This window comes from Centroberyx affinis, unplaced genomic scaffold (genome assembly GCF_046629955.1).
Source record: "Centroberyx affinis isolate AG114_WGS23_722 - 3 ecotype Tasmania unplaced genomic scaffold, CSIRO-AGI_Caff_v1 ptg004599l_1, whole genome shotgun sequence".
Lineage (NCBI taxonomy): Eukaryota > Metazoa > Chordata > Actinopteri > Beryciformes > Berycidae > Centroberyx > Centroberyx affinis.
In genome coordinates, this window is record NW_027282213.1 from 538,638 (window position 1) to 610,113 (window position 71,476).

The following is a 71,476-nucleotide window of genomic DNA, read 5'->3' on the forward strand; positions in this document are numbered from 1 at the left end:
CATGTTATATTTATAAAAAAGGAGGAAATGGGACACATCCTTCTCTATATCCTCTGCAGACACAAGCTGTGGGTCTTCAGAGCCACTGATAAGAGTTCTTTTCTCCCTGTCATGATGTGATGTTGGGTTCATAAGATCTTGCCATAAGTCTGATTAAACCTGACTTTTTTCATCTTCTGGCCCTTTCAATCTGCCTCTGCAACTGAGCAGTGATCATTTTTCACAGATTTATTCATATCAAGTTGCTCGCTGATTTTCATTGTTGAACGGTAGATTGGAAATTGCTTTAAACAAATATTTACATTGCTGATAGATTTGTAACAACTTTATCTTAGGATACCAAGCAACTTTTGTCCATATCTCAATGCTGCTTATGGGACTGCTGTCTGTGCAGTCAGTCACTCAAACCAAAACAACATCCAACCCCTGGAGACACTTATCCAGGCTGCAACGCCCGCTTATAACACTGTTGTGATGCCGTATGTCTCTAAGAGCCTGCTGCAAAAAATCAATCTTAAATTCATTATATATTCATTTCAGCTCTGTATTAAAAGGTACAACTTGCTAAGTAGGTGCACGGGAGTAATAAAAAAGCAGAAACTTGATTGGTTGAAAGCAGCGATCTGTCAGAAGACTATACTACAGCGTGTTGGCTGCCGCACACTGCGCTTTTCATTCCAGTTCTACTTCCTCAGCTGTGTCTGCACCTGCTTGCTCTGATGACCGAAACAAATACTTCTGAGTACAGAGGGTGATATGTTCCAATTTTACAAGGACAAGGACGCCTTACAACTTTTCCTCTAATATCTCCCAAAGTGGATGCAGTTAATAATTTGTGTCAGCGCTGAGGTTTCCATCCACTCTCATCACCCTTCCAATCATCCCCTGCCTTTATCTCACTGATGCATAAAGAAACCCTTCAGAGCCTAAAAGTCCCATATCACCCCATGCCATCTTTCCATCTCCTCATCTCCTCTTCCTCTCCCTTGCCTCCTCCTTCCTTCCCCCCCCCTTCCTTACCTGCTCAGCTGCCTCTGGGTCCAGGTGGGTGTCCAGGAGGGGAACGGTGAACTGAATCTTCCTGGGGCTCCCAGTTTCCATGGTGGCACTGTCTGTCAGCGGCCGGAGAGAGGAGGACAGGAGGAGGAGAGGAGGATCCGAGGGGCGCAGATTCAGGAAGGAGAATCCGAAGGGGAGGAGAAGGGTAAAGGGTTCAGTGAGGGTGGCTGAAAAAGGAAAAAAAAAGGGGGATTCTGGTCCCGCTTAGAAAAAAAGATCGGATTAGTTTCTGTCTGTCTGTTTTCTGTTCTTTGCCCTTATCTTTAAACACAATTTTTCCCAATTACCTTGCTTTTTCTCACCCTGTTTCTATCGTTTTCTATATTTTTTTAAATCCTCAGCACCTGCTGGTGTGACAGTCTCTATTTATTCCAGCTTCACTCACCCTCCTCTCTGTCTCTCCCCGTTCTCAATGCTGAGGCAAGGGTATTCTGGGCTAGGAACACCTCTCCGTCTCTCCTATTCGCTGTGCCTGTCTCTTTCACACTAAGTCCCACCCTCTTTTCCCGTTTCTTTCTCTCCATTTGCTGTCTGAGCTCAGGGCTGATCTGCAGCACCCCCTGCACAGAGGAGCGAGTGAGGCTGACAGAGGAACTCTCTCTCTCTCTCTCTCTCCCTCTCTCACTCTCTCCCTCTCTCTCTCTCTCTGTCTTGCATGTACAAGAAAATGCATCATCTTGCCCTAGCTTTATGGGAATCAAACACTTCCACATGACAGCATCACACATGTTCAAATATACATAATATCTCATACACACACACACACACGCGCGCACACAGAGTCTCTCTCACACGCACACCTTTGAAATTACATAATTCAGTGACGCACAGCAACTTGTGGGTCACAGAGATAAATATATTGGCATGGTTTATTGATGATAAGCATGTTGTGGAGAGTGACAGCTATTTTAATCAACCAATCCGACTTGATTTATCTAGCACATTTCATACCTAACAATATGGTATGTATGAAATTGGCAGTGTAATGCCAATTTTAAATCAAGCTGAAGTTGAAACTGTGAAATGACACCATCTGAGCTTTAGGCGTGTCCTAGCTGCCGCCTGGCCAGCACAATCTTTATTGATCGTCTCAGTGCCTGAGAGTCCCTAAAGCACACAATTCCAGGGCCTGATACCTGACACCAGCCAACAAACATGACTGTTTTTTTTTTTTATTCCAAAGTGCTGTATATACATTTTTGGGGGGGGGGGAAAGATATCAACAGTCAATATTTTAAAACCCCAGGCGATTCCATTCCTAGAAATATGAATTGTTATTTTGTAAACAAAGGCCTTGAGTTAGTTTTTAACCTGAATGACATTCCTCAATGTGCTTCACATTCACATGGGTAATCCCTTTGTAAATGTATACCTTTATTATAGCTGAAAGCTCATTTTGAAAACAAACAAACAAAAAAAAAACTTCATATAGAAACATAGAAAGTGTTACAGAAATAGGTGTTTTCTTGGCAGGATGAGCAGGGCTCTAAAGTAACATTTGGGAAATTTGACTCAAAAAATCTGTTGAAATGAATACAAATTAAATTATTTTAAGCGGAGTGGCAGCTCCTCCGGGCAGCATTGCCCACTGTGAGTGGGAAAAACACAAAAATCCTACAACTCTTCAATTCCTCACAGTAACAGAACATAAATGGACACCAAAGACTGTCCCCTCCCCACGTAAATGATCTGACTTAAAGAACTCTATGCTGATGCATGAATAGGCCAAAACACAACATTTACAATCAACTGGAATCCGGATGTGTTTTTTTTTGCGACCATTGTTCTCTTGGCACAGCAGCACACATACCATCCATACACAAAAGACTTTTCCTCCTCTTGTTGCTGAGAAAGAAAGAGTGAAAGAGTGAGAGAGATAATTAAAAGCTGCCACTATGATAAGAGCTCCTCCAGAATTATGTCTTTGTCATCAAAGCAGAGAGCTGTGTTAATAGAAGCAGCGTGTCCTGTGTGCGTGTGTGTGTGTGCGTGTGTGTGTGTGTGTGATATTGCTGCTAACCAGCAGTGTTTTCTCCTATACAACTTCTGAGGCTTACAGTAAATGTGAGAAAAAAAAATGCTGGTAAAATTGTACAGTTTGTGTTATCTCTAAACACCGGCATATTTTTTGTCTCTGTAGTTGAGCAAGCTTCAAAGAAAAAAGCCTATAGCTGTACATTCAGCCAAAGGTTGGTAAAGGTTCTGTTTATTATGGGTGAAGTGCATAGAACGTTTTATCGCCTTATGCTTTTACAGATCCCATCCCAATTGAGGCAACAGCTTAAAACAATTTATAGTTATATATAGTTATACTTTAATATCAGCTGTACTTTAGTAAGAGCAAGTAGCACTGTTTCAGGTAATGGAGATCTGATTTTGAACCAAAACCCTTTGAGTTATTCCTCTTCTTGGAGGAAAACACAACTTCAGCAGCAGTATTTACCACTCCAACCCATAAAGAGAAAACAACAAATGCCCAATAAAAGACAGAAATATTACATTTGGCAATCTTCCAGCCAAACCACTGACCTAATGCATGCATCTTTCACTCAAAGGATCCCAACCCCCTCACTTCACCCAGCCAATTAGCTGTTACAATATATGACAGTTTGCCACAGAATGTGAGGTTGTGGTTAGGTGTGAGTTATCTTCCCTTAGGCTAACCTCTCCAATGCTCCCTTCAGACAGTAGGGAATGGAGTCATGCCTTGGCTGCTCTTTTGGGGTTTTTACAACATTGTTGAGGAGATAATAGTGTTGCTAACACACATGCAGATGCAAGCACATCACACACATGTATTCATACACATAAACTCTCTCTCGCTTTCTCTTTCTCACACACACACACACACACACACACATGCACCTGTGCATACACAAGGTTGTCGTTTTTGTCTCTGTTCTTCACACTTGTTTCAAAATACATTTCACTAATAAAGGACAGTGACAGACAATGTACCGTATATATAGAACATGAAAAAAGATGAAAAGTAACACATCATTGTTCAGAATCATTATTTTGTATATAATCAAGATAAAGATCCTTTATTTTATGAGCTCAAAAGCTCACTCAAGCTCCGCTCTTCATGCTTTTTAGTCATGCAAGAGAGCACAGCTCTGCAGTATAACCTTGAAAGTCACATTGCCATTGCTTTTTTTTTCAAGAGCACCCGCTCACCCTGTCATATAGCCATTAAAGCTTGTTGTGTGTGACAAATTGTGCTGTGTCATGGTCATGCCCAGTAACGGCTGAGACCTCGCTCTCTGCTGTTCAAGATGGCTGCCTTCCAAGATGATGACCATAAGTGAAAAGGGGAGGGGGAGGTCAAGAAAGAGGTCAGCAAATCACACATTAATAGTTGATGCAGTTAGTATATGGAATTTGTGTTGTATGAGAGATATATAATGGAGGAATGGAAATTATCAGAAAGATGCCAATTAATTTTTGTGTGTGTTCTGTCTCACTGTCTCTATTGGCATCCATCTATTATGAAAACAGACAAGGTTCCAGGCAAGCAAAGCCATGTTCACACAGCTTATTTTCTGCAGTGCAATTGCGCATATTGCCTCTTTACTGTAAGTTTAATCATCCCTGTTTTCCACGTTTCTGCAATAAGGTTAGAGAGAAAAATGGTAAAGTCACAGAATCGTGCAGAGAATCATCTAAAATGTTCGGCAGTTGCTTATTTGTACCTCTAGATGTCACTGAAGGAAATTAGCACAGTGAGTGCATTTTTATAGCTGATATAATTTAAGGGTTTTATGTCCAAGTGGTTCATTTTGGAGTTGCATTAAAGCACATGTGACAAAGCGTTAGGTAGCTGGGGTAGAATGTAATTTGTCATTCTTAACTATGACCATAGTCAGCTTAAATCACAAAGTGGGGCTGAAATCCAAAGTGTTCTAAACAGCAGAGGCAAATTCAGGTCAGGCATTCAGTCAGTCAGTCAGTCAGGTAACACTTAGTGAGATGTCGCTTCGTGAGATGGCCTCTAGCCACACTTTTCGCTGACATCCACAAACCTTAACGGTAGGTAACGTTATTACCTGTGGTATGTGGCGTTGGTGGAATAGGTCATTTAAACGATAAACATGGAATAGGTAATCAATAAACGTGTCACGCTAGCTCGGCTAGCGTGACACGTGACACAGCTAGCGTCACGCTAGCTGCCCTATAAACTTTAACGTTCGGTAATGTTATTACCTGTGGTATTTAAGTGATGTTAGTGGAATTATTTAACCGATAACCATGTCGTGATGCTTCAGTGCATTGAATTGAATTGAACACACGCTTTGGGTCTGTACAGGATCTGTGCTTGTTTCAATTTAAAAGGCTACTTTTTATGAAAATTGATGATTTTCTGTTTTTTTTTGTGAAATATAATTTATTTATTCCTTTATTCATTTGTGTAAAGCTGGTTAATTCTGTCTTTCTATAATGCAATCAGGGCTCTATACCGAGTAGCTGTTCAGCAGGTGGCCTTCCTGTCAAATCCCCACATCGAATTTTATCGTAACTGGTGTCGTTAGAGTTGCAAGACAAGTAAATAATTTTTACAGTTTCAGGTGGGCATAAATTATGCAAATCTAATGTGAAATTGTGAAAGCTGCCAAAAATCTGTTTTTGGATCTCAACAAAAATTTTAGTCTGACTATGGTTCTGCATGTTTATTAGATGAACACAGCACACATACGTGCACACATAAACGCTCCTTATATTTTGATCCCACACACACACACACACACACACACACCACATTTTAGCAGGTAAAAGATGCACACACACAACACAACTTTTTTTGCCGGAGACTGCTGCAGACTCATGAAATTCAGATGAGTTGAGCATTTCTTTAACTCCAGCTGCGCTGATTAGAGGCCTCAGCCTCATGTACAATAACAACAAAATGAGGCCCCTGATCTCTCTCTCTCTCTCTCTCTCTCTCTCTCTCGCTCGCTCTCTCTCTACCTCTCGCTCTCTCTCTCTCTCTCTCTTTCTCTCGCCCTCTCCCTTTAATAACGTTCAAATGGAAATTATCTATGATGAATCTATTGATTGAAAGCAATACAAATTAAATTATTTTAAGTGCAGTGGTAGCTATCTATCTATCAAGCTAACTTCATGATACTATCTCTCTCCGTCTTACTCTCAGGTTTACACACACACACACACACACACACACAAACACACGTTTGTATGTCACATGATCATCAGGGGGCCATCTGCCCATCATAATCCTACTTGGTAGCCTATATAGAAATAGTCGCACATCATCATAAAATAAACATAATATAAAACAACATAATGCAACATTGTGCACACAGTATTTTAAAACTTGAAAAGTAAGCTCAAAGAAAAACAGTGTACAGTGTTTAATATTGAACTATTCAATGGCATAAGAGAGAGACAATAATGATATACGGATAAAACTTAAGTTTACCTATATTGCACTTGTTGTTATACTGTATGTACCTTAATGAAACGACAAATGATAAGAAAAACATGAAATGGCAATAAAATATATGCAGTAAATGATAGCCTCAGATAAAAAAACAGCCTTTTAAAAATAGATAAGCAGTGACTAATTTTGAAAATAGAGAGGAGGATAACTGTCACTAGCATCCATCCAGCACTAGCTGTTCTCCATTTTGTCTTCTGGGCTCATAAGGAGGGATCGGAGGTCAGGCCAATAAAAGACTCTTTCTAACAGGGATTGACGTGCTTTCCTTCCCAGTAATTGGCTGCGGAAACGGGGGAAGCGTAGAGTAATTGCATGTTGGCGTCATTTAATTAGTGCTGAGGCTTACTGCACACTGCTTCCCCAGGTGGCATGTAAATCCACCACACACAAAAACCAAACAGCCACAGCTAGGCTGTAGAAAAGAGCTTTCTATCACTTTATAGTTAAGGGATGGAGGAATGTTATTAACAGGATGAAATCATTTTCATCCAGATCCCATGAAACCCATTCTGGCACACTGTCTTGTCTCTCTGTTGCAATGTGTGGAGACAAAAGTGAACTAATTGCATGCTTATTGTAATGGAATAGTACAGAAAATTGTTGAGTGATGTTTTTTCCTGCAACCAAAAATTTTATTTTTGCAAGCTTCTGCTGGCTAGTGAAGTTTAATGAGGTGGATACCAATTTATCCAGGAATATTTTCAGACTAATTTTAATCTTCCTAATCTTCCTTTCTTTCTTAATAGAAACAAAGCCTATGACTTTCTTTGCCAAACTAGTTATGATGGCACCACAAATCTAAAGTTTCTAATACTTCTATCTTTGCCATATCTTGTTAAATCCATTTGTGTATTTGTGTGTGTGTGTGTTTGTCTAACATGCTGTTCTAGATGTGCACGTGTGTGTACATGCATGCTCAGTATGCATGCCTGTACATATCTGCAGGTGTGTGGTTTACATCCTTCTGATCGCTGAGAGAGCCAGTTAAGACTGTCAGACTTAAATAGTGGAAAAGCGACAGGCTAATTATGTGTCTGTATGCGTCCAGGACAAAGACCAGACATTAGTCATTGGATCCTGGAGCTGAGTAGAAATCATTAACAATTAGTGTTTTGATAACAATACAATTTGTTTTGATATTATTCTCATGCTGTTTAATGCATATCCATCCAATATAGCAGCTGAGGCTTTCATTCAATTAAAATGTTTTATTACAAATAATCACATTTCAATAGCTGTTGTACACCAACCAGAAATGTTGTGTAGCAACAAAATCCAGATGTTCCCAAAGAGAGTACTCCTAGGCACGAGACACTGACTAATGACTAGTATTGATGCCCATACCTACTGTATCATCGGTAAATCTTATGACAATCTCTTTGAATCTCAAAAACAGAACTTACTTCTTGAAATAATTGGCTGATAGATTTGTGCTGCAGAAGTCAAAGCTGAGACATGAGCTAAGAAGAGATCAAACAAGACAATAAACAAAACAAGAACAAAACAGCCAATCAGTACCAATCAGGATTACAACTCTGCCACCAGTGATACTTTGATAATTGCACTAATGTCTAGAATACTAAATAAGGCCATGGTGCTCTCAAGATAATACATTTCTCAGTCTCTTTCATCATGATAGCCTTTGCTGAAATCTTCAAATCTAAATTGTATGAGTATCATGTGAGTTCTGCTCATCTCGTTTAGATCAAAGAAACTGTGTAGCAGCTGATAGACTCGTCCTTACGTAACAGATTCCATGTGTGAAAACATTTTCTTTTTCATTGAATGTTTAATTAATTAACCTTACTAATGATGTCCACATAGACAAACATACAGGCTTAGGAAGAATACTTTCAAAATGTAATGTTATAGATTACTGATGATTTATTCTTCATTGCATTCAGAAATATAATCTGCTGCATTACTCAAACTCAAAATTGTAATGCAATATAGTCTGATTGTGTTCAGTTGTTGTTTGAATTACTATGCTTCTACAATCCATGGTATATAGCTTTGGATGAGCAATTTATTCAATTTATTTTACTGTAATTTTATTCTTGTCAACGTAATCAGCACCTAAAATGTTTGTTGATCTGATCAAGATTCCACAATTTTGCAGTCAAAATGGCCATTTTCCCTCATAACTTTCTTAGGTGTTGCAATGAATTATTTTTCAAAAGTAATTGAAGTAGGATTCCTTCCTCTGTATTTATAATGGACTTATAATGCAATTACAGTTCTATTTCGTATAGGCTTCTGTGAGGGATCCGCATGCAGCCCCTCACTAAACAGGTGTACGTTTCTATGCACACATATATTTCCATACATTGTATATGTATACATTCAGACACTAAGTCTTCATTCTTTTGTTTATTCTTTTGGTGTTGTGTTTTACTAAAGATGGATCCTATTTAGTTTAATGCATTAGCTGGATTATTTTCAAGAGATGTTTCTGTTTGTGCTTCGGGTTTGTTTCTGATCATCCACTCTCTCTCTGAGGTGTACTTCCTGTTTCAGCATTGTCGTGGAGGCGCGCCCATGAGAGTGCTGCTGACAAGGCCCTGGTGATTTCAATCAGCCTTATTGGGGGGAGACCAAGTGGACTGAGGAGAGGGGGGGGGGAGGTTGTAAGGGAGTTAAATTGTGTCTGATTGTTTAGGGGTTAAATGTATAGTTGGGCAAAATGTAAATGTTTATATGGTGTTGGAAAAGAGTGTGTAAAGATAAAATGTTAAGTACTTAACATAGGTATATATTGTTGCAGCTTTTCTTGTAAATGTCAGCCCTATTGGGATTTGCAGTGGTTGGGCTCAGGGCATATATATACCGGGGGGTATTCAGTTGTCGGGTGGCCTGGTTGTGGGTAGAGGGGAATCCCTGTCCCTCTGTATTGCTGTTTTGTCTTTGTAAATATGGCCATGTCAAAGGTGCAGTAAATAAGAGTTTTGATGAACTTGACGTCTGAGTGGATGCTGTGCTTCTTCCTCCTCGTGGTACATCTCAGCAGCCGCTGCTATCCTGCAGTATGTAAGGGGTACTCCACCACAGAAACCTTACACTTGGTGTCAGAAGTGGGATGCGACGTCACCATCCTGAGTGTACACAATAAAGGAGCAAGCATGGGGCCGAAACTTCAGTCAAAGGTCAAGGTGGGGGAAATTGCACCGGTGGAGAGCCTGGAGGAGGGTGGTACAGGGGGGTTTCCTCTAGCTACGCAGTCCAGGGAGGAGCCACCGGTGTCAGCAGATATGAACTCCATGGTCAGCATGTTGCAGAAATGTCTTCAGTTCCAGAGTGATCTGAGTGAAAGGTGGGACAAGGAGACTGTCAAGCAAGAAAAAAGATGGCGGCAGGTGCAGGTCCAAGTCACCAGCCTCAGAGATGAGTTAGAGACGCAGCAGAGGGGTGAACCACAGCCCCAACCAGGACCTTCCTCACAGCATCAGGCAGCACCAGTTCCTCAGTCCCCTACCAGGAATGAGCCAGCAGTGACGGGCTGGGCTCAGTCGGCGATTCCCAAGTTGGAGGAGGGGGATGACATCGAACAGTATCTAATCACATTTGAACGTCTAGCAGCGGCTTACCAGTGGCCCGAGATGGACTGGGCGGTAAGACTGGTACCGCATCTAACTGGCAAGGCCCGTGCTGCGTATGTGGCTATGGCTGCTGAGGATTCATGTGATTATAAACTGGTGAAAGAGGCCATATTAACAAAATATGAAATCAATGAAGAAGTTTACAGGCAGAGATTCAGGGAGCCTGATGTTCAGCCGGGCGAAACCCCGCGAGAGTTCTACAACCGACTCAAAGACCTTTATCAGAAGTGGATGCAGCCTGAGAAGAAGATGAAGGAACAGGTTGGTGAGATTCTTATCCTGGAACAGTTTTACCGCTCCCTGTCACCCGATCTCAGAGTTTGGGTCAAAGAACGCAATCCAGAGTCAGCACGAGAGGCCGCAGAGCTGGTGGAGCACTTCCTTGCAGCTAGACGGGGAGCCAAGGCTTTCCGGTACGACCCACAACAGAAGTCCAGTGTCATGCAGGGTAGGTCTGTGGGGTATGGTGTGGGCGGTGGTCCAGGTCAAGTGGTAGGGTCAGCTAAATTCATGGAGAAAAGTGTAGTTCCCAGTAAGCCTAAACCTTCAGCAAAGCCACCTGTTTGTTATTTTTGTGGCCAGGAGGGACATATTAAGCCAGAGTGCCCGTCCAGGAAAGCCAAGCCAGCCTACTTTTGTACTGTGCCCCGACCAGGGCATGAGGAGGTTCAGTGTGAAGGCAAGCAGCAGATAACTGAGGTTAAAATTAATGGGAAGCCAGCTCACGCACTACTAGATACAGGTAGTTGGCAGACCTTAGTACACCCAGCTGTTTTGAGGGACCAGGGCCAGCTGGGGGGTCCCGGCCTTGACATTTCTTGTGTTCATGGGGATCATCGAATTTATCCTACTGCAGCAGTGTATGTGGAAGTGGCAGGCCAGACTTACCTGTTAACCGTCGGGGTAGTGCACAGTCTAGCCCATCAGGTTATTTTGGGCCAAGATATTCCTATCCTGCAGGAGTTAGTCCAATCTTGTAAGCCGGTCTATGTGGTAACAAGGTCACAGAGGCAGGCTCAGGTAGTAAGGGACAGAGACAGTGCTGGGGGCCAGGCTGAACAAGACAGTGTGGTGCAAGGCCAGCAGCAGGTTTCTCAAAGTCCAGTTCGTGTTGAGCCAAATACTTTGTTAGAGTTGCCTTATTTTGAGTGTGACATTTCTACTGAGAGCCCTGCAAAAGTAAGAAAGACTAAGGGCCAGAGAAGGCAGGAGAAAATGGCAGGAACCATAAGAGTGGGGTCAGGGGGCTTATCAGATCCTGAGGGGTGTAGCATTGACTTGCCGGGTGACTTTAAGCAGCTTCAGGGGCAAGATGAGTCACTGCAGGGTGCTTTTAAGCAAGCAGTTCCAGTGCAAGAGGGTGAAGCAGCCAGTGATTCTGTTGGGGAGGGCTATGTCCTGAGGAAGGGCTTGCTTTATCATAAGTCTGGGGAGTCTGAGACAGAGAGGTTAGTTGTACCCCAAGGTCTCAGGGAACAGGTGCTGAGACTGGGCCACAATATTCCGTGGGCAGGGCATTTGGGGTTCAAAAAGACTTATGACAGGATTGCCAGCAGGTTCTATTGGCCAGGTGTTCATACTGAGGTGCAGGATTACTGCCAGGCTTGTTCTGTGTGTCAGCTGTCAGGGGGAAAGAATGTCCCTAAGTTTCCACTGCAACCACTTCCAATCATGGAGGTCCCCTTCAGTAGAATAGCCATGGACATTGTGGGGCCACTAGAAAGGACACAGGCAGGGAACCGTTTCATTCTGGTGGTGTGTGACTACAGCACCCGGTATCCTGAAGCTTTCCCTCTCAGGGACATCACTGCTAAGCAGATAGCCTATGCACTACTCCAGTTGTTCTCTAGGGTAGGAATCCCCTCAGAAATACTAACAGACCAGGGAACTAACTTTCTATCAAATACTCTTAAGCAGGTCTACAGGATGTTAGGCATAAAGGGTATTCGGACCACTCCTTACCACCCCCAGACTGATGGTCTGGTGGAAAGGTACAACCGTACTCTTAAGAGCATGCTGAAGAAGTTCATCGCCAACAATGGCAAGGACTGGGATAGATGGCTACCTTACCTTTTGTTTGCCTATCGTGAGGTGCCCCAAGCATCCACTGGGTTCTCGCCATTTGAACTCTTGTTTGGCAGGCAGGTGAGGGGTCCCCTTGACGTTCTCCAGGAGTCCTGGCTTGGCAAAGAGGGCGAAGCATCAACCACCATTCTCGCTTATGTTCTAAAGATGAGGGAGAAGATGGAGCAGACGACAAAGCTGGTGAGGAAGCAGATGGAGAGAAGCCAGCGTGAACAGCAAACCTGGTATGACAAAGCGGCCAGGAAGAGGTCCTTTGAACCAGGACAGCAGGTACTTTTGCTTCTGCCAACAGAGGAGAACAAATTGCTGGCAAAATGGCAGGGGCCATACACCATTGTCAGGAGGTTGAGCTCCACCACCTATGAGATTGAGAGGCCTGAAAGGAGAAACCCAAAGCAGACATTCCACATCAATCTGCTGAAGGAGTGGAAAACCCGGGAACCCCCACCCAGTCAGCAGTTGTTCGTTCGGGCAGTGGAAGAGGAGGATGATGTCAAGGGTGAGTTTACACCTACAAGTCATTCTTCTGCCTCACTTGATCTCTCATATCTCTCTGTAACACAGCAGCAGGAGTTGGAGGCCATTCTTCCACCAGATCTTTTCCAGGAGAAGCCAGGAGCAACGAATCTGGTGGAACATGACATCCGCTTGAAGGACAGTACTCCCGTCAGGCAAAGAATGTACAGGATTCCAGAGAGGATGGTCCCTGTGCTGATGGAGGAGATTGAGGTCATGCTGGAGCTGGGTGTGATAGAGCCGTCCACCAGTGAATGGAGCAGCCCGGTAGTCCTGGTGCTCAAGAAGGACGGGAGTATTCGTTTTTGCATTGACTTCAGAAAGGTAAATGCACAGTCTGAGTTCGATGCTTACCCATTACCGAGGCTGGATGATCTCATTGAGCAGGTTGGCCGAGCAAGATTCATCAGCACGCTGGATCTTTGTAAGGGCTACTGGCAAGTCCCCCTTACTGATGCAGCGAAGCCTCTGACTGCTTTCAGGACCCCCCATGGACTGTGGCAGTTTACCAAGATGCCTTTTGGTCTTCATGGCGCTCCAGCCACGTTCCAGAGGCTGATGAACAAGGTCTTGTCAGGTATGGAATCATTCTGTGCAGCTTACCTTGATGACATTGTCATTTACAGCAACTCGTGGCAGGAGCATCTCACCCATCTGGAAAAGGTTCTTCAGAGGATCAAGCAGGCTGGCTTGACAATCAACCCCAAGAAGTGCGCTTTGGCGAAGCGGGAGATCCAGTACTTGGGTCACATCCTGGGCGGGGGTGTCATCAAGCCAGTGCAAGACAAGGTGGAGGCAGTCAGAGCAAGAGAGAGGCCAACTACCAGGAGACAGGTCAAATCCTTTCTGGGCTTGGTGGGGTGGTACCGGCGATTCATCAGGAACTTCTCAGCCAGGGCTGCACCACTTTCTGATCTCACCAGTACAGCGAAGAAAAACATTGTCTGGGGAGAGGAACAGGAGAGGGCGTTCCAGGACCTCAAAGAAGCTCTGTGCCAGGAGCCAGTGCTTCAGAGCCCAAACTTCAACTTGCCCTTTACCGTCCAGACAGACGCATCGCGCAGGGGGATTGGCGGGGTGCTTCTGCAAGGAGAGGGAGAGGAGAGGAAGCCGGTGGCCTACATCAGTAGGAAACTCTTCCCCCGGGAGACCAGGTACTCTACCGTGGAGTTGGAGTGCTTGGCCATCAAGTGGACGATTGACTGTCTCAGGTACTACCTGTTGGGAAGGGAGTTTACCCTTGAGACGGACCACAGAGCACTCCAGTGGCTGGGGGCAATGAAGGACACGAACAGCCGCATCACAGGATGGTCCATGGCCCTGCAGCCCTACCGGTTCTACATTCGTTACGTGCCAGGGAAGCAGAACACAGTGGCTGATTTCCTGTCTCGCATCGAGGAATGCGAGCCTTTCGAAGGGGAGGGAAATGTGAGGGATCCGCATGCAGCCCCTCACTAAACAGGTGTACGTTTCTATGCACACATATATTTCCATACATTGTATATGTATACATTCAGACACTAAGTCTTCATTCTTTTGTTTATTCTTTTGGTGTTGTGTTTTACTAAAGATGGATCCTATTTAGTTTAATGCATTAGCTGGATTATTTTCAAGAGATGTTTCTGTTTGTGCTTCGGGTTTGTTTCTGATCATCCACTCTCTCTCTGAGGTGTACTTCCTGTTTCAGCATTGTCGTGGAGGCGCGCCCATGAGAGTGCTGCTGACAAGGCCCTGGTGATTTCAATCAGCCTTATTGGGGGGAGACCAAGTGGACTGAGGAGAGGGGGGGGGGAGGTTGTAAGGGAGTTAAATTGTGTCTGATTGTTTAGGGGTTAAATGTATAGTTGGGCAAAATGTAAATGTTTATATGGTGTTGGAAAAGAGTGTGTAAAGATAAAATGTTAAGTACTTAACATAGGTATATATTGTTGCAGCTTTTCTTGTAAATGTCAGCCCTATTGGGATTTGCAGTGGTTGGGCTCAGGGCATATATATACCGGGGGGTATTCAGTTGTCGGGTGGCCTGGTTGTGGGTAGAGGGGAATCCCTGTCCCTCTGTATTGCTGTTTTGTCTTTGTAAATATGGCCATGTCAAAGGTGCAGTAAATAAGAGTTTTGATGAACTTGACGTCTGAGTGGATGCTGTGCTTCTTCCTCCTCGTGGTACATCTCAGCAGCCGCTGCTATCCTGCAGTATGTAAGGGGTACTCCACCACAGAAACCTTACAGCTTCACCCTCTAAGAGCTGTCGCTATTGGGTTTATCCCTCTCGCGCATGCGCAGTCTGATGATTTTCTTTCCCGCCACTTTACGCTACAGTGGCTACAATCAGGTCCTCAACTATAGAATATACAGCGTCTGGACCTGAGTTCTGCTCCCAAAATTTCTTCAGCAATCAAGCAGTCAAGAAGAAGAAGATGAAGAAGTCGTCTCACCACGCTGGAGGAGCTGTCCGCTTGTGTACCACCTGCTGGACCGGCTACATCCTGCCGTCGGACCACCGCCCACGCTGCAAGGCTTGCCTGGGCGCCGTTCACGCCGGGTTAGCGTTGACTCCGCAGGCCTCCTGCCAATTCTGTGCTCAACTGCCTGTGGAGGTACTGCGGTGGCTGGCGGACGCCTTCACGGCGCTCCAGGTGGAGGGAAGCGGCGACGGTAGCTGGGCTGACCGCGGCGCCGTCTCTCCAGACGACGAGCTGGACAAGATCCTCTATGGCAACGACTTCTCGAATGGTCAACCAGCTCGGCTGTCCTGACTCTCGCCACGGCGACAATGATGGCGTCATCCAGGATCATGGCGTGGCAGACTACAGTGCAGCGGAACATCTGGCTGCACATGTTTCAGCTTCCCCCTCTCATCCGACGGGAGCTGCGGGATGGTCCCATAGCCCCCAATGGGCTGTTTGGACCCTCCTCCAAAGCGCCACTGCCCACCTACAGGAAGCAGCTGAGGAAGCGGAGAGGGTGGGGAAATACACCATTTGGGGCAGAGCTGCACCTCCGCCTCATCCGATGCACTGGGATGCTCACCCCAACAGGAGGCGCCCTGCACCCGCTGCTGCAGCTGCGCCCCCACGAGCACCCGCTGCGGCACCACCTCCTCCCCCATCGCGGTATCCTCGTCACCTCGACTCGGCAGGCTCCGCGCCGCCCAGGCAAGATCCGGCGGCTAGCGTGCACCTGGCCCAACCCCACACGTGCAGCGAGCTCAACCCAAGCGAGAGCGGGCGATTTTCAAAATACTCCGCTCCCTCGCTTATTGGACCGTTCTACTGACGTCTTCGATGCCCCTCATCAGGGACAAGCGGACGTGGGTGAGGACAGGTTTTCTCACATGTGAGTGTGGGGGCAGGGATTCAGATGCCGGCGGGCCATTCATTGGTCAATGCACAGAGGCTTGCCGCCGCACACACAACTCTTCACTTCCTCGCATTTTAACAAGTAATAAATCCTCTACTAAAATGTGCTTCACTGACCGTAAAGGATTACCAACCATGTCCCTCCCATTGGGGCGAGTTAGTGGTGGTATCTCAGCACGGCCTTTTTCAGACTCAGTCTTCGAGCACACGGAGCGGAACGCTGACGCTGTCATACGTTCCCAGCTCCCCGGCCACCAGCCCTTTTCATTCCGCCCTCCCATGGGCTGTGATGTTCACAGCGGCGGAGAGGGCGACGAGCTGGCTGTAAACCATGGCATCGGATGCTCCACAGACGTGCGCACGCCTGCTTACAGAGCACTGCTCAGAGTGGCAAAACCTGTTACCCGTGAATACATGAATGTCAAGGTTGATTTCAAAGGGCTACACACTCCAGTTCCACTTGAAGTCCGCCACCATGAGAGCAAAGCTGTCCCCAGCCAGACTGGATGCGCTAAGCTCTCTGCTGTCTCACATCGCACCTCACAGAGTGGGTACGGCGCTGTCTGTGATGTGTCTGCTAGGCATGATGTCTGCAAGTCACATGGTGGTCCCCTTGGAACTCCTCCACAATTCAGAGATGGTTCAGCTGCCTGCGTTTCGACCCAATACGGCACAGAAGACGCATGCTGTCCATCCCTCCCTCACTGCAGTCAGACCTGGCATACTGGAAAACTCCCCCATGTCGACAGGGGTTCCCCTCGGGAGAGCGACGTCACACATATCGGTGTACACAGACGCGTCTCTTTCAGGCTGGGGAGGGATGTGCGAGTCTCAAGTTGTGGGGGGAAAATGGGAGAATCCTCCTTCCCTCCATATAAACTGTCTGGAACTGTCCACGGTGCTCGAAGTGCTAAAGCACTTTGTTCCAATGCTGATGAACAGGCATGTCATAGCGAGGACAGACAACATGACAGCGGCAGCATACATCAACTGTCAGGGCGGTGTGCATTCAGCCCGGCTGCTGGAGATAGCCAGGAGCCTCTTGCTGTGGTCTCACAGACACCTGCTCTCCATCAGAGGTGTACATCCCAGGGGTACAGAACTGCGCTGCGGACTTGATGTCTCGCGGCGGTCCCTCCCACAACGAGTGGAAACTAGTTCAGATGTTGTGGGACAGGTTTGGGAAGGTGAAGGTGGATCTGTTCACCTCACGAGAGAATGCGCAATGCGCACTGTGGTTCTCCATGAACACACAAGACAATCCTCCACTGGGAGTGGATGCCTTCTCTCACCGGCCGTGGCCCAGGGCTCTCCTTTATGCGTTTCCCCCAGTTCCCCTGATTTCTCGCCTCTTAGCGCGCGTTCAGGAGGAGAACCTAGCGGTTATTCTGGTGGCACCAGAACGCACGAGCGCGTCTTGGTTCCCGATCATGGTGCAGCTGCTGGCGGGGAAACCGTGGCAGCTCCCATGGCACAGAGACACACTGTCACAGCTGGACGCCGCGATCCTCCACCTCCCAGTAATAGGCCAACAACTGTGGGCCTGGCCGCTGAACGGGAGAGCTTGGAGAGGTTAGGTCTGCCCCCTGCGGTGGTGCGCACTATCCAAGGTGCGAGAGCCCCTTCTACTACAGCGTGTTATGCGGGTAGATGGTCTGCTTTTCAGCGCTGGTGTGTGGAGAGAGGCTCAGATCCCACGCCGTGTCCTCTGCCTCTCATGTTAACCTACCTTCAGACGTTGGTAGATAACGATTTGGCTCCATCTACAATCAAAGCATATGCTGCAGCCATTTCATCCTGCCACGAGGGCTATGGAGAGAGATCAGTTTTCGTGCATCCCTTAGTGAAACGCCTTTTAAAGGGAGTTAGACGACAGAAACCTGTCGTGCGCTCTCTAGCTCCGCAGTGGGATTTACCTCTGGTGTTGCGCGCTCTGGTGGGTCCCCCTTTCGAGCCAATAGCCCAAAACTCTCTCAAGATGCTATCCCTGAAAACAGCGCTCCCCCAACCCTGACGTTGGCTAAGAGAGTGAGTGACTTATGCGCGCTGTCGGTCTCACCGTCCTGCCTTTCAAACATCTGACAGACACAGCAGCTGTTTGTTCATTACAGAGGGCATTCACAAGGCTCGGCTCTGTCAAAACTCATGACTCATTCAGTCTTAAACGTGCTAGACCACAGATGACGCGCTGTCAGATCTGGCGTTTTTACGCACATGCCAAACGGTGTGCCTCCAATGTAATCATCACGGATTAGTGGGCTGCATGAAGGATCATTACGATACGTAATCAACGTCTCATATTCTACAACAGCAGTGTTGTGTGGAGCAAGTGTTCTATCACTCGCCTTTTTTCCACACAAGGTTGACATGAGGTCAACCATGGCACAGCCAGTGTTTTCCTGCCTTATTACGCTTCGTATTATAGGGTTGTGAACTGGTGTATGTTATCTGCTTGAGGTCCTTGGTGTCTCAGTGGGCATTGACTACATCAGCTTCGCCCTTAACCCAATAGCGACAGCTCTTAGAGGGCGAAGCCTATACAAAATAGAATGTTAGTTATGTCACCATAACTCCAGATTCTATGAGTCTAGACGTAGCCCTCTAAGACTTAGGCCCCCTGCTCCACCGACATTGGCCGAAGAAATTACTGGCTTTTGGGAGCAGAGCTCAGGTCCCGACGCTGTATATTCTATAGTTGAGGACCTGAGTGTAGCCACTGTAGCGCAGAGTGGCGGGAAAGAAAATCTTCAGACTGCGCATGCGCGAGAGGGATAAACCCAATAGCGACAGCTCTTAGAGGCGAAGCCTATACTCATAGAATCTGGACTTATGGTAACATAACTAACGTTAACTATTTTTGTGATTACATTACATTATTACATCCTACTCTGTACACAAACAAACACACACACACACACACACACACACACACATACACACACACACACACACACACACACACACACACAAACAAACAAACACACGAGTGTGGCTCTTTCAAGTTGGAAGCTTTTTATTAGTTGAACAGAGAACAGAAGAATAACAAAAATGTTAGCGACCAATTTACAGCAGACACTTATGGTTCTTAATGACATTCTAGTCCGGAAATTCAACTTCCGCTCATAACACCTCAGCAGGCACCAATCAGCATGCTTTGCAGTCTTTGAAACCAGAAAAAAAAGTCTGTTACTGTAATGAAACTCATGTATCATGTTTAATTGGACAAGTTGGATGGCAAGTAAGGCCTAATGTGTTAGAATAGTTTTTGAATGGTGTAGGAGAGAGTTTTAATATACTTTATAATTTATTCATTCGTATTCTGGTCTTTCCACAGTTGCCTGCTGCTGTGGACTTGTGTGAGGACAGTGAGGCATTAGTCTGCCCGCCCGACTATTTCTTGCCAAATCTCTGTGGCACGGCCATACTCCAGATCTGGCCTGGGGCAGCCTCCCAGTCACGGGATTGTATCCGATCCTCCGACACTACCTGTCCTCTGGAGCCGCGGCCAAACCTGCCAGAGAGGAGAAACAGTTGGGAGGCAGGCATTGATACAATTTTGAAGTGCCTTTTCTATACATTTTGATTCTATGGGTTTAAACAGGAACAAGAAATCTGATTTTTCAACTGTGTCTGCTTCTGATCAGAAATAAACATGGACAATCATAAGGAATAACATGGAAAACAGGCTGCAGATTATTAAGAATCCAATTAATTTTGTTCTCCTGTGTGTCAAGCCTTAATTGTACTGATCTTCTGCAGAGAAAAAAATGACTATTATTCTATTGTGTAGTAGGTTAAAGGTAACAGAACTCAGCAGCACACTGTTTTCTGGGGTTTTTTTTTAACCTTCGAGGTTGAGGCCAGAATTTGAGGTCAGCACGATGATCTAATCCTTGTCATACCAGGGGGCCAATTTACTCATGAGCCACTTTAACTAATGGACATCTCAAGGACATAATGCTTAAAAATGTAGTACTTTGTGCCATTTAAAAAATTCAAATATGTAAAAGGGTTGCAAAATGGATAAGTGGAGTCTCATTTAGTCTGCCAGGCTTGCTCTGCTAATAGACACTCTTGCAGCACACTGAGATACTGATAATTTCAGAAACCAGGACCCATTAAAATAGAGTTATAAAAGAGTAAAATTTTCAACAGATTACTCATTCCCTGTGTGTGTGTGTGTGTGTGTGTGTATGTGTGTGTGTGTGTGTGTGTGTGTGTGTGTGCATGTGAATGTCACTGACCTCTGTGGCTGATGGAGGACGGAGTTCCTGGTGTCTCTCTGAGATCCCAGCAGTAGAGATCTCAGTACTGAGGTCAGCAGACGATCATCAACGCTGTTATCTATGTTTTCACTCTCCTGGAACACACCAGCATACACACAAATATTTACACACACAAGTACACGTACACGCGAGCACGCATCCACACAGGCACAAAGGCACAAAAGGCTTGTGTTCTGTGTTTGAATAAAACCCCATAAATACATCTGGGAACACAAAAAGCACTAACTGCGTTCCATTTTCAGAGGGTTGCAACACAAGCCCCAGGGTGCTAACTCCAGCCAATCTGTCCTGCTGTGGCAAGGGACCTTGAAATGTGGATTTCAATGCACCAGGGGACAGAAATGTACCTAATGCTCACCCAGATTTCCATCCATCCTCATTTTTATGCAGGATAAAACCCAGATCGTGGGGTGGGAGGGGGGAGGCGTTTTCGCTCTGTCCCTGCAAGCCTCGATGGGGGAGCCCCACAGCTGCACTCGTGATCTGAATCCTCTTGCTTTATCAGACCCCTAAATGTGTCAGTCTCCGCCTCTGAGCGTCCATTGACCCCGGAATGTATTACAGAGTATTTCAAACTGTTGCGTGAAAAGAGGCGTTATCTGAAGTCTAAATGGGTTTTTGTGGTTTATCTTGTCTCACTTGATAAAGGCTCAAAGCCAGTTTGAATACTGCGTCATACGGAGTGACAGACTCTGATGATGCTGGCACGTCTTCTGGGTGTGTACAGAATATCTCATTTACTCTAATGTGGCACAGCAGACAATGCATATTAATATCCTGCCTTGAGACTTTGAGATTACTACAGCATATTTATTCAAAACAACTGTGCGCTCCAGATGTGTTTCAGAATGGTATTTTAATTTTCAGATGCTTTTAATTTGTTTTGGCTAATTGGAAGGAAAAAAATAATACTATGGTAGAATTTTTCACCTTCAAGCACACCTTAATTGCTATAATTCAAAATGGATATTTCCATGACACAGCTAGGAATGAATCAAACACCTGAGGTATCGCAATTATAAAAGAAAATTTGCAATTCAAGCCTGTGAGTGATTTGTTTTCTCACCAGTCCCAGCAGGCGTTCGGCCAGATTCTCCTCTGAGCTGCCTGGCAGGATGTCGTTGTTGTCCAGACCCCGCTGGTCCTGAAGAGCCTGGCTGACGCCGGCCACAGCCATAACCAGAGCCAGGAGAGTCACCACTGCTGCGGTGTCCATGGTATTTGGACGAACGTTGACAGCGGCTGGGTGAGAAGAAGAAGGTGTTGGTTGTCTGGTTGCACCTGTCGAGTTGAAAGGCTCTTGGAGGGCAGGTGACGGGGACTCGCTCTTGTCTTGTCTTGTCTTTTCTTACTTGTCTTATCCTGTTTCTGCGGTGTCCTGGCTAACATCAATGATGGTAGCATCCTAGCTGGGTCTTATATACACCTCATGCTTACTGTTTGGAAAACCTCAGGAGAGCTGAAGAAAGATGCTCAGAAGGGGAACAGGGGACAGGATGGAGGAAGAACTGCCCTTAATATGAGTCTTAACCAGGTCCATTTAGCAGGATCAGGGCATTAGTGATGACTGAGAGCAAGAGTGCATTATGTGGCCCTTAGGGTAGTACAACACAACTCTCCCAGTTATTAAACAGATAAATCCTTGTAAATGGACTCATATCCACCAGCCCCTGTTGCACAACAGGCCACACACCATGTATAGACAGACAATACATTAAAAAAGTATACTAATTGTCCGCTTATAAGAGTAGTCCACCCTAAAAGAGAACTTTCTGTTGTGAACATGAAGTCTCTTTTAAAGCTAAAAGCAAGAACACATCAAGAGACAGAGGACACAAAGAGTTAATTAACAATGACAGACTGACATATCCATTAATAATATAATAATTAATGGTTCGTTATAGCTTATTAACCTTGTCGTTTTGTATATTTTGTTGTAGAGCTATTGTTTGCAAACCATAAAATCTATCTTACCCATATGAAAATCACTCACATCCCAGTGTTCACATTAAAGTCAGTGTGTCATTCATCAGCAGAGGATCAGCTCCAGGCTTTGTCTCTTGTAATGACGTCAGATTAATGTCTCAGATGCTTCGTTTCCAGCTTTAGGATAGTTCACAAATGTAGACTGAACTGTGCAAGATCAAATGAATAACATTATATTTTAAGGTAGAGGTTGAGGTTTTCTCTTCCTCAGTTTGTTTTGATTTTTTTGTTTGCATGTTATAGATATCATTGTATATATATCTACAGATGTCATCATTTCATTCAAATGTGACAAACCAAAAAACTGGCTTGACACCTGCTCTCACCAAATGATTGTTGGCATGAAAGTAAAGCATGTTATGGGTTAACAGTAAAGTTATGAGTCATCAGAAAAAATGTTGCTTACAAAATAGATGGAACCATCAATCATCTGGGTTTGTTAACACATTTTGATGAAGGGATTTCAGGAAGCAGCTTTTCCCCAAATGGTGATATAGTGTTTTGGAATGAAACCTTTCATTTGTTAAATGCCACCTTTGATCAATACTGAATTTCAAATGGTTGATTTGTGAGACTGGCATTGTTAGTGCAATATGTGTTCTCTTTGTTTCACTCTTAGTGTGTGTGTGTGTGTGTGTGTGCGTGTATGTGTGTGCGTGCGCGCGTGCGTGCATGCGTGTGTGTGTGTGTATTAATTAGTCACTTGCTGAACATTGGATGAGACATCCACAGATTTGGCTTATCAAAGTGCCTAATGGGTGACAATCCGCTTAAACTACCATCCATCCATCCACACACACACACGCACACACCCACACACAATCTGACTGTCCCTCTTTAACTGCCATGACAACAAAGATGTCATCAAAAGGGATCTGAGGAGAATTCATTTTTGTTGTAATAAGATCATAAGCGTTTTGATTGAAGAAAGGTGTTACTCACATATTCTGACTTGATGATAATATATAATAATGTTAAAGTTTATTCAATATACTGTGATCAAATAAAACAGTAACTTAAGCTCAAATTAAGGGCAGTATTTGATTTAGTATAGTAAATAGCAATATTTGATAATAATATAATAATATCTATATCTTTATATCTTTAGTAATGCTACATAATGCTAATAACAATAATATTAATATGTTATTGTTTGAAGCATTTGTTATGATTTCACTTTAGTTTATACACAAAGTAGGGATCATGGGAGTGCAGGCAGAGAATGTTCCCTTAAAACAAATTAAGATAAAGCAAAGCAAAGGCTTTGTGAAACATAATAAACCCACACTACTATAGTTTTTTCCTAGTTTGGCAGTTTGGCTATATTCATCGTCACATAAACACATACAGTAATGTTATAGGCAACATTTCCATGAAAATTGGAAATGAAATGATGATAATCTATTCTACAGAAGCAATGTTTTATCTTTATATTGTATCATTTTAAAGGCATAATTAAATAATGACTGTAGCCTACATGCTAAAATATTACAATGTTTACCAGTATTTGTATACCATAGACTACATACAAATTTTCAATCTCTGCATATTCTCATTAAAGAAGTATTTTGTATTATTATTTGTATTATTATTATTATTTTACACAAATTCTAAGTCGTAGTAGGATTTCAGCTCTAAACCAAGTCAAAAGTATTAAACTTGGTTTAGAGATTTGCTTCCATCTTGTGTTCTCAAAGTGAACTGCAGGTTTCAGCCAATTACTGACAAATGCATGTGCAAAATTGGTTGAAATTCTATTGAGAATGACATGACTAGATTTAATCTAATGGGTTTATTTAGTTTCCTTTTATTTTATTTACAATGTTAAAACAGTGCAGCCAAACAAAAATAAATAAAACATTGAATCATGACAACAAAAAAAGGGGGGGGGGGGGGAGTCAGAACAGCAATATGAGCTTCATGCAGCTAATACAAGATTGTCCAGCAATACCTAAAAAATAAACAAGCTGACTCTTCATGCTTTGTAGCCTTTCGATCGAACCAAACTAGATCTGACGAAAGTCAGTCTGGTTCTGATATATTCCACCTCTGTCCAAGGAATCTTCTCTCCTCTGGTCACATTGTTTGAATATTGGAGGGATGCATATTAATCCGTAGGTATCCAGCAGATGCTTCGGGGCAGCATAGTCTAAATTGCAATTTGCCTTTTGTTTTCTTTTACAGCAGCTCAAATTCTGCCGCTTTTACCTTAAGGCACTTGTATGCAATTACAAATTGAAGTACTGAAAATAATGTACAATCTCACCCTGGCTGGTATGAATATGTTGCCAGGAGCAGTGCGTCAAGCAGGTTAGTACAATCCATCTAAACAGTTTGAAAACTATACAAAAGTCATGATGTCTCCTGGTGGGAGATCTTTTATAACACGTCTCATTAAAAAAAACTACTGTTGCTGTCGCTTGAAAACCTCATACCTCTGACATTTCAAATTCAATTAAAATTAGACATTGCAGTATAGTCTTTATACTGTCCTATATAATCTTTTTATCCACTGAGCAACTTTGGTGAAACTATGGCCCAGGAAATCTATTCAAAACCTGATGTATAGATCAGAAATTTAAAATGCTCACACTCGAATTGGGCACTCGAATTTTATTAATGGCTGAAAAGTTTAGTTTTCTGAGATATTTGGTTTTCATCCGACAACAGCGCTAGGCTCATGGCTATCGTTAGGCTGTATTGTGGTTTTCCTGTTCTTGTTCAAGTTCACTCAGGCAATGGATTGTTAGCGTACAGTACATCTGACTGAGACCTTGTGAAGTGAAACACAAATGGAAAAGGAAAATCCAGCTCCTCTGTCAGAGGGCAATCCATGTCCTTGGATGGGGTTACAGAACACCATCAGGTCAACTTGTCACATGGCTTTGTCAGCATATCAGCAAGCCCAGAAGAAAACACATTCAATGTTCTAGTCCAGAACTTCTAACTTCATCTGATATTTTCCCAATGTTAACCAGTGCTAACTAAAAGGAAATCCCAAAACATTATTTATACAAAAGTTGTATTTTCTTAATTGCCCATTTCAGTATTCAGTCTTACAGTAGTTAAGGCAAAAAGCAGTCCGTGTCATGGGCAGTGGCTTCTTGGTCAAGGGGATCAATAGTCCAGTGTGTGTGTGTGTGTGTGTAGGTATGTGTGTGTGTGTGTGTGTGTGTTATGTGAGTTTCTGTTCTCCTTTGGTCTGTCAGTCAATATTGATGGCAGTCAGTGAAGTCTATTTAAGCATCAGCGCTCCTTCTGCAGGCTATAAAACATATTGAGTAGCTCGACTGGCATTGAAGTTGTTGTGGGCCATCAGTATTTACTGTAAAACACCAATATAGATGCACAGTATAAATAGACTATCCAAGGCCAGCCATCAGTATGGGGGAATATAGATCCAGTCAGTGTAACAGACCACCAATACGCAAGTATTGACGCATCACAACGTGCACGACATTTTATGATGTCAGTCTACGTGCACTTTTTCAGTCAGTTAGTTCCAATGCAAAGAGCGAGTGAGTGCCACATGGTGATTTGAAAAGATTCAGTCAGTCAGTGCTTTAGGGGAGTTACGAGGTCCCGTCGCTCCAGTGCGTGGCCCATTCCTTTTTATGGACGACCCCGGACTTCTCAGTCTGGAACTGTGGCCGGTCCTCACGAGGAATCTTCACCGCGTGGTACTGAGGCACTTTGTCTTTGTACTGGGCCCGCCGGAAAAAGCCACACTGTCAAAGGAAAAGAGGCAAAAGTGCAGATGGAGGGAGGAAGGGTGAGAGGGAGGGATGAAATAAAGAAAGAAAGAAAGAAAGAAAGAAAGAAAGAAAGAAAGAACGCAATAGAGGGAGGGAAACAGAAAGAGAGAGATAGAGAAGGGAGAATTAGTGTTTCAAATTATCCAATTCCATCATGTATCCCCTGTAATTCTTTGCCCTACTTATTTCAGTAACTAATGGACTACTGTCTCCAGTATCATACATACAGAGCCAGGGATAAACCCCATTTATTCTACTAAAGCAATGCCTTCTCGTGTTTCTCAGACAAAGATGAGAAGAAAAAGTGGTTATCTGGAGACAATGTTCATACCACAGAAGCCACAGTCAAGGTGACTTTTCAATAAAAGCATACAGGCACCAAAAAGCACATCCGCATGCTCGACATTTTAATTCAGCGTCAGTCTTAGGTGTACTTGATCCATACGCTGCACTGTCAAAGTGCCATTGTGAAAAAAAAGAAAAAAACAATCACACACATTAATATGAACAAAAACATCTACTGACAAGTTCATTCTGGCACCTGAAAACATTAGCTGGGCTTGAGATGTGAGTTGAATGAGAATGCTATGAATGAATAGTCAGGGTTCATGCCAGAATGAACAAGTGTAAATAAATAGTGAACTCAGCAGCAGAGCCACAGCACACAGCACAGCAGGCATCTCAAAGTCCTGAATGGGAGAGCGCTCGATGGTGTTCAATAGGCACGCAGGTTAGGTGGAAAAAAATGCTGAAAAAAGGAATACTATCGCACCTAAACCCCACATTTTTGCTATCCACAAGCTAAAAATAGTAAGTAAATGGCACAATAACAAAAGTTCTATTATACAACAGGTAATTTCAGCCAAACGTCTGATTGGTCACAAACACCTTGTGATAATTCCCATAAAGCACAGCTAGCAGCATCACAGCAATTAACACCCTCCAGGGTATTACTCCGTCTTTTGTGATTATGCATTCCAAAATGTGTTAATGCATCATGCCATACTGAACACCACCCAGGATGCACTAGAGTGGGGTGAGTCGTGAGTTGCGGGTGAGGCTTTTTACCGCTTGGAGGGAGAGGGGGAGGGGAGAGCAGGCCAGAGTAAAATGTTTTTTTTTGGGATGGGGGGGTGGGTTGGAGTGACCCTATAGCTCTGACGCCTGCTTCTCCGCCTCCGAGGGCTGGACCCCCAAATGGGCGCGGTAGTACTCCGTCTCATAGTGTCGGCGCCGCTCGCTGCGCTTGAAGAACCCACACTGGGGCAACAGATGGCCACAGGAGAAGTGAGGAATGGTGAAATTGGAAAGAAAAAAAATGGGAAATGGAAATTTCAGGGATGGAGGGACCCAGATGGGATTGAGAAGAGACAAAGGGAGGGAAGGAGAAAAGAGAGAGGAAGATGAGAGAGGAAGGGAGACACAGAGGACAAACACAAGAACGAAAGAGGAAAGGGACAAATGAGAGTGAGCTGGAAAGAATAAACTGATTACAGGACAGAACAGAACAAAGCAGAGAGAAATAATTGGACTATCACAGAGTAGTGAGGAAACACGAGAGAGATGGCCAGCGGAGTGACAGGGATGAAGTAAGTGAAATATTTTAAAACCTCTTATGTAAAGGCTATTAAACTGTTATTGAATAGTCTTATTAATGGCAAAAGACTCATTGTTGTTGCACTGGGCATTTTGAGACAGAATACACAGACATCCTAACAGGTGTATATCTCTGTGTGTTAGGGAATCCACAAGAGGTAAATAGCCTGAGTGTGTTACCTTCCACAGTATGCAGACCAGTAGAGTCAGCAGTAGGATGCCTGCCAGGACGGCTATGAGGATGATCCACCAGGGGATCCAGTACTGGTCAGCTAGACCAGGCTCAGGGTAGATCATCACTGGAACCTGAGGAGACAAGGGGATAAACATAATCTTTTATATGCAGTCAAAGTGCATGGGTGACTTGCTGTTACCCAGGCTGAGAGAAGGCTGCAGTGAAATCTAAACAAAAACTGGAGATTGTCATCGCTGTTGGAGGTTAGCTTGTAGTGAAATAATCAATTAGTCATTAGTGTGATCACAAATTAAGTCACAATGTTTGTGTTTCTGTTAGCTCTGTCAACCACAAACAAGGACACATGGAAAGTGTGTGTGCTAATTGAGACAATTAGCACAGTATAATTCCTGTGTAAAGGGTGAGGCACAGGGAAGACAACCAATTTTACTAAGCCAACTTACATGAGTGAAAAAATTACAATTGAGTTTCCAGGTTAATGGGCATTGATAAGTGAGAAAGAGAATTATGACCTATGTTATATAGATAGATATATCAATATCAGTATTTGATATCATGATATGTATAGTAAGAAAGATTTTTAAACTGATTGGTGAAGTATTTTTCTGAATAAGGGTATATCCAGTACCTGTGCAGCAGCATCCTTGAGGACCAGGTGTCTGATGCTGGACTTCACAGTGATGTTCGCTCTGACCAGCAGCTCCAGAGCACTGACTGCTGGGAATTCCTGAGAGAGAGAGGGAGAGAGAGAGAGAGAGAGAGAGAGAGAGCGAGAGACAGAGACAGAGAGAGAGAGAGAGAGAGAGAGAGAGAGAGAGAGAGAGAGAGAGAGTGACTCACTTGTCAAAGCTCAGGGCTGCTGTAGTCACAGAGTGTGCTGACTGCTATAATATCACAGCTCAGCTCTTTCTAAACTCTCTCCTTAATCATTCTGCCAATGCAATTGCTGCAGTTATCATTCATTCTCTTGCATTAGCCATCCAGGCAGGAAATGCGAGTGCCAGTGGCAGCCATAACAGCTGGACTGAAGCTGAGACAGTGTGTAATGTGCAGAGTTGATGTGGTGCTGATGGGATCTCTTACCTCTATAAAACTGCTGTTCCACAGTCTGGCCTGCATCTTGAGCACAGCCTGGCCCGAGAAGCTGTGGAGGGGACACTGGAAGAGCACACAGCGTGCTGACCCCAAGAGGCAATCCTGGAGGGGAGACAGAGAGCTGAGCATTGTGGGAAAATATAGTTTAACATGATTTTAAATGTGTGACCTATTCGAGATGTCCTTGATTGAACTTGTGATAGATGTGAGCATCTATAAAAGTAGTGACATACAAAAGTAGTGAAGCCCTCCCCATCTCATCTACTTTCAAGGATGTTCAATTGTTTTGCCCATGTGCGCATTAGCAGAATTCAATCAAACATGCATTTGTTTTTCAGATCATTTTATTTGTTCTTCTTATTTCTTCTCCCTCTGTCCTTCCTTCTGCTTCTCCCTCCTCTTGCTTTACCTCCCCCCTTTCCCTCCATTCATCTTACCAGTTTGAGAGACTTGCGTCGCTCTGAAGCTGCCACAGCTGGCGTGGTTCTTCCCACGCTGCCTTTTGTCATCACCTGACCTTCGTCCTCGGGATGGGAGCGCACCTTTCTCCCCGCCTGGTGGAGATGACACATACAAACATGCAGAAATGGATCAGCCTCCAGCAATGGTAAGTTCAAGAATGAGCAACAGAATACTGGTGGGGACATGATGTAAAATCATGGAAATGTGGAACAGTGGTACTGATGTTGCTGTCGAAGTCATGGTGTTCAACATTTTGTTCAACACACCCTGAGATGTCCAGGCTGTGGAAGCTCTGCAGTGGAGGAGCTGTGTTGTAGGGTCAGAGGGTTCAGTGCTCCTGTGGGGGTACAGTGTGTGTCTGGGTGGCCCTCGAACTTCAGGCTGGCGGGATACAGGAGCCATTTCCCATTGGCCAGCTCATAAGGCCACATGATGTTGAGGAAGGCGGAGCCAAGCGTTTGCAGAGCCTGTCCTGGATTAGCCACCTGAGAGGAAAACAAAATATAAATATTTGATGTTACTCTGTTTTTGTTTTCATAGTTGTTAATTAGTTAAATAGTTGTTATATACTTTAAATTGCACTGATAATATACAACATTCCATATTTTGATTGATTGTTAATTTATTGTTTAAATGATGTGTACCAATATCTTTTATTGTGTTATGTTTTATTTTGTTTTATTTTTGTTTGGTTATTGGTTAGTCATTTTAACCCTTTTTTAATGTTGTGAAGCACTTTGTTACCTGTATTGAAAAGTGCTATACAAGTAAAGTTATTATTATTATTATTATATTATTTAATCATGTAATTGATTGGTGCATTTGATTGAAACAAGCAATTAGTTGAGGTAAATTCTATCTATATAGCTATACAACTAACAGAACAATGCTAATGCTGATGCTGATGATGAAGTCATTATCTTGTGTGTATATATGAGGATCAAAAAACACACATACATAAAAACACACATACACATGAACGTGCACACACACTCATTCCTCACCGTAAACTCGAAATCCACGGTGCTGCCGATGTCGTCCAGAGTGGTCATGGCACTCTCTCCCTTCACGGCCCCACTGAAGAACAGCTGGTGAGGACGGGCCAGCCTGCAGCAACACAGGATCACATCACTGGGTCAGACAGCTGCATATACACTGGCACAGCTTCACAGCTCCCTGGTAACTTGTACTGCTTAATGTCATAAGCTAGCCTGGGATAATAGCATGTCTCTCATAACTGCTGCACAATAAAACTGATTTTATCAAGTAGAAAGACCTGTAAAGTTAGATCATGTCTACAGTTAATGCATGGTCAAACTAACCAATTATAAAACAGCTTTTGTAAGCCATGGGGGAAGTCTTTAAAAGCTGTGAGACAGTTTTAACCATTGATAGAAAAACTATGGAGGAGGCTTTACTCACCCACTGACAGACAGAGGGAGCTCTATCACCACTTTAGCAAAAGCTGTGACTGGGGCAAGGTCAGGCTGTTCACTGATACTGAGGACAAAATGAACAAACAAGTGATGATGAAATGATGAAAATATGCTATTTTGGTTCTAGCAAGGCAAATGTCTAAAATAGGAGGATCAAAACATGACTTGAATGAAAGAAAAACTGTTTAATATCAAAGAGTTTGTAGAGGTCTTACGTTGCCAACAAGAGATCTACCGTCAACTCGGTCGTCTCAATGGTGATATTAGATGTGCTCAAGATGATGGAGAATTTCATCTGAGAGACAAACAAAAGCAACACATAAATGTATGTCTTTTATCTGATCAGTTAAGGGAACAACTCATGACAAATTGTGCTAAATTTGTTTCACTCTTTGGATGCTGTAAATGGAGATTATCAATGACAAATATCAAGTGAAGAATGGAGTGGTCAGGATGCAATGCTGTTCCATCATAATAAATTCAACCCCATAGGAAATGTAGTAAATTTGCTAATGGCAAAGTATATGTTTTCACGTTTACATTTAAAGATTATATCCAATCTACAACAAAATGATTGCATCCTATATCATTTTGTTATGGCCAAAACTTTCAGATTTTTTTATTCAGATTTTGATTGAATTCAGATCGATTTGTTATCTTACCTTAGCATCTCGTTTGACAGGGTTTCCCAGCTCACATTCAGCCTGGGAGCCATTCTGGTTAGCTTGACACCTCACCTACAGTCAGTCATGACATAAAACAATACTATCAGCAAAAATAGACAACCAGATCAATGAGCATTTCAATGCCACCACATATGAACCATTACCACCACTTGTGCTTTAAGTACAAAAAGGTTATTCCTCTAGTGTGCAATGTACAAGGCATACATTAAAAAACAACTATAGAAATTACTGTATTTCTATTCATTCGATTCATAAATACAGGCATTGTTTTACATAAGCTTTACATGGATGGATGGATCCTGCTTTGACCCACCAGCTATGAAATAGTTCAATACCTAAGGTGTGGTCCATGTGGGACTGAGATCTGTCAGGCATTATTTTATTTATCTTTTAACCATCTATGCATGCTTATCGACCGATACCTGTGGTGGGGTCCTGGAGCCGGCGTAGGACAGTGTGTTTGGGAGGGAGATGAGCAGCTGGGCAGCGTGGGCGTCATCTCCATCCTCCTCGGGGTACAGGGGGTCAGAGGGCATGTTGGTGACGGTGATCTCCAGCACTACCGACCGCTGATCTGACAGGGAGAACACCTGCACATCCTCCTCATCTCTACGTGAAGGCAAAGGAGATAATGGGGGCGGGGGGGTGAAATGAAAGACATAGACCCCATTCACACATTCTGATTTTTGACCCTTACTCAAGATTTTGGGGGTTTTACAGATGCAATACAATGCCAAACCATAACACCTGCTGCCCTCTTGTATTTGTATTGTATTTGTATTCACACACACACACACACACACAACCCCCACCACATTATACATATTGTGTTTGGTGAGGTATAGGTTGCCAGGCAACGGTGTTATGGGCAACAACCTATAACAGCCAGTCCACCATCTCACATAGAATGGGCTAGGTAGGTAGGTACTAACCATGGAAGTATTATATTATGGTACTAACTTTGGCAGCGGGGTGAAGAGGTCAGAGGTCAGGGGTCGTGTTCCAAACTGGTAGCTCAGCTTCAGGTTGCTCTGGCAGATTTTGTCATCACCGCATCCCTCCCGCAGGAAATTCACCTTCAAGGGAAAGAGAGAGCGACGTGAAGTCGTGCCTGTGTCAGAAAGCACATTCTCCATCTACTGCATACTTTGAAAATCTGTAGTTTGGTAGGTCCTGCAATTTTCTGATATTTTAATTAATAATAACTTTGAACTCTTCAATGCTAGTATGCTTTAAAGGGAGAAATAACTGTAGTATAAAGGGGCAGAAACAATGGGATGCAGAAGGCTCCAAACAGGAGATTGACTCAAAAAGTCTGGACTAATAGGGTTTTATTAAGATCCTATATATGCAAAGGGACACACCTTTAGTTTTGTTTTCCTAGCAGCACTGTATTTATCAGAGGTTACATGGTGCAATACTGCAAACAGGCAAGATTTACACCAGTTTAAATCACTGAATTTCAACCAAAATCTCATCTCTGTGCTTTATTTGTTGCCATCTGTTGCCATATTTTTAGCTTTAACTAGCCTTGACAAGCCCAAAATACCCCCACTCAAAAAAAAAATACACCTGTTGATGGAAGTGTTACATTAAAGCTCGACTTTATTATATAATTCTCCGGGTACAACTAGATCAACACATCAAATTCATCCCTTCCATGAAATACCTATCTTCTGGTTCCCTCTTGTTACTGACCTCAGAGTGCAGTGTATTGGAGGGGGAAACACTCAGTACAGGCGCCAGCTTCTCCAACCTCTTGGCACCTGAGTGTCTGCGGGGCGGCACAGGCTTGATAGTATGGGTTATCGCCAGTGAGATGGGACGCAGTTTGTCACGGATGTTTTCCTGTATTGAGAGATTATAACGCAGATTAAACTAGAACATAAAACTGGCGTTGAATAGTCAAACAAAAACCAAGCAATTTCAGCAATGTTCAGTATGTACAAACTAATCAAAACATTTTTCAGTGTCATCATTTCTTATCACAACATCATATCAAAACCACAGAGTGATAATGTGTGGCTGACCTGGAGCTGGAAGACAGCGCTGGTGCACACAGGATGACGCTGGCCATGCAGCTCCACCTCTTCTCTCTGAGTATACTCCGGCTCCAGCGAACTACGACCCAGGAAGTTAACGCGGTGCGGGAGGCCCAACTTCCTGCGCTCAGTGTCAGCTTCAAAGTGTACCACTAGGGCTTGAGGGGAGGAAAGGGGGGGTGGGCAGAAAGAGAGAGAGAGAGAGAGAGAGAGAGAGAGAGATAGAAAATAGAGAAATGTCAGGACACACACAGAGAGCATTTAAAGAGCTCACCAGGGGCAGCACATATTCCTCCTCCCCATCTAAGGGAATACAGTATTGCACAGCTGTGATTTTATCATAATAAAGTCTAATGTTACCCCACAGATAAGATTACCTTATATAAATAGAAATGACTCCTATTGCTGAGGGGGTGTTGTTAACCCCCATGGAAGAAATGGTTGTGAAAACAGAGGTGCGACTTACTGATGTGTGGTGAATAGTGTTCTGGGTGGGCTGTGAAGGTGAAGCAGGCCTTGACCTCCACGCTAAAAAAGTGAGACAGAGAATGAATGACAGACTTGTGTACAATATGATACAGTATTTTGAGAAAATGGTGGACAAAAGTACATTAGCAGCATGTTTGCTAAATGATTCGACAGTTTGTTAATCTTAATTTGTATATCTGGGCTGTTTGTCACATTGTAAGTTCTTACCATACTCCATCTCTGCCCATGCAGTTGTGCTGCTCCAGATCAATGTACTGAGGATCAATAGATATTTCTCTGATCACGTGGATGACTGGACGAGACCTTGGAGACATACAGAAATAAGGATGCATGATTTATGATAGTGCTCATATTTCACTATTTGGCATGTTTCCTTGGTTTTACCTGCAATAAAAACTGGATTTGGGTCTGACAAGGCTAGAACTCCATGTTGTTATCCAAATACATTTGAGGATCTCACATAGGTCTTTAAATAAATATAATCTCACCTGAAGAGAACCACTGAATCGTTAAGAGAGCCCACTGCCAGGTCTGGGTACTGGTTCTTATCAATATCCAGACCACCTGAGATGGAGTAGCCGAAACGCTTCACATCAAAGTCACGACCATCCAGCACCTGACGAGGAGAAGAATGCTGGTCAAACTCTGTATCACATTGGTCAGCTGTTAGATATGTACATTCATTCATTCATTTATTCAGACATATATTCCTTTTCCTTCCTTCCTTTATTCATCCCTACTTCCTTTTCCTTCATTCCTTCCTTCAGTCTTTCACACTATGTACAGTATAACTCACCTGAGCAGGCTTTGTTTCAATTCCAGCATCTGAGCCTCTGTAGATGAAAACTTTGCCATCTCCATCAAAAGGTGCTCCCACAGCAATATCTGAACAGATACAACAGATTGATATACAGTTTTAGCTATGCATTGTAAGAACCAAACAGCCTATTCAATGCTGTTAGATCCAAACATCTCCATAAAGCATAAGCTACAGCCTGATAAGGATGAGTGAGAAATGCTGTGTTGAAAGTGAATTTTCATCAACTTATTAGTTGCACTATTACCATGTTGAAACTATTATATTACATAATATAAAACAAAGTCATGAGAAGTTTAATAGAATCCAGCCCCTCCTGTTTCCCCTGTTAAGTGAATCTGAGCTGAAGTCACTGACAGAATCTGTCTTTTTATACTGATTACTGTATAGAGGGAATAATATTCCTCTCACCTCCGTATCCATCTTGGTCCAGATCCCCTATGTTGCTGACCGTCATCCCAAACATGGAGTCATACGTCCCGTTGAGGCGGATGGGGCGAGCCTGGTCGTCCCAGTGACCGAAGGGGTTCAGGTACACGTACACAGCCCCGCCAATCTCTGCCTTACGGTCAAAGAAATTAGGAGCTCCCACAATCAGGTCTGTCCAGCTAGAGGAGGGGCAAAGGTAGAGATGGAGTGAGAGAGAGGGAGAGAGAGAGAGAGTGCGCAGAATAGAATAGAATAGAATGAGGCAAAAGTGACAGGTGACAGGGCTCATATAAGGTGTTTATGAATGCAAATGGAGAGGTATCTCTATATCCTTTTCTATATTTCTATCATCTTATTTAAGAATAGAGCAGGACTTCATTGTCTTTTTGCAAACTCTTCATTACACAAACCTTTAATCGCTGAATGAGCCAAGATTCTCCAAGCCAAAATGGCGTCTGGTCCCTCACATTATGTTTTTTGAGTATGTATGTTTTTAAATGTAATAATATGTTTTCATGCACAAGTCTGAGAGGGATGACATAAAGTTTTTAAGTGGGTCTTGGGAAAAGGTTTAAGAACCCCTGCTCCATAGTGCTTATCATCTACACACACACACACACACACACACACACTGTTTTATGATGATCGTCCAGACAGATTTCTCATCCAACGTTTCCTTACCCGTCCCTGTTGAGGTCGGTGGTGGCCACTGAGTACCCGAAGGAGGACGCCAGCTCCTCCCCCCAAATGATGTGCTGCGGCACCAGCCGGTACACGTTGTCCTTCCGCAGCAGCACCACCGCCCCCGTGTGGTTGGCCCGCGGCGCGCCCGCCACGAAGGTCAGCTCCCCGAGGCTCATTATCCCCATGGCCGAGTCCACAGAGAATCCTGCGGCAGCAAGGGAAGAAAGAGCGAGGGAGAGAGGGCGAGGAGGAGGAAGGGTCAGGGGTTAGTATTGACCATGGGGCTCAGAGGCTCATCTCCTCTCAGTGTTGCATGTTCTGCTCATCTTCTTACTAATGAAATGTGTGCTTTAAGTGACTATTGATTTTATGCCAAACTCATGATGGGTGTAAATGTCTTCGGTGCTATGTTTGCTAAGCCAGGAGGTGGGAGAGTGGTTCTGTGTCCATGGGTACGAGCAGAAAGGCTGTTTGTGACGTTAAGAGGTGGAGATGTATTGGGCTTTGCCTAATGTCTCAAGAGATTCATGGTGCCACTGCAACCTATCAGTCGCCTCTGGTGAAGGCAACATGTAAACATAGTGGATGGACATGAATCAGATTTATAGCCTAAAGCAATTCCACCCTCTTTGTGTATGTGTATGTGTATGCGCGCATTGCAGAGGTGTGTGTGTGTGTGTGTGTGTGTGTGTGTGTGTATCTAAGGGAATGTGAGGATGTGCTTGAATATAAATCAGAGTGGAGGAGTGGAGAGGTGGAAGGGGGAGGGGCACATGTGTTTGCCTCATGACAGTATGGTGATGAAATAATCTTATCAAGGTGTGAAAAATAGCACATTGTACCAAACATTTCACATAGAGGAATCAAAACAGAATCAACAACATGCAAATGCTGCACTAGCTCAACATGCAAGGAGGAGGGGGGTAAAGAGGGGGATAATCTATCAGGACATGGGGGACGTCTGTTAGTCCTGAGTAAACATGCAGGAGGAAGATTTTGGAAGACAAACAGCGAGCAGCTCCAGGGTGGCAGGTGTGGAATGCAACAGTCTGCATCTCAGCTCCTGTAAAAACCAACGGACGGAGACAAGGTGCTACTTTTTCCACACAGGGTGGATTTTAACACACCGCCTTGCTACAGGGTCATCTCTGTAAAACTAAATGGGGAATGGAAGCTTTATCCTGCAAAGGTCTTTAAAGGGGATGGGGGCCCAGCATCGGTCTTTCAAATGTGGGACCAACTGTAATCTTAATAGATTGTTTTGTAGTGGCTTTGTTTTTTGACACTTGCACAACCTAAAGCCAATGCAAAAGTTGAAAATCCTAACTCTTGTATTGACCTGGGGCAACTGAAGTTAAGTGTGACTTACAGTAACTATATATAAGAAATTACAATGGTATATTTTCTCACTTTTCTTTCCTCTTTTTGACAAACATTGTGTGCATTAATTGTAAAATGTAGCAATGCCTTTGTAGTGGTTGGATCCACTGGGACTTGGCATATAGCCTCCAGAAAAAAAAGAGTTTATGGATAGGATTTGAGTGGACTTTGGTGGAGGAGCTCTGTGTAAGAAGGTATGTTTGCTTTTATTCTGACACTGCTAAAGAAATTGGCATCCTAAAATTCACTTTATCTAACATAAAAAAAAAAAAGTGGTTCAGAGATTTAATGACAATTCATTAAAATATAGCTACCACTCTCTGTCATTTAGTAAGCGTGCATATGTGTGGCATATTATTTGGTTAGGATCGATGGAGGCATGCGAGTTATAATTGAAGGCTTAAAGGTCATGTGGGAATTAGTGCTGTGAAGGGGACAGCGCATTATGATGAGTATGAGGTAAGTAGGTTTGGTGGTATGTGAATAGAGAGATTTATAGTAGATCCACACACTTAATGGAAAGGACTAATTGGCCCCACAAAAACATTACTGGTTAGTATTCATTAGACCATAAACGGCCATGAGCTATCTGTTTAATGATATAGAACGAGAAAGAACATCAACTCAGTTCTCAAATAGATCCTATAAAGTGGGCAAGTCTATCTATCTATTTTATCACTAGACAGCCTACAGAAATCACCCATAGATTAGTGTCAAAGCATCTCAGCGCTCTTTCTTCAAAACGAGAGACAACACAAAAGTTAGCACTGTCTTCCTCATTCAATGAAAAATCTTTCTGATAAACCTTTTATTGTTAGTTAGATGCATTTAGTCAGCAAATCGGTCTAGTAAAACGATGGGGAGCCCATTCAGAAAACCTGTGAAACCACCACCGAGGTGCCCTGGACAGCTTCGTACGGGCTAGACACACACATGCAGACTGATAGACTGGCTAAACAGAGACGACAGACAAGAGAGATCTACAGACAGAACAGACACACACCCTGCTGCTACTCAAAGAGACAACCATCGTCTTGCCAGTGTCAAATCCCCAGTTAGTTAGCGGATTTAGCCAACAAATAATAAAAAAAAAGCAAAATTCTAAATCAAATAAAAACGTATTATTATGAATTTACTTGAAACTGAGGACAGATTTGGGTGGCTGTCTCTTGATAACAGTGAAGGTGAAAAAGTCCTACACTCTACACAGATTGTACACACACTAAAGATCTATACAGACACCAGGTGGAATTAGCACAAAGAATTAAGACGAAGACGGAGAGGAGGGTGAGACTATTGCCACTACAAGCCCGGTCCGGTTAAAACAACCACACCTCACGCCTACAAACCTAAGTAGCTATTATGAGCTACATCCTCAAACGGTGTAGGCCGGTTGGAGGGCTCCAGAGTTTTGTACAGCAGTGCATCTTCAACGGGGCTAGCCATGAACAAGAGCCCTATATGGCCCCAGACAGGAGAGGAAAGACAGAGAGAAAGAAGGAGAAGTGCAGGGGGAGTGAAGGGGTGGTGGAATGGTGAGGGAGAGAGAGTGAGAAGAGAGAAAAGGGGGGAGAGGGAGGTGCAGGTGAGAAGGGCTGTGATTGATTGGTGATTTGTCATTGGGAGCGGCTCAGCGTTTTTTTTTCTCCTTCAAAACCTGGTGGAAAGGCAACATTTCAGACTCAGACTGTACCCAGAACTCCTTTCACTGCCTGCTCAACAGATATGTTTTCCTTTTCTTTTTTTAGAGGAGGGTGGTGGATGGAATGGAGATAACGTCAGTGTTGTTGGATTAATTTTTTGGTAAATATTTGCCTTGTTCACTCAATAAGGGAGAGGAGCAATATTTAGCAAGCACACTGACACTTTATGGCATCATATCCACATCCTAGTCATGTTCAGTCAGTCCTCAGGCCAGAATGAACATTTTTGACATTCATTCATATGGGAAAGTATTCAAAAAATTGAGGTGGAGGCATATTCAGGGTATGGTGAGTCACACACAGACAGGATCTGCCAGAAACAAGCCCCAAAGGATGATGGGAACACCAAAACAGAAAGTTTTCCCTCAACCAGTCAGAGCCAGTTTGTAAGTTGGTGCTTGGGTTCGGCAGCCATGTTGGGGGTATTTTGGGTACAGCCTGAGATATGATGTCGCCCTTCACTGGCCCTCTCTTTCTCTCCTGTGCACCGGCAGCAGTGAGCAGGGAGGGCGGATCCTACCCAGGTAACTGTGGTAGGGCAGAGGGATCAGCTGGGCATTAAGTTGTTTCTGATCTGCCACCTCGTAGGGCCCGTCGTCATAGAAACCAAGATCAAGAAGAGTCTGGTTTAGCAGCTGGACGCGCATCTCACCTAGAATGGAAATAGGTGAGGGCACAGCAAAGTGGACAACCATTTACACGCTCTCACACACAGCAGACATATAGATTCAGGCAGAGACACGCTCATAGCCTCTCTCACACACACACACACATACACACACACACACACACACACACACACACACACACACACACACCACAAGCATAGCCACACATATTAACCATCTAAATGCACGTACACATACTGTACATGTGATGCACACACTGAGAATATAGTCTTAAAAAAAACAGCATGCAACAAAATCAGATCACTCAACAGTATTTACAGGACAAACGATACATTAAAATCTACAGGGCAAAATGCAGAATCATTACAATTTCAAATGTAATGCAATGTAAATTGTGACATAAGACTACATTATACAGTAAAGTGAAATATTGATCCTTTGTGTCAGACCATGACAATACTACATCAGCCCAGTAACAACATACTGCACCAGATCAATCTCAGCGCTTTCTTTGATTAACCAACCGCCATTGATCTGCATGGATGCTGTGTCCAATCAGTAGATTGGCTTATAAATCAGTTAGATATTCCGTATCCCATGATAGAAACTCAATGAAAGGGACAGTGAATTAGCTCTACTACTGTTTTCAATGGACAGTATGAGGATCAGCTTTCTTCCCTACAGCTCACATCAGAGTTAGCTGTGAGAGAATTACTTGTAAAAAGTTTTTGGATTCCATGCCAACTGTAGAAAATAATTACATGAAAAATTAAACATTATAGTTCATTCAGAGAAAAAAAAAGATTCATTTTTGAACATCTACTGATACATGCATTAAGACCATAGTCCTAGATTAAGAAAATCTCTCCAGTGAAAGCAACTTTTTAGTCTTGGACTAATTTTAATAATCCATGAAACTGTCCCTTGCAGCTCAGACTCTATGATCCAGCCTTCTACAGCTCAACCAGCCACCTTACCTTTCCAGTTGTATGTGCCTGGAGCCCCAAACAGGATGAAGTTGTTGTCTGGGGTAAAACTGACAGAGAGGCCCTGCTGGCAGAAGCCAAACTGCTCGTGTCCCTGCGGCCGGCCCTCACAGAACTTCCACTCCCCTCCGTCCAGGTCATCTCGCTCTGTCAGGTCCTCACTCAGGACGTAGCAGCGCCCGATGGGGTCGCGCGTCTCTGAGGGCTGAGTTACACGTTGCCTAAGCTCATACAGGTGAGCGCAGGTCTGGTGAGGGATGGATGGGAAATGGCATAGTTATTATTTATTATTTAACTATTTACAATGCTATTGTTGAAATAAGACATTTATTTTTGATCATCCAATCTTGTTCTCATCCTTATTGCCACATAAAGACACTTGCACTGAAAGTTAAGCTTACAACTTTCAATCATAATCACAATACAACTTTATAGTTCAACCAAAGCTGAAAAATTGTCTTCTGTCTCAATGAAACATTGGGTGAGCAGCAAATCAAAGCCTTGATTTTCAGACAGGACACCTAGCTTCCAGCACTGTTGCATGTACATGATGTGGTCTTTACTCTTTACTTACCACAACCTTCCCTCCAATCCCCTGGCTCTTGACAGTAACTCCCAACCACTGGTTGTCTTTGCTCTCTCTGTCCAGGCTCACTGAGGGAAAACACAAAAGGAAGTGCTGATTATGATGGTTTCCATATTGTAAAGCAATCAGGATCTGGGCTACTGTAAAGGAAACAGTGGGGAATTAACCTAGTCAAGTTCAAAAGAGGATTCACTCTTCTCTAATACAATGCAATTTACCAAATATAATAGTAAGTAAAATGTAATGACAATTGGAAGCAATTGCATATATTGAGGCATAATGGCGTCCTTTCACTCACATAATTTTGCATCCCCCATTGCATTAATAAAAGCTTATTCTAATGTGAAAGAATAGAATATGGCTGCCATGGAATAGTCAGAGATGGGAGATGATGAGTGAAAGCCAAAGAAAATCTCAGAGGTAGATTAAAGAAAATGGCAGTGCATTCAGTGTAAGTGATCAGAATAATGCAAACTCACCCTCTCCATCGATATCCACCCTTTCACAGTCGTACTCCTCTGGGGTGATTGGACACCTGAACAGGGCCCCTGGTCGACTGCCCTGCATCTGGCCCTGCCCTGCAGCCTGCGGCGCCCCCACCAGGATCCTAGAAGAACATCATTAACACTTAATTGTAATATCTGGTGTCCAAGACTAAATATTGAGGTTGCAGGATTAATTCTGGTGGGTCCATGCATGATGAAAACTGTGTTAGATATTCATTTTCCTGGGTCTGAAGACAAGAAACTAAATTTCTCATTTGAGTCTCAGGCTGAAAACATTTAAGAACCCTAGCTATACAGGGGAAGTCTGTGTTGATATAACACTAAGGAGTAAAATGAACACAACTCTAGTTGCAGTGGTAAAAAACTATTGAAGAACTTTGTACAATATCAGTGGATCACAACAACATTACAACAAATCAGAGTATAGAAAAATCATGTGAGTGAGAGATGTGAAGCCAACTGCACATGACCTGCTGTTGCTGGGGGCACGGCCATTGTACATCACCTGCTCTCTAGTTATTTTGAATGTGACTGTTGGCACGTTTTGCAAAATAACAATCTTGACCTTGAACTGTGGCTCAAAAAAATCACTTAAAAAGCTGAAACCACTGAAAATAAACCATGTTGTCACTTTAGAAATGTTTTCAAAACAGCCCTATAGAACGTATGTGTAGCTACTTTGCACTTAGACATTGTATCTATCACTGGTTATCCTGTTGTCACTATAAACTTTTCTCTCCATATCTTTAGTATCAAGGGCAGGAAAGTTTTATTCTCAGTGAGGTAGGTGCTGATATTTTGGGGGCGGTGGCGCTGCCCTCTGCCTTATTAGGAGTGGCTCATTCAGGCCAGGAGGCTATTTAAAAACCCAACGTTGAGCCACATTCCACCCAACGCTGTCAGCCATGGCATATGCATGGAAGCGAGACACAGGGAAACAGACAGAGAGGAGCAAGGATAGGAGAGTAAAAGATGAAAAGAAAAGATGAAAGGAGGAGAGAGAGTGAGAGAGAGAGAATTAAAACTTACAGCAACCCTAAGTTGGATGCAACAACAATAGCTGTTGTGTATACCTGCTGCTTACGTATAGTTGTTACAGTAAAGTTACCAAGGAATCTGTGCTACAAAGTTAATTAAAAAGTTAAGTATTAACTCAAGCAAATGTGTGGCTAGGTTATGTGAATGCCTTGTTATATGCAACACACCTAAATTAGAGCTCTCTCTATGGCTGGGAAGCATTTTGGCTATAAATATGGTCCAGCAAGCTGATAGCACTGGATGGGCCAGGCAGAGAAAAACAGACAGATAGAGAAGTGGAGGTCTGAGTGGTCATATAGACTGAGCGCCCAGCAGCCATAACAAGGCTGTTGGTTGCAGAGCGTCCACAGCACTAACTCACTTTTTGTGCTGGGTAATTCAGTTTTGTTTATGTGTTTTGTTCCTCTTGAGCACATGTTTGTTGGCCTTACTGTGTTCTTTGCAATTTTTTGAGCACTCAAAATGTATCCAGGTAAAATGTATGTGTCTCCCTTTCCTCTACTGATGAACAGCAGAGTCCTAAGAGTTATCTGCATCACACTACAGGCGACAGCAGGCAGGTACTGCGTGACACAATACTGTCATATTTACAGCTGTTTAGATAGCACATATCTGGATGTTCCACATATACCACAGATAGATACTGGAGCAATACACAGTTTGTTAATCTACACAGTTACAGATTTTTAAGAAAAGGTGCACATTGGAAGAACATGCAGCTGTTGCTATCCTATCCACTTAGCTTTGCTTTGCAATGCATTCTATGATTCAAGATGAGAAAGCAACCATGGAGAAATGGTGGTTTGAGGTTTAGGAGGTGAGAAAGAGGAGCAGTAGACAGAGCAGATCAGACAGCTGTACATCCAGACACCTCTGCTGCTGTACGCCGGTTTCAACAAAACAGCCACAAACCCTCATCCCACCGCCCTAAGAAAAACCCCTCCGTCCCCAACTTCACCCCAATCACAGACACACACACACACAAAAACTAGAACCTATACCACCCAGAGCGCCAGTCAGACGGTTATAGCGGCTTCCTCTGCAACCTCCTGGCCTCGTCGCTCCATCCTTCCATGCGTACCACTTCTCTTCAAGTGCAGCCGTGCGTGCCTCAAGAATGACTCCCCTCACCTTAATGAGTGAGACTCTCCACCCAGCCAAAGCATGACATCTGACATGAACTGACTGTATCGTATCACTGGTGGTCCACATTACCCATTACCCTGCCAGACAATGTCAGGCTAACGCTAACACGGGCAAACTAAAAGGATCTGGCTAAAATAAACAACTTCTCACTAAAAAGCCTGATAAAATCTGAACCCTCTTGCAGCGCAGCATTCCAGGAGGCTCTGGTTTATGTTAAGGAGTTAAGGTGAGACCTCCCTCTCCCCCATGTGTGTCGATACACAGGCAGGTGCTAGGGTGTGAGGGTGGGAGGTCTGTTAAGCTGTTAAGTTATACCATTGGTAAACGCAGAAGAGAGGGGAGCTTTAATGAATGGCCCCAAACCTGTTTGTCTAACCAGTGAAGACATAATATTCAGTCAGCCGTACACGCTTGTCAGATTTAAATGATTTGTCAGTGAGATAACACCTCATAAGGTCCAAGATGTCTTACATCCAGGAATGAAACCAAACTCTGCACAATCTCCATTAAGTCCTATACAATTCATCACTAAGGAGATTTTTCACACTAGCACACATGGGAAAATGCTCGACAGTGGCTATAAAATTTGTATTAATTTCACTTGACATACAATTTAAATACAGGACCTGTATAAGGCAATGGCCGACACTCATGAATAGATTTTTGCAGGTTATGTTCATGTTATTTCACATAAACTGCAGATACAGTGTTTGAGTTAGCGGGTTAGAGTTTCATAACACCAGCCAGCGAGCCAGGCGCACATATCCTCAGCTGCACCCTCTGTCTCTTAAATCCCAAATCTGACACACATAAAAGGTCATGGCCGAGCAATGATTTCATTTGCTTACCCAGTTCTTTGCTCACTTCATTGTTCAGGACTGAGTCAGAGGTACTAACATCATCCACACTGAGCTATCTCCGTTCCCAAACTCATTTTTCAGTAAGCCCACATTTGACATGGACTAAGAGTAGTGTGTGTGTGTGTGTGTGTGTGTGTATGTATGTGTGGGTGAGTGTGTGTGTGGTTGCCCCTCCACCCCCAGTCTGAAGAAGATATCTTGGTGTTGAGTGTGAAGGTGACGGAGTCTGGTGGAATGCCCACATGAACCCAGACGCCTTAGAGCCAGCACCAGCATGAGGGGGGGGGGCTGTGCGTGTTTGTGAGAAGAAGAGGGGGGGAAAGTGTGTGTGTGTGTGTGTGTGTGTGTGTGTATGATTGTGTGATTATGTGTTTATGTGTGCACTTGTGTGTCTGTATGTGTGCTGTCATGTAACCCTGATGAAAGCTCTCTGTCCTAAAGCGTTGTTTTTTTCTGTGCCCATAAAGAACATCCACTGGCCTCCAAAAGTGGCTGAATTTGTTCTTTCTAGCTTTTTCTGGTTCATGCACCTTGGTTTTAAGGTGAGCATGTATGTGTGTGTGCTTGGTTGCATGATTGAATAGTCCAAGATATACATTATACTCCAGTATAACAGTTGTCAGCGGCTCTAAACTAAACAATTACATTACAAATCTCCTGCAACTTATAATAGGGCCTTTGCTTATTTGATGCTAATTTATTACCATTGACTGAAAGGAGGATTCTTATCAAGGTCATCTGCCATTGAAACATAACATCCTCCACTGTCACCCCCAAATCATCCCTTTTCCTTCCTAGCTGACCTCACAAACACAACACACACACACACACACACACACACACACACACACACACGCAGGACCTTCATTACTCTCTTGCCACTACCCTGATTCCCATGTGTTCACTGAGGAGAGTGTGTGCAGTGACCCCAACACTCATTCTCTCCAGGATCCTGTCCTCCCCTCCCCCATCTAAACCCTGTACACACAACCCAGTCCTCCTTCACTCCTCCCCCACTCTCAGGACTCACACCCCTGATCGCAGCCTCCCATACAAGCAATGACAGGAAGAATAGACAACAATGTTTCCATCACATTGAGGAAATGCATTCATCACTCATGTGACAGTATTCAGGCCAGAACTCTTTTTCAGCATTGATATTTTTTCAAAACATCAAAGAAACAGAACAGAGAGAAAGAAGAAAGACAAGTGAATTGAAACTGTGGTACACACTATGTCCACCTCAGCTCACTGAGTGGTTGACTTTCTAACAATTTGACTTAATCTTGTAATTCTCAGGCTGGGATCAGTTGCCAGCCACATCCTCCTGGTATCTTAGGTTACCTCTTTTTAAATGACTTATGGGTCATGTGAGGCATAATTGGTTTATCACCCTAGTTTGCATGGCACATACACACACATGCACACATCACAAACATTCACATTTTGGTGATTTTCATGTTTTAACTTCAGTATCACATGCTATTCTACAGGTTGCGAAAATTCTACAACCCTTGGGTTTATGTAACCTTTTCTAAACAAACTCAAAAATGCATTGTCATCAAGCTGAAGACAAGGCTGTTTTTCTTAGTTCCTCCAAAGTTGACATCTTGGAGATACAAGGTGTTCACCTGACAGCAGCAATATGAATGCATGTAAACACACACACATACAACACGAAAACCTCTGCAGAAGCTTATCTTGTCAGTCCTAGATAATTTAAAGTCATGGTTTTGTTTGGAAAGGCACAATGCATAATCAGGAAAATCTGATTAATCACAGAGGCACTTGGGAGAAAAAAAAATGCGGTGTGAGAGAAAAGACAGCGAGAAGCACTTCAGAGGCAAATGAGCAGCCACAGAAGCTGCCTTTACATCAAATAGTGAATGAACACAAAGTGACTATACATCAGCCACCCTGTCCACTTAAGGGGACACAAACCTTTTTACACTTTTAATATTAGTGTGGAAATCCATTAAAAGGGCAACTGAAACTTTTTAACAGTGCATACCCCCTCAAACCCAACCCCTCCCTGGAATGTTCCAGGCGTGGGCAAAATAGTAGTTGAATAAATCCTCATGGTGTTGCTCTTCCTGGAGTTTCTGGAGACAACGATTGTGAAATATTAAATCAAGTGCACCCTAACCATTTCCAATATATGAAACCTGTCTCCCTTGTTTCATAGACATTTAATTTATTGTTTTATTAGCCCTCCCTCCTAATCCATTATCTCACATCCAATAACATCTGTCCATTCAAGAATAATGTGTCGCTGCTGCTCAGTAGACAGCGGCTCTACCGGATCAGCATGGGGGCCAGGGGTCTTTAGGCCTTCTGTTGTTATCCTGAGGCAAGACTATGACCTCTGACCTGGACACACACACACACAAACATACACACACACACACACACACACATACACACACACATGCACACACACACACATACACACACACACACACACACACACACACACACAATGACAAACGTGTATGCAGGCATGCAGACGTGAACACGATTAACACAGGCATGAATGTACATATGGACATTGACACACACACACACACACACACACACACACACACACACACACACACGTATGCATACACACCAGACAACAGAAGGCTGTGCAACAACTGTGTAAACCATGGATCAACACACTGGCTGCAGACATCAGCCTGGTCAACCTCCATGTCGTCTGCTACAGTCTATAAAATGGAGCTAAAGGGCCTCCGCTGACAGGTTTTCAGAAAATGACGCTTTCGCACCTGACTCTTTTTCTCTCCAGTTTTACTGACGAGAGAACGACAGCTGAGAATGAGATGACCGGGCCGTGAATCATCAAGTTCTTTTATTCCAGCATCTCAACTGGAATGCCCTCCCTCTCTCTCTCTCTCTCTCTCTCTCTCTCTCTCTCTCTCTCTCTCTCTCTCTCTCTCTCTCTCCCTCTCTCTGGGGTTGGACAACGCACACTAAACAGAAAGAGAGACAGAAACAGCTGCCACTCTATGTGAAAACCCCTTTGGGATGTGGTGGTTCACAGCCCACAGATGTGAATCAACTTCCTACTTTCACGATTTGCTCAAGGACAGCATGAGGTCAGTTCAATATGAGTTTAGAAACAAAAAAGAAATTTAGCAAAGACTCACTTGGAACTTCAGGTAGGCCTATATTGTAGGGAGAAAATGCTTCCTATGTACAACTGTAATAGAAGACAATGGTAACCCCATCCCTACTGCACATGCATCTTTTACAACCTCTAAGCTCACCACCTGCCCCGCCACTGATCAATAAGTGAATGGCCATTTCCAGGCATAAATGGGGTAATGATTGGCCCTCAGGTCCAAAGTGTAAAGAGAACACAACCCCTATACCACATCCCTCCTCTGTTTCTCTCTCTTCACTCCTTTCTTCTCTACCCACCGTCTGTCTGTCTGTCTGTCTGTCTATCTATCTATCTATCTATCTATCTATCTATCTATCTAGGGTTTTATAGGTTATTCCACAAAAGCAGAGCTGCACTGCATCAAAATAGAAGCAGTATACCCTTTCATTGGGGAAAGTTTGCTCTTTAACATGCCTAGCTGTACCAGCCTTAATTGCTCTATCTGTACCCTCTTCACACACACACAAATACCAAGAAAGAGAAAGAAAGAGAGAGAGAGAGAGAGAGACAGAGAGAGACAGAGAGAGACAGGGAGAGAGAGAGGAGATGCAGAGAAGCAGCAACAGACAAAGATAGGGTGAAAAGAGAACAAGTGAGAGTCAGAAATATATAGAGAAAAAGAGACAGAGAAAACAGAGGGAGAAACAAAGACAAAGAGAGAGACAGAGAGAGAGAGAGAGAGAGAGAGAGAGAGAGAGACTTCCATTAATTACCCACCTAATTGCAGAATAAAGATTGAAGCGGGTGGCTCCTGACTGCTTCTTTACCATTCTAATCATATCGGTCCCTGCGGCTTTCTCTCCACATCAGTGACCAGGTTTTTCCCAGGAGGCCTTCCCTGCTGTGGGATGAAAACCTGGTGTCTCCAGACTCAACTAACAGGAATTTAGAAGAAAAGCAGCCATATTTACAGAGAGCCTTTATGGGTTCTTGGTAATTTCATTTCATGTCCATTTGTACGGTTACTTGAAGTGGAAAAAAAGAAAAACTCCAACACTGGCGTTACAATATCGTGAATAATCTTTCCCTGATGAAGGTGTGTTTAGCAGAAACATGATGGAAATTTAACTATTCAAAAATGGCCTAGCCAGCGAATAAAGGTCTTTCAATATTTTGTCACAAAGATTTGCCTTGGTACCTTTCTTGAATATAATACAAAGCCTTCAGGAAACAGGAGAGATATCTTCTCCAGCCTCACAGCAGAGAATCATCTATTTACCCCGGCACAAGCTTCGTACCTCAGGTGAAACCTGCACTAAGCTGGTTATGTCAAGCTGAGACAGATTCTCAGCATTGTCCAGGCTAACACTGCCATTCACCATCAGTTCAATTAAACCCCACCTGACATACTAACAATGATGAGACAGGCTAGGATCCATAGGCCTATTCATCCTATAACTCTTTTTGTGAAATGATACTGGCTTGTACAAGATAAGCCAATGACAATGACAATGCAAATGGAATCTGTATAAAGAATAAAAAGGTTCAGGTAATGAGACTGTTTTCATTAGAGAGCTGTCCTGCAAAATCAATCAGCCAATCTCTTCTTAAAAAAACAAACAAAAAGCCTCCACATCCCCTGTAATTTCCTGTTCCTGCCCGCTATTCATGGCAACTGTCCGATCTCAGGTCAGTATCAGTTCCCACTGCGGCTGCCATCAGACGATTGATTAAACTGCGTCTTCATCAGAATACACCCAAGTGCGTCGGGACGCACACACACACACACACACAAACGTGCACACACACACACACACACATCAAAGGGGAGGCCTGTCATGATTTATTCATCTCTGCAGCCCCCCCACCCCCACACCCTCTACCCCCACCCCCACATACAGGCCATACCTCATTCATCGTCGACTGCACGAGTCAACTTGAGCTAATGCTTCAGCAGCTTTTCATCAGATGACTGAGAAGACATAACTCCTCAATGTATTTGTCTAATGAGGGAGCCAGACATGAATCACAACACCAGTGACAAAGCTCCAGTTTTTAGACAATACAACAAGACTACAGAAATGTTGACAACAGATATTTAGTAGGGCTGGATGACCTTAGCACTTTATCTAAAATGATTTGCCAACTATCTCAGAAGTGCAGCTGCAGAATCAGCTCCTATTCCTCCTCCTACGCTGCCAAACCTGGGCATGATTTCTGCAGATCTTAGTTGTATGTTTCCCCCTGACTCTGCAGATTGTCCCTCTCCCCCCAGTGAGCACGTGGTCCGCAGAGTAATATTCCTGAAAGCTCGCTGCCAGGCAGGGCCGCTTCCCACCGAGCTTTTATCCAGACAGGCAGGCCAATGGAGGAGCTGTGAGTGAATGCTAAATAGACAGAGAATAAGTGGGAGGTAGTAAAGAGCAGTAACATGGAGACTTGTTGTGGAATCTGTGTGTGCAAACGTGTGTGTGTGCGTGCGTGTGAGAGTGTGTGTGTGTGTCACACAGTAAAGCACATGCCACCTACCCCTTGCTCTTTCTGATCTCTCATATATAAATAAGCGCTGCACTAGGCTGAGCTCCTACATTTACGAGGCTTTCACATGAATGGCTACTGGGAGATTCAGTAACAAGACTTACTGTGGGACAGACTAAAAGGGAGAGAGCAGGAGAAAAATAATGAATTGAATTAGGGAGGGAAGAGGGGAAGGTTCATTGTCAACTCTTAAGCCGGGGCTCAAAAAGCTGCTTTTATTTGGCCATTTTAATGCAAATCAGCCCCCAGAAATTCTTCATTGTGTTTCCAGTGTGTGAAGGAGTTATGCTGTGCCTCATTTACACACATTTATAAGTGTTATACAAAGGCAGCTGCACTGTAAGGTGCAGAGGGTATTTTTCTGGACTCATGAAAGCAAAACAAAAAGTGTTCTTGTTTTTACAATTTAACTGCAAGAATGTAAGTCATTCACTAGCAAAGATTTAATACAAACAAATGCATGATACCTCCAAAGAATAAAAGTGAAGCATTCCTGACTTTCTTGAACATTTCTGATTTCTCACGCAAATTCTGAAACCTATTGGCTGTCATCCAAAACACACTGCCACACTTACAGCTTCACTCCTGGCTTTTAGAGCTGTGTTAATCAAGCCTCTAGTTCAATGAGGGGATTTGTTCAGCTCCAGAAGGCACTGCTTTCGAATCTCAGTCAGCCAGCGGAACCAAACTCCAGGCTAGATGTCTAGGCTTATATACCTGTGGCTCCACTGGCAGTGAGATTGAGCATTCCTCCTCAGAATGGAACCAAAGCAGATCCACTGGATGTAAACATGAACCTCACAGCAACCTGAGACTCTACTTTCCCTGGCTATGGCAGCAATGCAACACAGCAAACTCTAGTTCTATTGACATCAACAGCCCGACAGTCTGATGAATAACAGTCTAACAATGTTGTCAAAATCTCAGTAAAGCACCTGTTGTGTGGGTATGTTGCACTCAAACCTAATAGTGACAGCGTTATGGGTTTTTTTAATGTATTCATTTGTACACATGGCAATTGCAGGTTGCCATGAATCAATGCTTTAATAAACCTAACAAACTAAGAAGGGACAATAATCATTGGAGCAGAATAAAGAGGTACAATAGATGTCTTCCAAGGCCAGATAGAGATGTTCCTGCAAAAAGCGATAATAGATGATTTGTGACCCACATTAGAGAGGCAAAGCACTGACTTCCCCCACTCTTGTCAAAGCACTCTAAAACACCGCCTCAATGAGAAAACAGCCTGATATTAAATCATGAGACAGAGACCAATATAAACTAATGACATGTCATTCTAAAGCTAGCTGCTTTCCAGGGTACATGGGTATGTTAGGTATAGTATGATTTGCATACCTCTGGCAATGAGCTAAACATTTATATATGCTGCACGCTGCATGCTATTTTATGCTGTCATGAGTCTGTCTTTAGTATGGCGATGTACATTATAAGCTTAAAGTATGTAGCCCACTCTCACTCTGTCTAGTTACTACAGGAAGTCTCTTTGGGTATGTGATAATGCTGTGCAGAGCTAGACACTGTATAAGTCCCCATCATGCACCTACCCAGCATTTATCCCTGCATTAGCACTATAGTGGCCCCTATTTTTCAAATACTCTTAAAATGTATCATAGGATTTGTTTATTTTCTTTAGCTGGAGTAGACTCAGGCGTATTTTACTGTTATGTCTTTTTGGTAGATTTACCACATCATAAAAGTATGCAGTAGCTGTAGTCAGGGAGATTGACAGTAGAGAGGTTAAACACAGAGGGCTTCCTTTCTTCACCAGGCAGTGAACTATTAGCAGAAACGCTTCTCATGACAGTATAAATAGCAGAGGCACACATAACCCCAGAAGAGCAGACTCAAATACCCCTCATCTTGTCCTCTATCTTTCCCAGCAGTAGAAGAAGCCAGTCCAGCTTTTGCTTTAGGACAGTGACAACCAAGAAAGACAAAAAACTTGCTTTTACCTATTGCTTTTATGTAAGTCTGGGATGCCAGATCTTGGCTCCTATCCCCCTTCACGTGTGACATACTTTCACTTCCTCCTGACACCTCACTGACCAGGATTTCCTTACGGCACGTCAGTCAATATGAGCTAGTGGTGCTACATGAGCTGAAGGGGAGGGGAGCGGGCAGGGGAGCAGACTCGTGCCTTGACCTTTGCTGCCATACTGAAAATGAGCTGCGGGGGGGTTGGAGCAGTCATGATGATAAGCCCAGCCTGAGAGATAAGAGCGGGCAGGCAGACATTCATATTTCCATAAGCATGCCAGCTGCATCTGAAGCTGAATTTCTATGTCCTGACATGGTGCCTCTGAAACCACATGTGTCTCTGTTGCTCTAGGACTGAACCTTCTTTCTATGCTTTCCACAAGCTGTACCTCTTATTGTCCCTCTAAAAACAGAGGTGAAACTCTAAATGGGTTACAGCATGACTAAGCTGATCTCTATTAGCACTGAAACCGTATGGGTTGCATGACACAATTATGAGTAAGCACAGAACAGAGCATCAAAGCAGCAATATCATGTTCACCGTTGAATCAGGTGGCAAAAGACACAATAAGTGCAACACAAAATGACCAAAGGCTACAGTAACCCAAACCTTATTAATACAAAGAGAAAATGAGTCAATAGCATCTAATTACAATAGGTTTCAGGCAAATCATTTTGAGACCCTTTATTAGTAGAGCCATCATAAGGAGAGATAGCACGTTTGAAACCAAACTCCCAAATATGAACTGCAATAATAGAGGGAGTGTACTATCAAGCAAGCTTAATGGAAATGTGTGATTCAGACAGTAAAGACTTACTGAAACTGCAGTGAGATCACCTCCAATGTTGTGAGATCCTTCTACCGTAGTAATGAAATCATCAAGAAGAAATCCTACGTCTGCTGCCACAGCGTACTGGCAACAGCATTATTCATGCCACTCTCTTCCAGTAGATGCATCACATCAGCCCATCAGGTCAGACCTATTTTATTGATTGTCTCCTGGTAGCTAAGTCCACTAATGTATGTATGTATCTGTGACTGCATGGTAACTACACAACTAATGTGACACTTTGCATTTTTTTTCCTTACCCAAATTCATGATTCTGCCACCATCTTAAAGACTAACAAAATGCAAGAAGGGCAGGGGGAGTTGACCGGGTGCTCACCTTAAAAAAGTTCATTTTCTCAGGAGAGGAATATGCCCTCTTGTGAATCACTAAATGAGTCCCGGCAGTGGGTGATACAATACTGTAAGCTCATAGTCACGTAGTTTTTAAAATAAGATGCAGGAATGCTATTGGACAGCATGTAGGTAATAGGTTTCAGAGGGGTGACAGGCTTACCCGCTCTGACTGTCTGTCTGTCTCTCTGACTGCTGATGTCATTCCCCTGGTCTTACCAGGCGACAGGATGACTCCAGCCTGGGTAAACTGAGGAGCCGACGGTTAAATATGGAGCTCCTTAACAGGGACCTGTAGTAAATTAATTCAGTCTCTTATTTGAAAACATCCTTGCCAGTGGAGAGAGGCTAAAACTAGTTTTGCAAATTAGATTCTTATGCATTACAGTTGTGTCATATTTGTTATATTCCCGCATCATATTTATGTCTATTGTATTTATGTAGCCATTTCAAAACTCACCACTGTTGCACTTTTGCTGCACCCTTAAAAGGAATTGTTTAGAAACTCCTGCAGTAGTAATTCAGGACAAGGATACCTTGTCTATTACTGTACAAACTGAATTCTGGACAAAATTTGCACAGGAAAATGTACTGTAACAGTTACTCAGGCATGAGGATAAGAAAGAAAAAACTCTTTAAACAAAAGACAAACAGCAAAACAGTTCTTACTGGCACCTCATCAGATGAAATATCTGCATTTCTTGATAAATAACAGCAAAGTATTTTTTTTAAACAAACAAACACAATTCCCTTCAGTATAAATTACAATGCTCCAGGAGAGGTAAATTAAGGCTACCTCTCATTTACCTCCATGCAGTAAACATTTCCAAAGATTTACAAGCGGACCTGAGTTGTTATCATTTATTCATGCTCTCTAGAGGATGGGAACCGGGCTTATGACTGTTCTAGGCACACCGAAAGACATGCCAGAACAACTGTTGGCAAACTGCAGATCAGAGAACACGGTCACATACCCAAACACATAACTTACACAAGAAAATAAACCCGCTCATATACACACAGGCCTCCAGGATGATACAAACACCAACACACTTAGTATCCCTGCTCTCTCACAGCTACAGATTTAGAGCATAAGACCTTAACTGCTCCAGCAAAACTACTGTAAAACCCTTTTTTTCCCTTCCTCAGATATAGTAGCCTACCTGCTGATTCAGCAAGCCTACTCTCAGCCACTCTTTGCATCTCCACTTACTGTAAATCACGGGCTATTAACTGAGCTCAGGCCGCCCTCGCTGTACATGCAGCACATAAACATAATGAAACTACTGCGTCCAGTTCAGTGCTCTAGAATTATGAGCGGGTTAATGGTATCAATGAGTGAGCAAATCCAATAATTCAGCATAGAAATGCTGGCTGTAGAAACCACACAACTCAAATGGTGGTTTCAGCTTTTGAACGTCCTCAAAAATTATTGGTATATATTGGTGTATAAATTCATGGTATATAGAACATTTAGTATCAGGAGCAGGTGCACTATCTAAAACATAAGCTATCACACATGTGTTTGAACTCAATAATAAGCAGGTTGCCCAAAAAGTAAACACACACATACACATATACAGGACACACAGTGTTGTAGTCATCCACTCACCAGCTCTGAGGCTCTGGGGTAAGCTGTTGGTGAAGTGCTAGAGAGAAACCAAAAAAGGTGCCATGGTCTCCCAACTTATGCAGCGTGTGAGTAGTATCCAGGTTAAACCCGCAGGCCGGGCTTAAAAGAGTCAACACGGCCCAGAGAGAGACACACCAACGCCGGGAACAAGGTGAGAGGGAGACGGGGGCTGCCATAGCAAAGTGCAGGTCCTTCAGCAGAGCAAGTGCAGTTCAAGAAGAGTACAGGGTTTTATTCCTTTTGTGGGCCCCAGAGGCTTTGATAGAGAGCTAAAAGAGAAAAGGGTAAGTCCTGTGTAATTCTCCTCTCCTTTCCTCTCCACTCCGGCCTCTGTGGATGCCTCCCTTGTTTCCAATCCCCTCTCCCTCTCTCTCTCTCTTGCTCTCTCTCGCTCTCTGTCGTTCTGGCTCTCAACTCCGTTTGGTGCTGTCAGTCTGTGGGGCAGTCTGAGAAAATGTGGCCGTGTTGGCTAGTGTGTGTGTGAGTGTGTGTCTCTCGATGCATGTGTGCCTCCCCCTCCTCTCTGCTCCCCCTGCTTGCTCTGTGTGACTGAGGGAGACAGAGGACAAGTGCCTTGAATAGCCCGCTCACTCCTCCCCCTCCCCTCTCTTTCAGTCTCTCCACCCTCCACCCCCTCTCTCAGCTGACATCAACACTCAAGGGACTGCTGCCAAAATACCAGGCAAGGTTGTCAAGATACTTGGAAGCTATTGAATAGAGAGAGGGTGAAAAGACACCAGACTGTTTTATCTGTTAAGCTCACACGGTCCACATTGCATCCCTCTCTGGCCGCTCGTTGGTACAGGTGCCTGTAGATCTGAGGGACAGAAAGGGAAAGAGGGACAGGCTCTTGGAAGTCAAGACGATAGATCGATGGTGCTGATGGGGATAAAGCTGATAAATAATCTAAAGGCCTTTTCTCAGAGAATCTCAGCTTGAAAGCCCTGGCATGTGACTTCCAGTGGCAGCGATCTGGAATGAATCTGGGAGACAAAAGAGGCTGAAATGTGCACAGTGACCCAGGAAACTTTATTACAGACCTTTTTGGTCTTCTGAAAGAGAGAGACTGGGGGAAATATATGAGTTGTGACAGAACAATTTTAACAGAGAGACATAATCAGGAAAATTGCAGAATTCCAACAAAGCATAATCAATAAAAAGAAAGCATTTGCCAGCTGACAGCTCAGGCAATATATAATCTATAATTTAATTTATTAATCAACATGCATTTTTGATAGAATATTTTGCCAATGTGAAACAGAATGCTAGCCCATCTTCTGTTAGTGTTGTTTTGCTACTGCAAAGTCAGAGTTTCGGTTATTTCCTCTGCATTGTCTTCATGATGGGCGAGCATCCACAGCTGCTCTGTTCTGACCAGCTGATTTCTGTTTCTCCTGTGTCAATCTGTGTGCAGCTGTCTGCGTGTCACCTCAACTGTTCCACACAATAAACCTCACACACAACAGTTGCACGCCAAAAAACCCAGAGAGATAAAACACTGGTGGGCATGGTTTTGAGGGAGTCGTCATTCTCGTAGTTTTACGAGTTAGCTTCACATTTAAGATGGGTTGATGTAATTATTTGCCTGAAAATTCATCAATTTTGTGTAAAGCAAAGCAATGAGTCTAAGTTATCTCGTGTGAAATTACCTTTGAGTGGGACAACAAAGTGTCTACACAACGTAAACATTAGTAGGATTAAAACTGAGCCCAGATCAGTGTTTATGGGTACTATGATGAATGTCTATACTTCCTGGGAGGTGGGTAAGAGATGGGGCTGGATTCCTCTCATGTGATCTGGCTGGCATCATGGACCTGCCTCTGGTATCATGCGCTTTCTGCCCCCTAGTGCCCTTAAGTGGTAAAAGAAAAGAGCTGATAAGCTTTTACTGCATCTACAATCTCAGGAAGAATTCAGCATCGTCTCATGTTTTCTCTAGATATATGTTTTAAATAGAATATATCCCCGCCTTTCCCCAATCTACATATTTTCTGGCTCAGAGGCTATTTACAGTATAAATTCCTTTTGATAACACAAAACACAGCAGTTTAGTCTGTTGTGCCTTAACTGGAAGCAAGTTTACGCCTTATCCATATTAATAGAACAGATTTAAAATATTATGCTGTCGTGTCTGCCTGTTTTTCCGATCGTGTGGGAGAGTACACCATGCCTGTATCTCTCCGAAGCATCTTGGCAAGAACTGAACTGTGCATAGGGAGTGTGAGCGGTTGTCAATGTTGGAAAAATCACATTCTTGCTCCCACACACAACTCACTGGACCAATGGAGACTCCCTGATTATTATCTAAACTTGTTCAAAGGTTGGTTTCAAACAGATATCCGGTATCCGATATAGTGTGTCTCTTGTCCATTCTCCATGTACCAGGCAGCTCCGACTTGAGATATAAATACCAGAGGGATTCCACAGAGAACAAGAAAAGGAAAAGAAGAAAGGAATGGTGTGGGACTTTGAGAAAACGCTGAAAATATCTTAATGGCGGCTTGGGCAGGAGGCCAGACAAAGAATGTCCACAGTGAAACAAAGCACAGTCAGAGGGAGGGATGGAAGAAGAAAGGAGGAGAGAGTGGAAGAAAGGAACGGAGAGGAAGAGAACAATAGTGATGGCTTTCCGTAAAGACTATCTGCCATATTGTCCATGACACTGGCATCCCAACACAAGCGCTCATTAGCAGTCCAAGCCACACTTCAAGGAGAGAGCTTATTTTAGATGGCAGGCAGGCAGGCAGCAGTACATATAGGCAGGGTCATTTTTCCCATTCCCGTTTTAGCCCCCCATCTCTCCGATGACTGAGATAGCCGCAGTCAGCACTATTACTGTATTGATTAATGGATAGCTGGGGATTCTAGGGGGGCGGTGCTGGTTATTATAGGATTACATGCAAGCCCACTCACTCTTTCAATATAACTGTACATGATTCCAAAAGGTGCGAAAAGTTAAGTTTCAGGTAGCAAAATCTTTCAAAAGTCGATAGATAGCATTTTGGAATGAAACCCTTCATTTATGGATTTTTCCTGCTAAGTAGTCCTGATTTTGTTTCAAGGTCGCAGTGTGGACTAGAGATTGCTTGATAACACCTTGCTTGCAATCCTATACTTTCATTATGTACTGTATGGTCAGATATTGCCACCACAGAGGTCCAACTTTTTACATGCTTGTTGCACTGCTGCTGCACTACTGCACAATCCAAAGAGGATTTTTTTGGGGAAAAAAAGGATAGATGGTTGGTTGGTAGACTTCTGCAATGGCTGCTCCTCAATGCTTTTGTTTTGTTTCTGTGACACTTTTTTTATTTTCAAGAAAGAGTAAATTTTCTAGAAACAATTACTGATTACTGATAGTAGTAATGATAAACAGTGCAATAAACCGTGACAGAGTGAGCTCCTTTTCGGATTCGCCAAGGTTTCCAGTCCACTTTCCTCAAATGTTACAAAAGTCTCTGTCAAACAAAATTATTACTAAGTATCTACTTTAGTAAAATTCAAATCAATGTAAATAATAATCAATAACATAGTAGAAGCAATAAAATACTTGTAATATTTTCTGGAGGTTAATGCATTTTTTGTGGTTCTGGCCACCTGTTGTGTTTGCTTGTCTCTTCTATGATCCTACAAGGCTTTATGGAATATTTTTCTGTGACTGATTGGTTTTCTTGTGCTACTGAAGTGTGCATCAGCACCTAAGACAAATACAGCCCTCAAAATCAAAATGTATGTAAGAGTAGTATCAAAACGTGGCATCATGGTATAAAGAAACTCACCAGCCTGTATGTTGTGGTAAGGAGGGTAAAGTAGAAGGCTGTAACATTTAAGGCAGTAGGATAAACAGTATCAGGGTTGGCAACAATTACATTTAGCATTTTGTGGCAGCCAACACTGAGCAGTATCACTTCAAATGTTCCTTTCTACATTGGCAGGTCTATTAGATAAACATGTATCAACTTCTTTATCAGGCACATCAGCGATTTCATCATAAAACAGTTCAAAACCTATGAAACATGTAAAGGTTGTCACATTGTAACTAATTCATATACACACCACATCATTTCATATATTTATGAATCTATTTGACCTCTGCCAGTTTTAACACAAATGTACTCCACCGAGTTACTTTTAATAAAGAGTGACTTTGTAATGCAACTACTTTTTAAGGTAAATAACAAAGTAAGGTAATAAATTACTCTTAAAAGTAACTTTCCCCAACCCAGCATTGTCCATGACCTACAACATACTGTAACCTTTCCTTTTTTCATGCAGATTAAGTGAGACAAAGGCGACCTCTAGTGGCACTTCAGTGGCACTTCAAAAAGAGGGATGAGTATTGGCATTCAAAAGTGATGTAATAAAGGAGGCTAAATACTGTAATGTGTAAGTGAAATAAAGGGGAGAAAAAACTAGGAATAATATTAAAAGTTATATGATTAGTCCATGACACAGACAGATAAGATTTTATGTGTCAGTACTAAGAGCAGATATTGCTGTCCTGAAATTCAACATCATTCAACATTCAACATGACAATTTTCCACTTAAACTTCATCAAACTTCATAAGCCTTTGTTATCCGATACATAAAATACATAAAATAAATTGTCATCATTGTAGCTAATGTTCCATAATATTTACCCGTACAAAATGTAGAGATGAATTTTAAAATTACACATGGATTGAACACATTATTAACTTTTAACATCTATTAACTTTGAACTTAACGTTTTGAACTTGATAGCTGCATTTGCCTCATCAACTTTGTCTGCTATTTTTCCAGTGGAAGACCACATCTGTAATTCACAATATTATTATAACATGTGGTGCTTTGGTCCAGTAAGCTATCCAGTTTTGGGGCTTGGACCATCAGTATAGGCAGGGTTGTAGGGTGGATGTGCGAGGTCGTCTAAGTGAGGTGGTAGTGCATGGGGCTGGGAAGGGTAAACCGGCAGCCCTTGAGCCGGGCTGTAAGGCATTGAAACTGGAGAGTAGCCTGGATCAGCAATAAAGACAAGACAATAAGAAACAAAAATAAGGAGTGTGTTATTACAGAAAAATTGAATGATAATATTCCCAATTATTCTTTTTTTTCTTTTTGTAGAAATTGAGATGTAGGACTATTTAGTACCAAATGTCATTAGAATTGAATGTCTTGTTGCAGCTTCTGCCATGCTGAGACTACAGTACTACACAACACAGAGATTTTCTTAATGTGAATCAGATGTTACTTATTTCACAGTACACAGTTACAGTGCATCTTGTATGCTGTATAGGTAGACGAGCCTGGACAACTGTGTAACATCAACCAAGGAGGCCACCATGTTGGTCCACTCCTGCCATAGAAAATTCCTTGTAAAAACTCACTGGCTTCCATATATGATGGGGGAGGCGCGGTGGGCATTGGCTGGGCTCCATAGCCAAGCTGGAGCGGTACAGGCTGGTAGCCCGGGTACTGGCCCCCCGGGTACTGGCCCCCCTGGTACTGGGCCCCCTGGTACTGGCCCCCCGGGTACTGGTCCCCCTGGTACTGGCCCCCCTGGTAGGGATGCTGATGTCCTGAGGGGGCAGATGGCTGCTGGGGTGCGTTGACTACTGTTGTGTTTATCACAGCTGGGTAAAGTCATAATCTTAGTTAGTTCGGTTGATCGATTTGTCTGCTGACCGTGAAACAAAATGGGAAACAACGGCAGATTCTGCCACTGATTTTTGAATACTACACTACCAGTCAAAAGTTTGGACACACCTGAATGAATGCACTATGTTTTTTATTATCTTAAAGCCATTTTGATCTAAAGATTTATGATTAAATGCTTGAGATTTGTTTAAGTTGATGCCTATGTATGAATTTCTTTCCAAAGCCTTTGCCTTTCCAGAATCCAAAATATAAGATTTTTTTTGGGTCACTTTGTGTTATTTCATAGTTTTGATGTCTTCACTATTATCCTAAAATGTGACAAATAGTAAAAAATAAATAAAGAAAAAAATAAAGAAAAATGTGTGTGTCCAAACGTTTGACTGGTAGTGTATGTATATACTAAACTGAGACACAAAATGTCCCTTGGGATATTATGGGATATTACAGATTGTAGTCCATCCTCAATCACTTGCACATTGTTTGCTGTGTAACTAGCTTGAGCAAACTTTCTATAACAACAGTGCCTGGAGAGTAGTTGCCAATAGTAATGCAAAGAACAGCATGAACTCTAACTAAACTAAATTGGGTGCTACTGTCACCAGTACAGTGTGTCTTACTTTGAGGCCTACGGCTGCGTCTTCACTGGCACTTCTTGTAGAGGAAGCAGCAATTAAACTAAATTGGGTGCTACTGTCACCAGTACAGTGTGTCTTACTTTGAGGCCTACGGCTGCGTCTTCGCTGGCACTTCTTGTAGAGGAAGCAGCAAGGAGACACACAGCAGATTATGAGACACACACAGATGATGATGGGGAAAACAGTGCCTAGGATGCTGCCCACCAGGAGGGCAATGCGCTTTCCTTTTGTAATGCCATAACTGGGAAAGAAGAAAAAAGAATTCTAATTGTTATAAATGTACAATAAATAAAATTATCAAATGTCACAAACAATGCTGATATTTTCGGAATTCCCTGGTGAGGATGATTTAGGATGCTTAGCAATGGATTGGCCGTTGCCCAGGAAACCATCCAGGAAACCATCTATACGTGACTGAATGAATTTGATCCCTTTTCATGTACTTTAGTATCAAATCTTTGTATCATGGAGAGTGAAACAGGATACAAAACAGGAGAGCACCTTTCAGTACAGCGATCTTGTTTGTCTTGAGATAGATGGAATCTAGCATCAGTGCAGCAGTATTTTTTGTTGCAGGTTCCACAGCAGTAGTCGGGGCCGCATTGCTGAACATCATGGAAGTCACTACTGGTGGACAAGTATCTTGTACAGTAGTCAGCTGTAATATATAAGACACACAGTCATGGTGAAGAGTAATGAGGGTCAGAGGGTAAGGAGTTAAAAGTTGAACTGTTAAGACTAATAGTTAAATGAAGGCATTGGCAGATTAGCCTCATGGTAAATGCAAGTTCACAGTCGCACATACAGAAACAAAAATGCTCACACCAACACACACACATGGACACACCCCTCAAACTAGCATTTGTGGTCCTAATTGAGCAGTAAAAAAGAAAGTAGTTCCAGTATGAAGCTATGACTGATTATTAACTGATTATTAACCATAGTTCAGCGTGAAACCATAGTTCAAGTGAAAGCCGTAACACAAGGTTTCCCATTCTTTTGTAATTTTATTTGGCTAGATCATTTTTGTTTCACTCTATGACTGTTGCCTCTCAGACAATGCAATACGATCAGCAGGAAGCCATGGTCCTAAAAAACATCCTGACTCTCCTCTTGGAAGAAAACCAAAATAAAACTCACCAGATACAGCCGGGAGTAGGGTCACAAATAAAGCGCACACAAGACTGGACAAGACACCTGAAACCATAGCTGCAATGACTCCCTGTAATAGAGTAATGAATGATACTGTGCTACAAGACTGTTTCAACCTGCCTGTCCCTCCCAAGCAACAAGTAGCCCAACAACATTCCATGCTTACTGTGAAAGACTTTTTTTTTTTTTTTTGCCATTACCTTTATGTCATTTGAAAAGATTATTACTTCAGTCAGCTGGAGCTAAATTGAGCTAAATTGCAATTTTTGGTGACTCTAACTACTGTTGATCACTGGAATTTAACTGTAGTAATCAACCACAAACCACCATAACAGCAGGTGTTGGAAAATGTATGTTTTATTTAACTCTGCAGATCAAGTGGCATTTTTTTTTCACAAAACAATAAAAGTCATGAAACACATATTCTCACAGTAACATCTTTGACAATTCTTGAATGAAGAGCACAGACAGAAGCAAGAGCGCTGATCTCTGCAGTTAGATCTTTGATAAAGATCATAGATGGCTGTAATCCACGCACACACACACACACACACACACACACACACACACACACACACACACACCAAAATCACCTTGAAGAACCAACACTGGCCAATAGAGGGAAATCAGAGCATAGGCAGTGCACATTTATCAAGACAGACTTCAGAACAGCATAGGCAAAAGGCGAGCCTACACTGCAGTATTATGTATATTACACAAACAAATCACTTGGTCGTTGTAATAAACACATGCATGCACGTCCCTCACACAAAAAAATTGTTCTGCAAAAAATATGTGAGGGTGCTGTCTGGATGGTCAAATGATCAAAGATTACTCCATTCATTGTAACCTGTGGTCTCTCATGGGTAATGACACTAACAATGCCAGGTTTTAGATGCGGTTTCCACTGGCACCACCTTTAAAGTCATACTGAAACTCGTGCTCATTATACTGTGAAGCACACTGGTTGATGACGCCCTCTGAATGGAATCTAATAAGTACTGATTTCTAAAACTGAAGTCTAAAAGAGGGAAGTTGAAAAGTTGCAGTTAGAAGGAAATTGGTCTGCGGATCTTAGATTGCCAAAGATCAATCTATGACCTGTCACATGAATATGACAAGAATTGCAAAAGTGGTGAATGTAAAGTGGTGAATGAACTGCAAGTTCAACTGGATCACAGAGTAGGTCACTTTAGTAAAGCTATTCACAAGGCATTTCAATCAGCAGAGGACAGGATTCATGGCTTAGTTACATATTGACAGGCTAAGGTGTGGTGACAGAGCGGCAGACAGGAAGGAAGGCATATTAGTTTAGACAGAACAAAAAAAAAACAACAAAAAAAAATAATTAACACAGACCAGTGATTCAAACCTCTGATTATTATGGTGATGCAGTCTAATGACAGCACAGGTGAAACAACAGATAATGATATTTAAGGGTTTACATTTCAAGAAATATGATTTGCCAAGGCAAACAATACTGAATCAACAGAAAAGGATAGCATTGTAAAGATTTGACATGACATGAGTTTTGGTTGAAGTGAAAACCCCTATAAGACTATACAATTTATAGGGACTGAACATTTTGATGGCAGCAGTGTTGAACACAACACTGCAGAATGGCTTGACAGGCTAAATGAAACCTTAATGTAACCTGAATTACAAGTTTACAAAGCAAACACTACAAGAGAATAACTCAAACAGTCAAATAAGAAACATTAATGAATAAATAGAAAATGAGATTAAAGAAACACATTTTATGGCATGCACAGTTTTGAAATGAGAAGTTGGATTAAAAAGGCACAGTTGTCTCTTGCATTTGGTTGCTAACATAACATAACATTCTCCATCAATGACTGCTTATCTCTTTATCCTTGAACTCAGCAATGTCAAAAACTGAAAAGAGAAATCATTCTGACCTTCTGGTTGTTTCATTCAAAACTGGAATTTGCTACATTTTCAATTCACTTGAATGTGCGGTCGACCGAAAAGAGAAATAATTCTGATGGTCCGGTTATTTCAGTCAAAACTGGCATCTGCAGCATTTTCTGCTTCCAGTGTCATTTACAGTCCGCTCCTTAAACACCGCAACACCTGTGGACAGTTGTAATATGGGCAAACTAAGAAAAATATGCAAGTATCCTGTGCAAAAGTGAACTTCATCTGGAATCTCCCTAGCACATGGACACATGGAAACTGAACGGAATGTGAACTTTTCCCTGCTCAGTGTGTGGAGCTGACACACACCTTGTATGGGCTGCAAACAGCTGATGACAATGAATGATGGACATTCCCTTTTGCTGTTAGTCTCCAAATAAAAAAAGAGCAGTTTAAAAAGTTGGTATATAGTGGCATGGAAAACCTCAAAATCTTCCACGGATAAGGCTACAGTAAAAAACAGATCTTTTCCAGAAAAAAAAAAATAAACTTCAGGTTTAAAAGAACAAGCCATTTCCTGAACACAGTAAGCAGTCTCTTTTTCCCCCTGAAATTTAGTAGTCAATGGATATGCTTCCAGTGAAGCGTATCCTATGCATTATGAATCCTCCATTGAAGAGTATTTGATACCTTGGGCTTCATCTGTGCCCAGGTAAGATCCTTCACGTATACAACACATATAATGCATTATACGCTTTCAGAAACACCAGTCCAGGGATGACAGAGTATGAGATAAACTACAGAAAAAAAGGATCAGTATGGTCTATCAGCGTAACATACATCAGCATCAAGCAATGAGATTATGACCATAACCAGCCATACACTCCCACCTAAGTTTGACAATTGGGCCCAATTCCATTCACCATAGTTGGTGAAAACACCAGATGAATTAAGAGCTCAAAGAGGTTTAAGATTTATCCTGTGCCAAGTGCACAGGGGGACTAGGGGGGAGACGTTGGGGCCTGTTCAGAAAACTGAACTTACAAAGCACTTGGATACACTTTTAAAATTTGACTCAGTGGTTTTATGTTTAATTCACTAAGATGGGGCCAATAGTTAAAAAAAAAATGGATTCTCACCACCTACATATTGGGAGTTCATGCACTAAAAGCCAACAGGTATCTACATTTCCACTTGTCAAGGGAAAAGATGGGCTATAACAACAACAACAAACGTGTCATCACATCCCCACCAACATACATGTTACATGACACGTTACGTTTCTCATCTCAACTCAAATGACAGCATTTCCAATTCAGACAAGTTCGAAAAGGTTGAGCCACGCTGAACGTGACCCAGGATGTGGTGGTGCGGTCTAGTATCCAGCCTTGGGCGGTGGTGGAGCGTAAGCCGGGTTGTACGCTGGCTGGGCAAGGTAGTCTGGAGCGTTGGGCTGGGGCTGGGGCTGGGGCTGGGGCTGGGGCTGGGCGGGAGGCTGGAGAGGGTACGCTGGCTGCCCCGGGGTGAACGCAGCCTGGCTGTAAGGCATCGGAGAGTAGCCTGGGCCAGCTGGGAACAAACAGAGAGAGGAAACATGGTGTGATTATGAAGGGTCGGTAAATGTTTTGACAGTAACCACAGGGTCAGTTCCGTCTCTCACAAATGACTATGAACATTATTCCATTTCCTTTTATGCAGACATTCAGACTTTATGCCAGCAGCGGTCATTCCACCTCCACATCCGGTTGCAGCTATTTTGAAGCACTAAAATTGCACAATGTGTTTCCTATAAACTCCACTGTAACATGTAATTATCCAATGTTTTAAAAAAAATGCTTTTCTATGGTGTTCTGGGTGCTTTGAAAGACACTGTAACGGCTCTGAATAGAAGCACCTATCAAAAACAGGAAAAAAAAGGTCCTGATTGGGCAAAAGTTGCTCTCTAATGATGAAAAAACCTTGTGTGTAATTTTTGTCTGTAGCTTACATATCTATTGGTGAAATGCAGCCCTGTTAAATCTCACCCCATGTATCTAGTATACAGACAGCTATTACAACAAATGGTGTGTGAAACTGATTTACTAGCATTTCGACACGGCTCCTTTTCAACACAAGCCCGTTCCGTTAAATTTACGGAAAACAGGCTGCATTTGTGAAAGAGGACTGTTGCAGGGATCGGACCTGTGACATTTCATCTAGGTCATAAAAATCCGAACTCACCGGCTTCGTGATATGGTGGTGGCGGTCCTGGCGTATAAGGTTGGCCCTGGTAGGGCGCTGTGGGCATGGGCTGTCCCCCATAGGCCTGGGGCATGGGCTGGGCTCCATAACCTGGCTGGACTGGGACAGGCTGGTAGCCTGGGTACTGCGCCCCCTGGTAGGACTGTGGATGTCCAGGAGATGCTGTTGGCTGTTGGGGATACTGCTGAGGAGTGGTGGTAACCACTGTGGTATGGGTGGTGGTAGCTATCACCGCTGTAAACAAACAGAGGAAAGGGGGTTAAATCAGAGTTTTAGATGAGTTGAGGAGAAGATACAGCTGAGGAAAGAGAGAGGAACAGCAATGAGATAAAACATTCTTGTTGGAAAAAAACAGCTTTGACTCTTAAAGGGCACTGCTGGTCTTTTGCTGTTTTTTGAAGCGTAGGGATGATTTGATGCTGGTTAAGGTGGTAAATGACAACACTGGTAGACCAGCTAAGACCAGAATCAAAGTGCCCATAATACATACTAAGCTGGTAACCAGATAAACCAGCATTTATGGTCAGAGCATGACTGCCATATGCTGGCCACCAGCTTGGCTTTTTTTCAGCAGGGTTGAGACTGGAAATCAGAATTATACAATAGTGAGCAAGAAATAAGCCTTGTAATTGGGACTTCACAACACTAAACAAGAGTGAAGTTTAGATTTGAGTACATACAATCACACAAACAAGCGATGTATTCCATAAATATGCAGTCAGACTTAACTGAAAACATCACTTCTGCATTCATCCAATTCTTCCCTGTACAAACATGGTGATAAAACTATAAAAAATTTGAAACTATAAAAAAAAAAGATTATGAAATGATTCCCATTAAGCCATGAGTCAGCAAACTTCTAAAATTGGAAGGCATTCCCATGCTATGAATGCCTCTTGGTGTTACTGAACTCAGTGTCAATGAAATTCTTGCTGACCATGGTCTTGTTCAATTCATTTCACTGGAGGAGAAAGAGACTTTTAATATCTCCACACTTCAAGTACACACACTTCACTGTGAGTACAAGGGTTAAGTTAGTTAAGTTAAAAGACAGGGTTGTTTTCAGAGAAACCCCCTGATTGTGAGTGTGTGTGCGTGTGTCAGTCAGTTCCCCACCACCAGCTTTTTTCGTTCCAGAGTGGGAGTCACCGAGACCACTTCCTGTAAATGACGTGGGATATTTTTGAGGTCTCCTCCCCCTCTGTGGTCGTCGTGGAAACAATGAGTCACACAAGGTGGAGTTCTGAAATTCCTGAGTGTGATCCCAACATGCAACAGCCCCGGCCAGGAGCTCCACACTCCACACTCCACTGTATTTTAGCCTACTGCACTCTGCCTAGCCTCAGTTACTGTTTGGCAAACTTGGACAAGCTGGCTAAAACCAAACAGACTGGAACTGCAAGAGTGTGTAGTAATTTACTGCAGCGCTCACACACACACATGCACACACAGACACGCACACAAAAATCTCGGGTGCTTTCCTCCACTGTGGGGAAATTATTGAAGAATTCGTCTAGAGAGAGGGATTGGTATAAACCACAGGGTGGAGACTAGTATGAGGGATATCTAGTGTGAGAACTGTGAAGAGAAGAAAGCAAAAACAAAAAAAGGGTGGCAGCGAGGATAAAGGGGAGAGGGCAAAGAGAAAAAGGGTCAGACACTGGAAGTGAACCCACTCTGCTGTAATGGAGAGATGAGCGGATGGGGGCTGGCCCTTTCCCTGATAGCACTGAACTAAAAAGTAAGGACTGGACAATAACATGCCAAGGTTTTCCCTCGCTATGTAACTACTTAGGCAGCTTGTCTAAGTGTTTATTCTCAACACTTAAAAAGAAAATCTGTATCTGTATGAGTTTTTCCTTAGGCTGGTTTCTTCAATGGTTCCAATAAAAGCGTATATTTGTTATCTCAGCCAAGGAAGGTTTTCTTCACCGTTTGTTTGTCAGCAGGATATCGAAAAAACTTCTGAACAGATTTGTGCTAAGGAACATCTGATTAGATCTGGTGGTGATCTGGATCCGGGATTTCCATTGTTAAGACGATTTGTTTCTGTTTTTAGCTCTAACTATGAAACTAACAAAGATAGAGACTCGGTTCCAAATCCTAGGGGAATCTTTGCAGGGTCAGCAAACCAATTTAACTTAAATTAAGTGACAGGAATGATATCTTTGGGTGTGACAGCAAGTTGGAGAATTGTTCAGCATTGGCAGAGCACTGTCCAAGTGCCTTCTAGTTCCTAAAGGTTTTAGGGTTTTACAGAGTCATCAACCTGTGGGATACACCGATCACCTCCTAAGACTCTCTACAAAGCCAGGCGAAATCCTGCACAGCACGCCCGACAATTACACAAGTACAGCACATGCCAAATAAGAAACTTCATAGATCTGAACAGTCTGTACTACACTAACTAAAAGCCTCCAATAAGTCATTGTACCCCAATGTTGTGCGGTCAGATACCATTTGCACATGATTGTCATTTTTTTTTACCTTAAATCACTTTGTGCTCTATGTCGCAACATCTGTGTTAACTGATAATGCCAAGATGCTGCAGTAATGAAAGTCATGCGGTGGGTTGGCCAGTGGACCACAACTGAGTCATCCACCCAGTCCCCTGATGTTACACAACTCACGCTTTGGCAACTAGACACACAAGCACTCCAACACACTAGAAACCAAAAGCGCAAATCAAGGCCTGCTGTTCCATGTAGGTCTGCTAGTTCTGGATAGCCAGTTAGCAACTCAAAATTGGCTGTCAGCGGCACATGGGTCCTTTGGCATTCTTGCCTTGGTAGAGGCCAATACCTCAGAGAGTCTCTAAGAATCGTTGTCCACTGTTTAAATATGTTTTTAACCCTTTAATGCTTATTTGTCACTGCTCAGGCCTTGTGTGCTTGTGAAAGTGAAAGTATCTAAACCTCTTATCTATCTAACCTTATTTATCTATAAACCTCAAAACCCACACACGACTGCATTTGATGTTGCCATTGCTAACTAAAAGAGGAAGAACATTTTCCAGAAGTCTCTTCTGGAAAAAAAAAAAAAAGCCAGGCTCACAGCACAATGTCAATACATTTCAGACAGAAAGGTGACGCCTTCAAAGTTTGCATGGCAATTTCATCACATGCAACTATTTTTAATTTATTTAAGGTGTTAAAACTATGGCTACCAAATATCTAAACAAGGGAGATGCCAAACCAATTGTCGGAGGTTCTAACGCCAAACAACACAGAAATTACACAGGTCCGTAGTCCTTTAAGTGGGCCGCATCATCTAAATAGGATATGGGTACTTGTGAGTTCCTGAAATTTTGGCTTTCACCATCGAGGCAGCAGCATTACATGGCCAAAGAACAAGCTGCTAGTTCTGCATCTAACATCATCATCAATTAAACAATATACTTTATTATTTATTAGTGAAGTGCTCCTTACGTCTGGGCTTGCGACATATCTTGTAGAGGCAGCAGCAGGGACAGACACAGCAGCAGATGAGGAGAAGGATAAAGATGACAACAGCAGCAACACCAGAGGCAATGGTCACCGTGTCTTTGACAGCATAACTGAGGAAGAAACAAAGCAAAAATAATACAAGCAAATTAATTAATATTGATGTTATTGATCAATGTACTGGCACAACTGGGGTAGAAAATAATAAGGGAAAAAAGCACAATAATATCAATACTACAGCAACAGTATAGCCTAGTACACACAGTACTAATACACTGGAGCTGTCACAACTATCCCTTGTGCAATAATCACTACTGGAAAACGTATATACATGGATTATCTACTATAAAGACAGAACATGGCCCAAGCGTCTTCTATCACAGCTGCGAAAACTCTTGGCTTGTGTTACCTTTGTTGAAATGTGCAACATCAGGCATGTGAGCTAATAATAAAAATATTTTATTAATCAGTTAGTATTTATGTGTGTTTCATAATGGTGTGCGATGCAGTGCACTTCACAGTAAAGTAAGGTCACCAGAATAAAGAGAAAGAAAACAAAAGAGGTTGGTGGCACAAGTTGCATTTCATTTGCAAGGTGCACGCTGGTGGTCTTACACAGGAAGGCAACACTTCCTGCTGCCTGCCTGAATGATCACTGCATAACGGGTTGCAACAGCACATGTGGTTAGAGAGAGCGAGAGAGAGAGAGAGAGAGATTCAAAACAAACCACTACAGTGTCTGTAATCTAACAAAGCCTCAAACTTCACACTCACCCACAATATCTTTTCATTAATTTATTTTCATGAAATTGCTCCAAACAGCAAAATCTGAAATAAAGTATGCCTACAGCTCATTCTAACATAATAATAACATAACATAATCTCAATATCACAAATAGAATAGAGCAGAATATATAAGAATAGAATACCTTTCAAAACAGTCCTCCTGTTTGTCCTCAGTGAGACGCCAGAAGGAGTCTTTGCAGCAGTATCTGTTGTTGCAGGATCCGCAGCAAAATCCTATGGTGCATTTCACGGTTGGGTGGTACACATTAGTGATGTCTCTGTAGGCCTTACAGTCCCGGTCCCCTGCGGTAAGGTTACAGTGCAGAGACACAGCGAAGGAGGGGAGAGAGGGAAAGAACATGTGAGGAAAGTTTAGCCTCA

General features: G+C 43.1%; 5 protein-coding genes across 5 annotated transcripts in view; all 5 read right to left on the minus strand.

Annotated features, from left to right (window-relative positions):
* Positions 1 to 1,149, minus strand: part of LOC139665524 (protein phosphatase 1 regulatory subunit 1A-like) — a 22,716-nt gene extending 21,567 nt beyond the window's left edge. The window contains exon 1 of the mRNA XM_071544575.1: positions 1,021 to 1,149. Within this exon, the coding sequence (XP_071400676.1) occupies positions 1,021 to 1,101 (81 nt within the window). The 5' untranslated portion in view covers positions 1,102 to 1,149. The remainder of the gene's footprint in view (positions 1 to 1,020) is intronic.
* An 18,314-nt stretch (positions 1,150 to 19,463) lies between these two features.
* On the minus strand, positions 19,464 to 21,575 carry npffl (neuropeptide FF-amide peptide precursor like). The gene is made up of 3 exons (XM_071544574.1): positions 21,426 to 21,575; positions 20,318 to 20,433; positions 19,464 to 19,584 (listed from the first exon to the last, which is right to left on the minus strand). The coding sequence occupies exons 1-3, from the start codon at positions 21,573 to 21,575 to the stop codon at positions 19,464 to 19,466; spliced, it is 387 nt and encodes a 128-aa protein (XP_071400675.1).
* A 2,642-nt stretch (positions 21,576 to 24,217) lies between these two features.
* itga7 (integrin, alpha 7) lies at positions 24,218 to 55,498 on the minus strand. The gene is made up of 26 exons (XM_071544528.1): positions 55,302 to 55,498; positions 41,796 to 41,923; positions 41,305 to 41,384; positions 40,722 to 40,977; positions 39,636 to 39,767; positions 38,762 to 38,869; positions 36,030 to 36,237; positions 35,331 to 35,527; positions 34,899 to 34,987; positions 34,591 to 34,718; positions 34,310 to 34,405; positions 34,080 to 34,141; positions 33,602 to 33,771; positions 33,270 to 33,419; positions 32,532 to 32,647; positions 31,994 to 32,180; positions 31,548 to 31,622; positions 31,101 to 31,180; positions 30,872 to 30,949; positions 30,454 to 30,556; positions 29,716 to 29,934; positions 29,425 to 29,541; positions 28,976 to 29,089; positions 28,521 to 28,619; positions 27,877 to 28,002; positions 24,218 to 26,073 (listed from the first exon to the last, which is right to left on the minus strand). Exons 1-26 carry the CDS (start codon positions 55,496 to 55,498, stop codon positions 25,918 to 25,920), a joined length of 3,471 nt encoding a protein of 1,156 aa, XP_071400629.1. The 3' UTR covers positions 24,218 to 25,917.
* A 3,120-nt stretch (positions 55,499 to 58,618) lies between these two features.
* On the minus strand, positions 58,619 to 62,895 carry LOC139665497 (protein shisa-5-like). The gene is made up of 5 exons (XM_071544533.1): positions 62,736 to 62,895; positions 62,097 to 62,253; positions 61,676 to 61,836; positions 60,690 to 60,935; positions 58,619 to 60,318 (listed from the first exon to the last, which is right to left on the minus strand). The coding sequence occupies exons 1-5, from the start codon at positions 62,800 to 62,802 to the stop codon at positions 60,167 to 60,169; spliced, it is 783 nt and encodes a 260-aa protein (XP_071400634.1). The 5' UTR covers positions 62,803 to 62,895; the 3' UTR covers positions 58,619 to 60,166.
* Positions 62,896 to 63,088: 193 nt separating this feature from the next.
* Positions 63,089 to 71,476, minus strand: part of LOC139665503 (protein shisa-5-like) — a 9,454-nt gene continuing 1,066 nt past the window's right edge. The window contains exons 2-5 of the mRNA XM_071544545.1: positions 71,239 to 71,398; positions 70,295 to 70,422; positions 66,846 to 67,100; positions 63,089 to 66,194 (exon numbers count right to left, since the gene is read on the minus strand). Of these exons, the coding sequence (XP_071400646.1) occupies positions 66,001 to 66,194; positions 66,846 to 67,100; positions 70,295 to 70,422; positions 71,239 to 71,398 (737 nt within the window). The 3' untranslated portion in view covers positions 63,089 to 66,000. The remainder of the gene's footprint in view (positions 66,195 to 66,845; positions 67,101 to 70,294; positions 70,423 to 71,238; positions 71,399 to 71,476) is intronic.

Bases quoted from the DNA above. Each gene is read 5' to 3' on its own strand.
- npffl (XM_071544574.1), bottom strand. From the start codon at position 21,575: ATGGACACCGCAGCAGTGGTGACTCTCCTGGCTCTGGTTATGGCTGTG. The intron at 20,434-21,425 runs GTGAGAAAACAA...GGTGTGTTCCAG, and splicing joins CCGAACGCCTGCTGGGACTG to GAGAGTGAAAACATAGATAA. The intron at 19,585-20,317 runs GTCAGTGACATT...CCTCTCTGGCAG, and splicing joins GTCCTCCATCAGCCACAGAG to GTTTGGCCGCGGCTCCAGAG.
- itga7 (XM_071544528.1), bottom strand. From the start codon at position 55,498: ATGGCAGCCCCCGTCTCCCTCTCACCTTGTTCCCGGCGTTGGTGTGTC. The intron at 36,238-38,761 runs GTTTGTAGGCGT...TTGCTGCCGCAG, and splicing joins AGCTCATAATAGCTACTTAG to GATTCTCTGTGGACTCGGCC. The intron at 35,528-36,029 runs GTAAGGAAACGT...CCCCTCCTCTAG, and splicing joins ACCGACCTCAACAGGGACGG to CTGGACAGACCTGATTGTGG.
- LOC139665497 (XM_071544533.1), bottom strand. From the start codon at position 62,802: ATGGTTTCAGGTGTCTTGTCCAGTCTTGTGTGCGCTTTATTTGTGACC. The intron at 60,936-61,675 runs GTAAGACACACT...GACTTTACCCAG, and splicing joins ACGCAGCCGTAGGCCTCAAA to CTGTGATAAACACAACAGTA. The intron at 60,319-60,689 runs GTGAGTTTTTAC...TTGCTGATCCAG, and splicing joins CCCATCATATATGGAAGCCA to GCTACTCTCCAGTTTCAATG.